Consider the following 72,089-nt stretch of genomic DNA (forward strand, 5'->3'; position numbering starts at 1 on the left):
TGCCAAGAGAGGTAGAGGAGTTCTCATCCATCTTCGGGCCAGACTTTGACACGCCTGGATGTTAAATTAAAAACATATAGCCCAAAAGAAAGTGGGTGCACCTAAAGTGTCCAAGACACAGCTTAGAAAATGAGCACCATCCATCAAAAGCTTCCTGCATCTCTGGCAAAGCTTGTAGAGGAGAGAGCATGGTCTGACATCGGCCATCTCCATAGCCAATTATAGGCGGGTGACAGTTGGGGGGGGGGGGGGGGGGGGGGGATGTTTTCTTCTCAGAACACAAATTTGCCAGCGTACACACACACACACACACACTCATGCATGAACACACAAACATGCACACACAGATAAAGACAGACAAATAGACAGACACAAACACACATACTCATGCATGCACACGCAAATAGGCACTTACACACAGACAAATAGACAGACAGACACGTACACACATACACACAGACAAAGACATCTCACTTGTTCGATGTATGGTATTCAGATTGTCTGAGTGACAGGTCACATCTCTGACTCTCCCTGGAGATACTCCATCTAAGAACTGATGACACTCCTAGAGTTCTAGAGTAACACTGCCTCTGTGTGTGTGTGTATGTGTGTGTGTCTGTGTGTGTGTGTGTGTGTGTGAGCAAGCAAGAGAGAAAGAAAGAGAGCAAGACAGTTTGCATTTCGCCCATGCACTCATTAGGCCATACATCAAGGCAGGTTTGATGGATGTACTTGGTGGCCATGCAGGCAGTTAATACAAGCCTCTAGCTCACAACCACTTTACTACCAGATCATTGAAGACGTATTTTCCACATGACCATTTTTTGGGCAATTTTTTCTATATCACAGCGGCATTTAAAATGTTGCAAGGTCTGCCCCTTGCCTATCCATGATCCATATCTACAGTAGCTGTTGACAGAGAGAACTTGGACAAGGACAATGATGAACATGGAATCAAAACCAAAAGTGCCATTGCTGGCAAAAATGATAAAGCTAACACTGCCATATCATCCAAATCGTTTAGTGGCATCAAGGAACTGTGTATGAATTATCTATGGGTTTTTTGTTTTTTTTAATCTTCATTTACCTAGGGAAAGACTGAGCACTCTTTTTCAGCAATGCCCTGCTTCACATTCACACAGTTCCACACATTCACACCTGGGAGCTTCCCAGTACAACCACAGTCTTCTGCTGTTTGCCACTGAGCAGTTCAGTGGTTCCCGTTCCCTTTCCTTGCCCAGGTTTTCACAGCTAGTCTGGGGATTCAAACTGGTGACCTTCTGGTTGCAAGCGTGCTTCACTTATCTATAGGCTTCCACCGTCCCACCCCTAAGCATTTTTTGTACTGGTGCCTATAAATACTCTGAGTCCTCTGAGTTGGTGATTGTGGTTCTTGTGCAGTGACAGGCCGACTTGGTCCTAGAGGGTCTTTGGTATCTGGGGAAAAAACTGTGTAACAGTCCACATGGCAGTTGACTCTTACATCCATGTACACCGGTCTCCATATCTATTCATTCTCAGTTGTTGAAAAGTAAAATTGAATAGGCATATTGTAACACAAAACTCCTAATTTACGAGATGCCAGATCAATACTTGTTGCTTCTCAGAGAGTAAAATGTAGGCCTACATGTTGGAAATTAGTCCACTCAGAGGCTGAGTTAGAGTGCAGCAGTAGTGCAAAGTGTGATGTTTCCTTTTTACGGCTACATCTTTATAGGCTCATGTGGCGCCAGGTTTGATTTTTTTTTTTCCATGACAGTAATTCTCCTATATGATTCCTACATATAGGCAAAATCCTCTCTGCTTTTTCACAGTTTAAATAGGAGTGAAATACACAGCGTGGGCAGACTACCCACTCTGTATTTGCAAAAATATTTCATAGCAATAGAAATAGCACCCGGTGACAACAGCAATGTTCCACAGTTTGTGATGAGTTGCCACTCTGACGTGCCCTTCGACCCCCCGGCTATAATCAAATCCTGTCTGCGTACGAAGAGTGACAGCAGCTGGAGGAGATGATTGACAGCTGGCAGATGGAGGGAAACCACAGTAACAACATGTGACGTGTCAAAGTACTCGTGTTTGTCCAACATGGTCAACAGATAACGGCTCCTGAAGATTACATGCTTGTATTACAGATCGATTGTTCTTTTGTGGTCCTCAGTTCAGGTGCTGGATTGCAACAGTTTAATCTTTAATCAAGAGGATCGATACACTGGATTGTGCTCTCATAATAATACTGTCATACTATATTGATCCTCAAAGGGAAATTCTAGGTCCTCTAGTCGAAGGACAGTCTTTCTAACTTTTAGGCCACCCTGCCGTCCAAAACGACTTCAATCTTTTTCTTTGAGTGTATCGTCTGTGCCGGACTCAAATATCCATCTCCAGAGACAGATCCATAAATTATTAGCTATTTTTCATTCAGTTTAACATAGTTCTGTCAGGCAGGAAGATTAAAAAGAGTGCGAGGTTAGTTGTCAAAGCTGCCTGCTAGTAATCCCAGTGATCTATTCATCCAGACTTGACATGACAGTCTCCCTCTCTGTGCCGCCGGTGTACTGCGTTAGCCGACTATACTGCCATCCCTCAGTATCGATCTGAAAGTCCTGTGCCGCCAGATTGCTTTCAGCAGCCATCAGCTCCTGTCATAAAGGAAAAGCTGCACAGATTTCACCTCCTTCTGGTGTTCGGAGGAGAGAGAGATGGCTGATGGAAACAAGGCTGGGGTGTTTTCCTTCTCAGATGATTGAGAGTAAATGATCTGGATTGATAGAGAACGTCATGTTGATTTCCATAGCTGACAGGATGAAAAAGAATTCTCTATCTCTCTCTCGTTCTTACTGTGCGTCTCTGTCACTCTGTCTCTCTCTCTCCCTCTCTCTCTCTCTCTCTCTCTCTCTCTCTCTCCTCTGCTCAAGTATAGGGCTGAGACTAAGGCCTCAGTGTTAACAGTTAACTGTTATTGGGAGTTAGGTGCCCTCTCTTTGTCTCTCTCCTATTACCTGTCTCTTTCTCTTGCTCTCTGCGTCTTCCTCTATCTCTTCCTCAGTCTCTCTCTCCATCACACACATACACACACACACATACACTTACCTGAAAGGGCACCAGCAGGACTAATTATGGGCCAACAATAACTCCCCCCCTGCTCCACTCTGCTCCCGGCTGCGTAACAAATTCATTGGCACATCGCTGCCACTATTGTAAATCAATTTGACAGACTCAGAGGTGAGCTGTTGAATACATTCATGCGGCATGTGTTCCGGGGGCTTCTGCTGCGACTTGTACTCACACCGGAGTAAACAGGCTATCCAGTTGTTAGATGTCCACATCCATCTCTATAGTGGACTGTTTGATGTTCAGAAAGGGACCACAGGTAGGGGACGGTAAAAGCAGAAGGGCTGGATGTATTGGAGGGTAGGGGATGCGGATAGGTGGTTTGGGCTGGGGACCAGTGAGGAGGAGATGGTGTAGGGAGAATGGCTGGAGATATTAAACAGAAGGAAATGGGTACTGCGGGTATTGGCTGGATATAAGAGGTGGAGCAGCTGGGTGGAAGCTGGAGGTTGGGATCTGAGGTAGTTTGCTGAGGGTAAATGTCTGGACTGGGGTTACATGCTGGATGCGGTTGGGGCTAGAAGCCGCAGATGTAGTTTGTTGCTAGGTTAAGATGTTAAGATGCAGTCTCAGGCCTAGGGCTAGGCTGGCAACGATAATAATAACTTTATTTTTACAGCACCATTCATACACAGAATGCAACTCAAAGTGCTTTATATAAAATAAATGGATTGAAAAAAGCAAGACAGAATTTGTCTAGTAAAATGACATTAAATAAAGTCCATAGTGTTAGTATTGGTCATATTAGCAGTAGTAGGAGCAGTGGTAATTATCGTACCAGTATCTGCAGTGTCCGTTGCAGTTACAGTTGTAGTTGTAGTTGTAATAGTTGCTGTTGTAGTCTTTTTAAAAGTTGTGGTCACAGTAGTGGTAATAGTACTTTATCAGTCTTGCAGTAGGAAAAGTATTTATCACTGCAACAGCACAAGTGATATAGACCAAACCAGTATCAGGACACTATTCAGCATACGGTAGACAACAACTGGTGGCTGTGCTACTAGGAGCCGCACTAAGAAGATGGGTGAGGTACAAATCCATTGTGTTCGTTCCAAAGCCTCTTCACACTGGGAACAAACCATCACTTGACCCTCTTTGTATAGACATTCTGGACAGTGTTAAACCTATTGCTGAAAAAACTCCAGTGTTGCATCAGTGTTTTTTTGCAGCCTGGGTAAAATGGTGGTGCATGGTGCTGGAGTAAAGTGGTAGGCTGAGAATGGTGCATACTGTTTGGCTATCTTTACATGCACATCCATTGGCACAGGGCAGACCTCATGAGAAGCATCAATTCAATATATGAAACTAATTTCTGCCCGAAATGCCACTTGGGTGCGCGTGACTTGTGGCCGCAGACTTGGGAGTTAAAGTGGAGCTGATGTAGGAGTGGAGGTAGTGTGTGGGGCCGGGGTTCTGGACAGCCAGGGAGCAGTGTGGAGGCGGTGTACCGTACAATACTGTACTGGAATGTGTTTGTGGAGATTATTAAAGAGCCATATATTTCTGCTGCAGCCCCACAGGGCCTGCTCTTACCGGCATATCTCCACGCTGGCAGATGGGTAATGAAACAGGCCTCACTGGAGATTCATCACTGTGGAGAGGCAGGGCGATTTTTTCCCTCTCTCTCCCTCCCACTCTCTTCTCTCTTCTTTCTCTTTCTCAGACGCTTTCTTGTTTCCATCTCTCTCCCTCTCAGTTTTTGTCTGTTGCATGTGCTTCCTCTTGGTCAAACACAGCGCACAACTCACTGACTCACTCACTCTCTGTCCTTCTATCCAACTTTCTGCCTCTCTCACGCTCTCTTTGACTCTCTGCTGTCAGCCTCTGGAGTATCTGAAAACAGGAGCAGTCCACTTACCTTTTAGCATTTTCTTATTTATTCAGACAGTTTGAAAGCAGAGAGGGAGCGAGAGTAGGGGAATCGCAGGAGAGAAAGTTCCGGTGGGATTCAATCCTATAGGTCAGGAGTGGTGCATACGGCTCTAGAGGTGTTGAAGTTAACCACTTGACTATTAGGGGACACGAGTTAATAGCTTGTTGATATTACAGGAGGGACCAGAGGGGTTTGGAATGGGAATAAGGTTGGGATGGGATGGGATGCAGGGACTTCATAAAGCAGAGAGGGAAGAAAACATTTTTCGCCAACACACAGGATTCGCCTCGGGCCGTGTCTCCACTCCTCCATCAGTTCCAGCAGTCAAATGCCCAGGTTTGAGGATAAGCAAGTTTGACCAAAAGTGACATTTTCGGTGAAAAAGAAAAAAAAAACATGTCATGTGTGAAATTAAAGCACTGATGAGGTACCAAAAGCGTGTTATGAATGCAGGTGTAGAACTTTTGTAGAAGCCCCGCTAGAATATGATCAGGAAATGAGGTGAAGGGATTTCGCTGGCGGAGGGAGAAGTGTAACATTGCAGTGGGATGGGATGTTAGGAGACTGGAAGAGGAGAGCGGATAATGGGAGACACAGAAATAATTGTCTTTGGCAGATTTGTATTGAACTCTTTGCCAATGAAGCGCAATGAATTCAATAGAATTAGAGAAAAAAGTTGGTAGGGAAAGAAAGAGGTGATGGAGGAGGAAGAAGTGTAGATAGAAGGGTAGAAAGAAGAAGAAGAGAGAGAGAGGGAGAAAGAGAGACTGTTGCACTACAGGGATCAATTACTAGGAACTGTGAGTTATGGTATTTGCTGCACCAAGTGCCATGTGGCTTTATTGCACTGGGACACTGTTTGGAGGAAGAGGGAGATTATTAACCACACAGAAAGCGAGAGTGAGAGAGAAATGGAGAGAAAGTAAGTGAAAGAAGGAGAATCAGAAAAGCGGCGAGAGAGAGAGAGAGAGAGAGAGAGAGAAAGAGGTGGAGAAAGAGAGGGAAGAAAGGGAGAGGCAGAGAAAGATGAGTAAACCTTGGGGCTCTCTCTCTTCTCCCCTCGCAGCCCTCCACTCTCTCCTTTTCTGCTTGTCTTGCACTTTCAGGCGTGGAGCCCATTAAAGCGGACGGCAGTGTAACTCACCACTGATAATCAAGAGAGGGAGAGAGAGAGAGAGCAGATACACAGAGAAGAGACCCCAGGCCTCGTTTATTATGTTAGATTTTTCTATTGAATCTGACCGTGCAGTAATTTCTCAAAGTGGGAAGGAGGCGCAAGGAAAGTAATTTACACATGAATAATAAAGATGTGTGTAGACAAGGACAGGACAAATTTAGTTTACAATTTATAAAAGTTGTAAAGGGAAATAAAATATGAACACTGCATTTTTAAATCAAGGTCTGTGACAATCAGTAGACCTAAAACCATGCATACAATCAATATAGTAAGGTCTGAGACAGTAAACTGACTCATCTGCACTATGGATTTAACATCAAAACATGAATATGAGGTAAATGTGAGTTGAATATGAGTTGGCCATCATTTTGAACCATATTTAAAGAATAAAAGCTATGAAAAAAAGACCAACTTGAGCTCAGTGACCTAATATTGACCCTATTATATAAGTTAAATGGCTCAGTTTCATTCCAAAATGAGATATCATCCATTTGACAAAAATGGCATGTACTGTTCCAAAAGTATTACTGGTATGAAAGTAAAGCACATTTTGGGTTGTTATTATTACAGTTATGAGTAATACAATTGCTTACAGAATTGTTTTGTTTTTGAAGATGCAGTAGAAACATCTGTGTTCTCTCTTTTTGAAATATTGACTGATACATTTCAGGCAGTTATGTTTTTTTTTTTTTTTTTTTTTTTTTTGTTCCCCAACTGGTTATTTATATATAATATTTTGGAATGAAACCCCTCAAATTATAACCAAGTAACTGTTGTTTGAATGGTGCACACTGTAAATCCTCCCCCATGAAGAACAGGTCCATAACTACCTCTTTGCACACTGTACACTCACTATATCTCCCTTATGGCTGCAACTGTACTTAGTACCATGCTGCTTGAAAGCACGTAGTAATTGAACGCTGAATGTATATTTTTAGTCACATGCACAGTCTGTTTTCAAGCACCCTGCCCTTGCACTGTATCTGAGTTCTTGTTGTCCCTGTGCCATGTGTGTCAGTATGTTAGCTGTTAATATGTCCCTGCAGCCATGCCACCGAGACAAATTCCTGCACATAGTACTTTGCAAACAAAGGGATTCTGGTTATGAATCATAGTCAGTCACCCACTGACATAGCAGGCAGCTACTGACCCTTTCCACTGCTATAGTGGTATGACTAGTGGAAACAAACTGGCTTGTCAAGTGCTCCCAGTTCCCCCTCATTGAACTTCAATTGACTGGATGGAGTAATGCGTGTTGTGGCAGTGGTTAAAGAGGACAATGAAAAACACTGCATGGACAATAGCATGATGGCATTATAGTAAGAATGTCTATAACAAGGACAGTTGCTTATTGTAATAATGTGCAATGCTCATGTCAAGGATGATAGCATGGGAGAATGATCTATATCAGCGACATCAATGGTCATAGAGCCTGATCCAGACTGCGTAAAATTCTGCAGGTCTCACATGGACTGAGATCCGCTGATTGGTGCTGCTCCTATTCAGAGTTGGAAGAGTTAATGGATACACTGGAGGACTGCCAAATCATTTCAGATTTTGTATTTATATTTTATTATGTTCTTACCTAATTAATGTCCCCAGGGTATGTTGCCAATTCAAGCTTTGTGTTCCATTATCCTAACCAAAACTGAATTAAAGGTGCATGGTTTTTAAAGGCAAGGGCCAAGGCATCGGCAAAAAGTCATTAAAGAGAGAAAAGTCCATGGCCTGAGTTTGCTGAAGTTTTTAATAAACCCATGCACAAGCAATGGCACGACCAACTGCTCAGTGCACACACATCGAATAGTCCATGTCTGAATAGGAGCAGCTCAAATGTGCAGATCTAAATCCACTTCGGACTTACACAGTCTGAAGCAGTCCCCTAGTGTTTGAATGCTAAATTTAAAGTATATTAGCATAGTGATATGTAGAGCCTATGATGTATTTACCCCACATAGGTGTGCAGGAGATCATCCTCTCTTGGTTTTGAATATGTAATCATTCCTCCACTCTACCCCCTTCACCACAATAATTGGAGACATGGACAGACAGACTGAGCCAAAGGGATGAATCAGTCAGCATGACAGACTATAGAAATGGCGTCAATAGTCTGGGCCATTTCAGTCTCATTAGATCATAGGGCCGGTGTGGAGTTTGGAAGAGTCTGACAGTTTAAGAGTAATATTTCAATTTGTTAGAGCATTTAAACTGTTCAGCATTACTCCTCCATAGAGGTTGAAAATGAGTCAACCTCCAACATTAGCTGCCCTGTGGATATGCTGTCGCCTGCCACATTCAGGCTTTTTCCCAGCTCTCAATATCGATAATGGCAAGAAAGTGAAATTACTTCCTGAAAAAGTAGGACCCTGGACACAGAATGAATAATACAGCCAGCATCTCCTTTGCCATGTTTGTACATTTGTCACGAGTATAGCTTTTAGACACGGTTTTCGAAAAATAAAAAAAGAAACTAAGTTACAGGCAGCAACTACAGGTTCCCAGAGCAGCCAATTTTGATAATTAAGCATTCACAAAGATCTATAACAATGTGAAATGTTGTACCAAAGACTATGGGAGGTTGGGACAGAGGCATTGAAAGACTACTGAAGGCCATTTAAATGACTCAACTTTGTTCTGAAGAGCAGGACAGATGGCAGAGGGAATAGAGACAGAGAGAGAGGAAGAGAACAAGAAAGATGGGAGTCACTAAACTCCTTTAGTGAGTTTTAGAGATGGATGATGATGATGATGGAGAGAGAGGAAGGGAGGTAATGATTGGAATACATCCAGCACCGCATGGATAGAAAGATGAGAGAGGAGGGAGAATGGGAAGTCGAGGGGAGACAGAGGAGGAAAGGGAGAGAGTGGAGAAACAAGACAAGGAAGAAGAAAGAGTGAGCATGACGAGAGAAGACGGGAGAAGAGTTGAGGAGAGAGTTGAGGGGATACACAAAGTGGGGTGAGGGGAGGAGGTAGAGGAGGCTAAGGTCAAGATTCGACCCTGTGGCGTCCCATGGTAATTGGAATTAGGTGGGGGTGGTGGGGCTGGAGGAAACAGGCGACATGATAATCAATTTGAGGCTGAATCGGAAACATGAGCATGGGGGGGCCTCGTTCCCCCTACCAGGCCTCCAGATGGCCCCGGCCCCAACCCTGTGTGGGCCCTGTCAGAGCGCGCAGCGTGTGTGTGTGTGAGTGTGTGTGTGTGTGTTTGAGAGACAGTGCCATCTGCCAGGAGTGCACTGGGAGTTCAGCAGATGCGTTTGCTGACACAGGGGGCGCTGTAGGGTATATATGTGTGTGTGTGTGTGTGTGTGTGTGTGTGTGTGTGTTGGGGGGGTGCGGGGACAACACCACACTGTTGTCTATCACTGTCGGAGGAGAGAAATGGTTAAGGGGTTGGACAGCATTGCACATGACACCGAAATACGCAAACAGACATTTGCACATAAACATCTTCACACACAATCTTTCAAAACCTTCAAAACTTCATATGCCTTTTATCATCCCCTCAGTGAATGGCATGATACGCACACACACATACATACACACACACACCACATACACACACACAAATTCAACATGCATGCACACACACCCCACAACCCCCAATTTGTGATAATAGTCATGTGCCCTCAGGGTTGAGGCTAGAGGATTGGCTCACTGGTTGTTTGTCTGTCTACATGGGGACAAAACTACACAAACAGACTGGATGGAGGTCAACCCAGAATTGAAAAGCATCAAATGTGATCTTAGAAATGTGCATAGGAAAATCCTCATCACTGTTGTTATGTACAAACTTTTGATATGAAGGCTTCATTTCCAAAACGCTACATATTGAAAAAAAAAAAAAGAAAAGAAGAAAACATTCCCTGAAATTCATCATTCATCATGTCTACAGTTCAGTCTGGAAAGGTGTTATCATTTTGCCTACTCAGGACTTAAGTTCCCTACTATCCTCTGGAAAGTACCATAATTTGTTTTTTTATTTTGTGCTATCAATCATTTAGTAAGACTAGGTGTCACATTAGTTCAAATGGTGGATATGTCAAACTCTTCATATGCACAGATCTTGAGTACAGATTACTCCAGAGTACAGCAGAATGAAACGTCTTGATGAAGGATCACAGGCTTACCCAGGGAAACTTGTTTGTAAATCAATTTTGCGCGCTCTTTGAAAAATGATCATAGTAAAAAAGATCAAGTTGACGATGAATGAATGTGTGACTACCTGGATCGATGGATGGATGAATGGCAAGACACACACACGTGAGAGGTTGGCAAGGACAGCAGTTTGTTGTTTGGGATGAGCCTCCCACACTCTCTAACCCAGGAGTCCTACGCCTGCCAACATGATAGATGACTGTGCTATTGATCAGGTCCTTTTTAAATGAAGCAAAGGATAGGAAAGGATACCCCACCCCATCCCCAACACACACACACACACATATACATGCATGCACACACAAAAAACACAAACCACACTCAGCTGCCCAGGGGATGACTGTAGGGTTAGCAGATGAGAGTCAGTCAGTTGATCCAAGGCAGATGGAAAAACTTAAGAAGTTCATGTGTCTGATCCACAGAGAAGAGAGAAAGAGAGTGAGAAGGAGGAAGGAAGGGAAGGCAGACGGAAGGGTTGAAAGGCGGGAGAGATGCAGTTGCAGCGGGGGAGAAGAGATTGAAAGGGTTTTGAAACGATGGAGAAATGCGAAGAGGAGTGGAGGGGAGAGCAGGGTGGGCTGCTCAGCTGCCAGGATAGGGGAAAAAGTGTGTGGCAAAGATGTCTTTAAACAGCATTTTAAAAAAATAAAATAATCTTTTAGGACTAAAACATTTTTTCTGCTGTCATTTTAAAACGAAATCCTATCTTCAATTTTGTTGGTTTTCATTTTCTCATTTTCATTTGAAAGCTGGCAAGTTTCATGACGAAAAGCCCTAAGAAAACCATTTAAAACTTGTATGTGTACGTGTATAATTTGATATTGTACATGCATTCATAAGTGTGATTTTTTTGGGGGGAGATACAAGGTTTTCATCCAACTGCAACATAACAGCATTGTTATGTAAGATTAAAGTCTGAGCCTGCATGCTGAGAGAGGGAGAGACCGGGGGCAGAAGGGGCTTGAGGAGGAAGGGAAAGAGGAGCAAATGAAGGAAAAGAGGGCAGAGGGAAGGAGGAGAGGTGACAGTGAGTTGAAACAGAGTGAGGAACAAAAAGGAGGTAATTGAGTGAATTGGCTTTGAGTAAGCAGGCAGTGGCATTCCTGAGAGGCCTTCCTGGAGGTCAGTTGTTTTTTTTTTTTATTCCAGCGTAAATCATAAGCATCTCCTCCTCTCTAGTAGAACAAACACTATCCTCTCTGTCTCCAATTAATACTTCCCCGGACCATCAACTCATAACCTCCTCCAGTCTCTCTCTACCTCTTTATCTCCCTCCCACTCTCTCTCTCTCTCTCTCTCTCTCATTGTCTTGTCTTCTCTCTCTCCCTCACCTCAAAGTGTTGAATCTTATTAACATCATTCGGCAGCGCAAAACAGCACTCCATCAGTCGGTTTGGTTCGCTCGCTCGCTCGCTCCGTTCGTGCCGCACGCCTCTGCTCCCTCCCCTCCCCTTCTGTCCGTTTGTCACGCCGGCCTCTCCCCAGTTTAATTGGTGCTCGTTAAAGAAAAAAAATGCTGTTTTTGCTCCATTTTCACAAAAAAGCAGGGGAAAAAGTCTCTCAAAATGTTAATTAATGGGGGATCTAGGAGAACACTGGCAATTAGTGCAGGCTGACAGATGAGCAAGGCACTGCACTGGAGACTTTGATGACTACAAGGGCTGTACACACAGCACACACACATGTGCGCGCGCACACACATACACACAAACAGACACAGACGTGCATGTATACACACATAGGCACACGCCTGGTTGGCCAGCAGGGCCATGTATACAAGGGCCACTGTTTGATTTAGGCCAAGCAGGAAGCAAATGGGGTCTTCTGTTCTTACTTAGCATAAACACACACACACACACTCACACACACATGCACAGACACATGCACAGACACAGAATAGACGTAAAAACAAATACACCTTCATATCCACAAATACACAAACATCAGGACTGCAGTTTACGTGTTGCTGTGGTTATCAGCTGTGAGACAGTACCAGTTGTGAGACAACATCATTATGCTGCTATCTCTCTCTGTGTTTCCATACACTGTTATGGAAATGCTGCAGCCTAGGGAGTCGAATTGCTTTTGTTTTGTGATGATGCATTCTGTAGGTTTACACACGGTGTAGCTACTACTGTACTGTGCATTACACACAATTTTCTTTCTCTTAACTTTCTCCCTGCCTCTTTCTGTTGTTTATTCTTGATGACACATTGAATATACAGACATTACCATCATCATCTTGACGACATCCGCTAAATTATTACCCTTTCTTCTCTCCTCTCTTCCACTCCCCTCCCCTCCCCTCCCTTCTTCTGCTGCTTCCACTGCACTCATTTCCTCTCCTATAGGTGAGCCAGCAGTGACCAGGGAGAATAACTGTCTGAATGCTGCCAAGGCCTGCAACCTGAACGACACGTGCAAGAAGTACCGCTCGGCCTACATCAGCCCCTGCACCAGCCGCGTCTCCACCGCTGAAGTCTGCAACAAGAGGAAGTGCCACAAGGCCCTGCGGCAGTTCTTCGACAAGGCAAGGCACCTGTGACACAGCGTTATCAAAAAAAGGCTAACAAAGGGGGTGGGGGTTGTCAAAATTGCAATAAATAATGATGTACACTCCCTTTCAAGGTTTGTTTTTCCAGCACAGAGCTTGAAACACAAAAGGTGTTTTTCACTACTGTCATTGCCATATTGTAAAAATGTTGTGAAATGTTGTAATTACCACACAGCGCACCCAACCCTTCGGAATAACTTAATTGGGATCATTTCAAATAAGCAACAATGTCAATGATTAGCAAATTACAGAGAACGCATGAGATTGCTAGTGTTATTTTGATGTATGATATTTTTTTTTGTTTTTCACAGCTGAAAATTCAGCCGCTTGCAGTTATGGCCCCATTACAGTTTAAATCCCTATATAGTATACTGTGTCTTCTAACATAAACTTCAGAAAGTATTGATGTTATTCCTCTATTATTGCAATGTTGAATAGGCACAGTGACCTTTTCAAAATATTGATCTTTATCTTAAAGGTCCCATATCGTGTAAAACTGGATTTCCCTTGCCTCTTTGATTATAAAGGAGTTGGATGTGCTATCTAAACTAAATTGTGAAAGTATCAAAACGCATGGTAGCCATCTAAATCCACACAATCCATATTAGAAAACCAAGCCTCTAAACGAGCCGTTTGGACTTCCGTAACTTTGTGGCATCACAAAGGTTCACTCATTATCATTTTTGTAAGAAGTAATAGACAAACAAAGTGTTTTTTTCAAAGCGGTTGAGCAGTTGTCATTGTTTATTACTGGCGAGTTTTCCCTACCAGTCGCTGCCGGGCTGTGGTGTCTCACATTTCACTCTTGAAACAGTTAGCCAATCAGAACAGAGGGGTCGTTAATATTAATGAGCTTTAAAGGAACAGCAACAGAAACAGCCTGTTCTTGGTAAGGCTCAGAGAGATGCTGGAAAATGAACGTGTAAAAATGAATTGAGTGTTTTTGGTACATGACACCACACAAACAGCTTTTAATGGACCTCAAGACATAAAATATAACACTGGAAAGTGTAGAATATGGGACCTTTAAATGTTAAAGTAACACTCTGCAACTTTTTCAAATGAATAAATGTTTTGCTACTCTATCACTGTTTTATCTAGTACAACAGTGATTGAACCCATACCCAGTTGATGAAAACAGTTGATAAGAAATCTAAGGAAAACGATGCCATGTTGCCAAAATAAAATAAAATAATTAAAACAGGATCTCACAAATTACCACCTTAAGTCCAAAGTTAATGTGTTGATTGTTGTTCCACTCAGGTCCCTCCTAAGCACAGCTATGGCATGCTGTTCTGCTCATGCCCGCCCAGCGACCAATCAGCTTGCTCCGAACGCAGGCGTCAGACCATCGTCCCTGTCTGCTCCTACGAAGAAAAACAGAAACCCAACTGTCTGGAAGTGCAGGGTTCCTGCAAGACCAACTACATCTGCAGGTAAGAAACAATACATCTTCTACATTTCTGGGTAAGAAAGATTAGCCCACCTACATATTTCAAGAAAAAAAAAGCCTAGACAAATATCTACATTGTACACTGAAACAAAGAACTACAGTGTATATCTGAAAGCACATACTGCCCGCTCTGACACACACACACAAACACACACTCTGTCTCTTTCTTTCTGTCTTGAGAGTTACTAGTCACAAAAGTTACAGATGTACCAAGAAAAGCAGAAATAAACTGGCTGAGGTGAGCTGAGGTGAAGTACACCAACTATCTCTCTCTCTCTCTCTCTCTCTCTCTCTCTCTTTCTCTCTCTCTCTCTCTCTCTCTCTCCCCCTCTCTCTCTCACACTCACACACACACTGCACACTGAAGCTGCACGGCTAGAGTTGGAAAAGAGTAATTCAATGATGGACATATGACATCACCTCTATTGTACTGTGTGCATGAGTGTGTGTGGGCCTGTATGTGTGTGTGTGTGTGTGTGTGTGTGTGTGTGTGTGTGTGTGTGTGTGTGTGTGCAAGTGCGTGTGTATCTGATTGTATATACAATCTCTAGAGCCAGTAGTCGTGTGGCTCTGTGGGATTAAATGGAAGCATTTAAGGCATCATAAATGAGCTCCATTTGGACTGTGGCCTCAGGTCTCCCTCTGTATCTCTCTCTCTATCGCTCCCTCTGTGTCTCTCTCTGTCTCTCTCTCTCCCTCTCTGTCTCCCTCTCTCTTTGCCCCCTCATTCCTCTTTCAACATACTTAACAGCAAGAGGCGTTGCGACATCAAATTAATTGTACAAGTCTCTGTCTTCCCTTCTAGCTGCGTCTTGTTCTTTCATTGCTCTCTCTATCCGTCAAACATATGCCCAGGCCTGAACAACAGGTCTCACTGCAGCATAGCCTCCTCCCAGCCCATTTGTCAGTTAGCAGAGATAGATTAGAGCCATGCGTTTCTACAAGCTCCCTCACCATATGTCAGGTGTATTATACTGGCTGGCATTGACACAACTCTCACTACGCACTGCTCTCCTCTGCTCTGCTCCGCACACCAGATTGGTGCGATTAGATAGATCACACCATGGGTGTGTGTGTATGTGTGTGAGTGTATGTATGTGTGTGTGTGTGTGTGTGTGTGTGTGTGTGTGTGTGTGTGCATGGACATGTGCGTTCATGCCTACATAAGTTTTAGTACATGCTTGGGACCAATTCCTGGTACCAGGTTGTGGCTACCTTGTTCAGATTAACACAGAAATGAGCTCTCCATCATTCCCCTCTTTTTCAAACATCAACGTAAGACCAAACTCATTCATTAGTGTGCGCACATGTCTATGTGTGTGTGTGTGTGTGTATGTGTGTGTGTGTGTGTGTGTGTGTGTGTTTGTGTGTTAAGAGACAGTACGAGGTACGAGGTCATTGAGGTATAAGAGTTTAGAGTTCAGAAGTCACACGAAGTGGTTCTGGTTTGTGTCAAGGAGCCAGTATATTGCATTCAATCTCACTTGAAAAGGTGAATTCCTTGGGAATCCAGACTCCATTTCAATTTCACATGCCAATGCACCCGGGGTAAAAGTGTAAACAAATGTATATGAAACCAGTAAGTAAAATAAAATAGAGTTGGTCGAGAATGGTCTTTGGCCTTGCCCAGGATGCAAAACAGCAGCAGCATACATAAGAGGGTCATCTTACCGTTCTGAAGGCAGCAATTTAGAAGGCTAATTGCATTTGGGATAAATGACTTCCAGCAGCATCTGAAGGATAAATATTGTTGACTCATTTGCGCTGCCCATTTCGCTACACCTCCCAGTCACGTTGGCCATCTGAATTTCTCATGCAAAATCTATTGGAGCTATAATCATGTTTGCCTCTAGATATTTTTATATCCTTGTGTGTGTGTGTGTGTGTGTGTGTGTGTTACAGGTCACGTCTGGCTGACTTCTTTGCCAACTGCCAGCCGGAGCCTCGCTCGCTGTCAGGCTGTCTGAAGGAGAACTATGCAGACTGCCTCCTCGCATACTCGGGTCTTATTGGTGAGTACGCCCACACACACAGACACAACCACACACACCTGTTTCCCATTGGTCAATCTCATCTTCTTTGTTCTCCAAGTGTCTTTACTTTTTAGTTTTACTTTATTGCCACAACAGCTAGACAGTTGCTTGGAATTTGCTGCAATGCGCTCATAAAAACATAACTTTTTGCTCCAAGTGTCTTTTGGTTGTTGTTAATTGGCTTTAATGACATTGGTGGGCAGTTCATGATTTGTGTTTGTTAATTAAGTTTCTGGATGTCTTACTTATTTTACTACTTACTTTCTGTCTGTATTGGGATGTTAAAAGGACATCCTAAATTTAGCTGGTTCTGTTACTTCGCCATACACTCATTTGATTGTATGCTAAACGTTTCCTCTTCAGCTTCCCTAAAAATTGCTTGTTAGCAATGTTAGCATTCTAGCTTGTCACTAGCAGTGCTCCTTGTTTTCAATGAGAAATGCAGCTAATGCCAAAAAGACTTTAGATAAATGGTTGTTTGAAGTTCTTGTGAAGATATCAATCAACTAAAATACAAAAATGGCAAAATACCACTGGTCCATTTGCATTACTGTAGCAAAGGTGCTACTGGTCATACTTATGCATTATATTTACCATTTCACCTTTAAAGAAAGCTGACATATTTTATTTTATCTAAAAAATATCTCCAAAACTCAAAATTGGATTTGGTTTGAGAGTTTCTGTTTTTTTTTTCCTTTGACTGACTGATGTCATTGGAGGAGGCTCTTTGCAGTGTTTCACTTAAAGCTCAGTGAAAAATGTAGATATATAAATTGTATGGCCCAAAGTCTCAGTGAGGGATACTGCAGGGAAAACATGTTTTTCCCCACTTAATAACTTGATTAATAGGCCTACACTTAATAGAAATGCAAGAGCTTTGTAGGAATTCATATCAAAACAAAGCACTACGTGTACTAAGAACTAAGTTCTCACTGCTCCCAGGACATGCCAGAAGGGCAGTTAAATCAAACTCAGTCAAGTGACCAACCAAGTGAGAGAGAGAGAGAGAGAGAGAGAGAGAGCACTGTCAGCAGGAAGGGACAAGACAGCTGAAGACATACAGAAAAAGAGAGAAACTGTGTAGAAGGCAGTCTTCTCCTTCATCATCTTTTTCTGCTCCTCTCTCTGTTCTGAATTTTGTTGCGCTGGGGGACCCTTCCTCATTCTATCTATCACTTTCCTCCTGCAAGCAGAGCTGTGGAAGGCGATCCATGCAGCAGCACACACACACGCGCTCATATGTTTACACACATGCACTCATGTCTGTGCGCGCACGCACACACGCCCACACACTCCCACACTCGTACCAGCGAATAGAGAAACGCCAATTCATTCTGCCTGCTGCAAAACAAAAAGGCCTGTTTTGGAGCGTGGCCAGCACAAGGGAACAATCCATTGGGGGAGCAAGAAATCACTGACTGAAGCTATTTACTTTCCCTCGCAGTGAGAAAGCCTATTCTTCACTCCAGCCTCTCTGCATTCTGCTTTCTGCAGAAACTCTGCCATACTGTTTTACTCCAGTACACAGGGAGGAGAAAGGCAGAAATTAGTGTGTGGAACAATGATTTAATTTTATTATTATACCGTTTACCATTTAGCACAATGGGAGGATGAGACTAGTGATCATCGGATCTACTTTTCCAAATATCCTCTTGTCTTGACGGTTAAAAGCATAATGTTAAATGAGGATCTGAGATCTTTGACATTAAAAAAGTTCAAGAGGCCCTGCTATATAGATATGGATGGATGGATGGAAAAATCTCTAACTTTCTCCCTACCCTCCCGTCCTCCTTTTCCAGGCACGGTGATGACTCCCAACTACCTGCGCTCACCTAAGATCAGCGTCTCTCCCTACTGCGACTGCAGCAGCAGCGGCAACAACAAGGATGAGTGTGACAAGTTCACAGAGTTTTTCACTGACAACACCTGCCTCCGTGAGTCACACTGCCTTCCCCCTGCCCATCTGTTGTCTTTTCTTTTACTCATGTTCTCATATTTTCTGCTCTGCCCTATTCTATTCTATTCTCTACTGTTCCATTCTGTACTGTACTGTATTGTAATGTTCTGCACTGTTCTGTTCTGTTCCGTTCTATTCTATTCTGTTCTGCTCTGTTCCCCTCTGTTCTGTTCTATTCTCCTCTGTTATGTTCTGTTCTATTATTTTCCACTCTGGATGGCTGGTCTTAGTCCTGTTTTGCTCTACTCTCCTCTGTTCTTTTATCTTCTCTCATCCTTGCCTTTACACACTCTCCTCTCTCTCTCTCTCTCTCTCTCTCTCTCTCTGTCTTTCTATCTCTCCCTCCCTCCCTCCCTCCCTCGCTCTCTTCTCATCAAATATATCCCATAGCCATGCTGGCATTGTTATCCCTTGCATTATAAAGAAACCACTTATAATGCAACTGTGTGTGTGTGTGTGTGTGTGTGTGTGTGTGACGTGTGTGTGTTTGTGCCTAATATCCGTAGCAGAATTCCTCCAGATCACTGAAAGAAAGGGGCTTTGTCATCAAGCCCTCTCACACGACAACTTTAATTAACCATCCCTACACACACACACACACACACACACACATACGCACACACAAACACACCTATCTCCAGCCAACCCTAATAAGTTGTGCAGCAGTCTTACCAAGCCATGGAGATAAGACGCAGATTCATTGCTGTCTGTGTCTGTGTAATCCCAGCTAATGCTCCTCCTTCTGTTTTGATGCAGTGCTGTCAGTGTCAGTCAACCCATCACCGCCCCCCCCAAACACTGCCTTTTATCAGTGGAGAGCACTGGACTGTGATACTGTGTTGATCCCTTTAGGGAAATTCTCTCCAGGTCAGAACACAGGGTCAGTTACACACTACTTCAGATACACAATGTAGTTTTTTTGTTACATACTTGCTCAAGGGAACTTCAGCAGGGCGGATGCTTGCAGTCGTGTGTGCTTGAATCCGGGTTCTCCAGCCGAAGGATGGTCTCTCAAAGGGCCTAGAGGTTAGAGGGAGAGTCTCATCAATGGATGGTCACAGGTTCAGTCCCAGTGAGATCCAGTGTCCTTCCCTAAAGTCAAAATGTAGAAAGAAAAAGAACCTCCTCATGGTGCCGCAAATAGGGAATAATTTTCCAATTCTAAAATGTTTGTCTCAAAGGAATAGTAGGAGAAACCAAACACTCCTAAAATGAATTGTCCTATGAGGGATTATTAAAGTGTTAATCAGTCAACGCTGCACTAGGCAAGATAACACAGTGGTGCTGCAACAGAAAATACCTAATTTGACTAATTGAGACCCTGAAGATTTGCTCTATTTGCCCAAATGAAATTCGGATGTCATTGCATGTACACCTCCCATAGGAAGTGACAACTTAAGAGTGAAATGCAAACTGTCTCTTCAAAAGCAGTGAGTGAGCGCTCCATCCAGAGAAAGCTAGACTCACCAACGTTAGATCTTTTTTACTCTCTCATGCCTTTGGTTTCCTTTGGTGTAAAGCATCACAGACTGGCTGGGTTGGTAAACATGAGCGCGATGTGTGCAGTTTACTGACAGTTACCTCTTGCTGCCATTTGGAGCCACCCACGTGCAAAGAATCGTAGTGCAGAATCGAAAAATTAATTAAGCAATCAACTGATCAAGAAGTTAGTCAGTCAGTCAGTTACTAAGTAAGCTCATGCTGTGTTACTTGGTGTATATTCAGAATAATAAGCCATAGTCACTATGAGGGGCTGGGTCAGCTCTATACTAGCAAATTGGATGGTATGATTTTCCTCAGTCAATATGACATTTACCAGATGAGAAAACACCAACAAGATGCGGCCCCATCCCCGCTAACACTCCTCTCTGCTCCTCTCTCTCTCCTCTCCTCTTTTGTCCTCTCATCTCCTTTTCTTTTTCCAGTCCTCCCTTCTCTTCTTCTCTCCTCTCCTCTCCTCACCTCTCCTCTTCTCCCCTCTTGCTTTCTCTGCACTGTGTTTTTTTTCCCAGCGAGGGTTAATGAGGTCGGGCTGCCGTAGATAATAAGGCTGCCACGGTCAGTGTGTGTGTGTGTGTGTTCGTGCATACAGAGTGTGTGTCTATGTCTACATGTTTGCATATGTGCTTTTTTGTGTGTGGGTCTGTGAAAGTGTGTGAGCGTGTGTCCGTTTGAGTGTGTGAGTGTGTATGTGTGTGTGTGTGTGAGAGAGAGAAAGTTGGGATCAACGGGGGTTAATGTGGGTTAAACCAACCTGTCTGTCTTCCTGTCTCTCTCTCTCCTTCCCTCTCTATCCATCACTTCCATACATTCACACTGGGGAGCCCAGTGAAGGGCACAGTGGGGGAATAAGCTGCTCTGCCTTTTCTCTTTTATCCTCAATTCTCTCTCTCTCTTTCTGTCTCTTTCACTCTCTCTTTCCATCTCTCCCTCCCTCTTTTACTGTTACAGCCCCCCCCCCCCCTTTTACCTCTTCTCTCCCTGCTCCCACTTTACTTTACTTCTTCCAGTTCCTTCCTTCTCTCTGTCTCCAGCTCCCTCCTTTCATCCCCTCCCCCTCTCCACTCTCATTAAGCTTGCTCAGCAGTAACTGTAACTGACAACTCTGAAGATCTCTCTGCTCCTGACACACGCCGGCTATAGGGTCATGACTAGAGAGAAACCACGAGAGAGGAAGAGAAGAGAGAGATGGAGAGGGAGAGAAAGATGGAGAGGGGGGGAGAGAGAGAGGGAGAGAGCGAGACAAACGGAGAGAAGATAGAGAGAGTGAGAGAGGACTTTCTGTCGTTTCACTGGTGTTTACTAAAGAGAAATTTGCTTAGAGATGATGGAGTTTTGAGAACTGATTGGGATGGCTGGCTGGCTATTTTTGCTTTATAGCTGCATATATAAACATAACTCTAATATACTCAAGAAAGCAAACTTTATAATATTCAAAACTTTCTTCCAATGCGATGCCTACCAGTTTGCTCAATATTATGCAAAGGCGACACACTAAAAACAATCGTGAAATCAATGCCAATACCAAACAGGATTATAATTTGAGTATTACAGCATGCCTAGGCTTAAAATGAGTTGTAGACATTGGTGAGAGACAAACTCATAACAGAAACATGAACATCTGCCTGTTGTAAATGCCAAGCACTGATAAGATGATATCATGTTTGTTCAAATGCACCATGCTGTTTGAGCTTGGTGAAGGTCGAGAGAATGACTGTGTGTGTGTGTGTGTGTGTGTGTGTGTGTGTCTGTGTGTGATTTTAGAAAGTATAGCTCCAATACACAACATATCCTTGATATCACAGGCAGATAGCAGAGATCCTCTGCTCCAGTAGCGTGTTTGTTCAGTCTCCATTGGCTGTACATTTTCATGTAGCCTGAGTATACAGCAGCCAAGGTGCCTTTTACCTTGCACTGAATGTACTGAGAGCGGCCATAAGCTCTGTGCCATGGGGCTTACTGTTCAGACTAAGCCCCACAACTAGATTGCTCTATGTTTAAAGGAATACTTTCACCTATTTTCAGTCTGTTATTTTTCTAAACCAAATCCAATGTGGAGAAAGTTTGTGTATTGACATTTCCATTAACTTGATCAACATGTTATCGTTCCTCATTGAAACTAATGAGGACAACTTGCTGCAAGCTAATGAGCAAAAGCAGTGCAGATGAGATGGTACTGTAAGGTGCATTGGATAAAAGTAAACATTAAAATGTATAGGCCATGTTATATACTTTTATGGATTTGCAAATATATGGATTTGAACAAACTTAGAAGTGGTATTTGAATGTATTTTAATTTTGTAATTGCTGGCTGACAAGGCGCTGCAACCATTCACCCTGCTCCAGTGATATCTTGAAGTTTGATTGATTGAGAATAATTGATTTATTATTACTTTTTTTTTCATTATTTATGAGATAATAATATATAAATATAGGTGGCACCAAATACAAACATATAGGATATTTCTTATATTGTCTAAGCAAAAATCAACTACACAGACAGACACACACACACACACACACACACACACACGCACACAAAGATCTCTCCCCTGACATCCTAAGACTTGATTTGTGGCTTAACATTACCTTAACCACAAACATGGCTTCACACGCACACACATGCTTACACACACACACACACACAGTGTCACAGTGCTATGAGTGTAATTAGGCCTTGTGTGGGGAGACAGAGGAGCTACGAAAAAGCCCATCAACACTTTCAATATGCTCATCAGCCTTCTGCTGCCTCGGCACAAAGCTACCAGGCTGGCTGCTGGGCACACAATTGCATGCACACACACACACATAAACAAGACTGTATGCACGCACACACTCATGAACGAATGCACACACATAAGGGCAGCAGGATATTGACAAAAAATCATATTGCACTTATTTTTTGCTGATTATTGCAATTGCAATATGAATTGCAATACATGTGGACACAGCTTTTTCTACATAATTTATTTTTCAGCACTTATAAAATGTAAAAAAAAAAATGTGTGGGGGAGATAAAATAAGACTTTGTCAGTTTGAAAAAAAATGAAAGATTTGTTACAAGCAAATGCAAGTTGATTTGTAAGCCAGAGCTTCTCCAGTTATTTGTGCTGCCCGAACACACACACATGCACACACACACACACACACACACACACACATACACACACAGATACACACAGGAAGATCAGACCTGAACCAATTGATTCCATTGTAATGAATGTACAAACACAGTATAATGGAGGTTTCCTGTTTTCTCAGCTTAGATAATGAAATCAGTTGTAATTTTCCTTTGGGCACAGCAGCCTGGGAAAGGTGTGCCACAGCGAAGACCTTTATAGCCCTATAGATCCTACTTAAATAAAAGCAATGATGAAAGGTGTGTGTGTGTGTGTGTGTGTGTGTGTGTGTGTGTGTGTGTGTGTGTGTGTGTGTGTGTGTGTGTGTGTGTGTGTGTGTGTGTGTGTGTGTGTGTGACAGAGAGAGAGAGAGAGAGAGAGAGAATCTGAAAAATATTGGGTGATGGATGAGGAAGAGGTATAGATTGAAGTATAGAAAGAAGGGAGAAGAAGGACAGAAAAGACAAAATAGAGAGAGTGAGCAAGTGAATGGTAGAGAGAGAGAGAGAAAGAGAGAGAGTCTTCATGTCATGGGATGCCTGACCTTACTAGAGGCAATTTCAGCAAAGCAGATGAAGTGAGAGCCCATACAGTTCAGCATCAATAAACAGTTACTTTTCTTAAATGTGCAGAGAAAGAGTAGCAGAACTCAGCTATCTCAGACTAAGGTTCTTCCAGGTCAGGGCATCCTTGTGGGGGGTTCAAGCAGATGCCAGTTCCATATGGGTAAGGAAAAGCAAGGGGAGAGGAGGGTGAGACTGTACTGGGTACAGTCTAACTCTGAGGAAATGTGTCTAGGTGCATGTACAATGCCAGGATCCAAAAAAGTCAGTCCTACGGTGATTATCAAATCCATGACAGCCAAGTTGAAGCTTCTGTGCTTGTGGAGAACGTTCGTCCCAAGTTGTCTTCATCGTCTCAACAACTCAAGAGCAGAGAATGAGATGGGCTGTGGCTTTGTATATATGTATATACATGTATATATGAATATACAGTATATACACATGTATGAATATGGTGACGGAGGAGGTGATGTCCATGAGTCTGTCATCTTGTTTTTTTCTTATTTTTGCATCCACTTAGGTTGCTAATTGGCTTGTGAATATTAACACTAGACGCATAGGCTATAGGATTATTGCTCACATGGTCTGACATACTGACATTGTCTGACATACTGACATTCCATTTACTGTAGAATTACAGAAACAATGTGGGCTCTGGCTGCCTGCTGCTCCCTTCATTACAGTAATGCTCCCCTCTACTTCTGTAGTGATGCGTTTTGACCTGGAGATGTCACGGTTAATTACTGTATCCAACTTTGAAACTCAGGCCACAGTTTGGTCCAAATGAATTTCATTACTACAATGAAATATTAATTTTGTGTGAATTTCTCAGCCAACAATTTTTTTGCTAAGGAGGCCCTCCTTGGCTATAAATTGCTGCGGGAAACGCTGCTCTCTACACTTCCCAGAAAAAAAACCCCATTCCACTTGCTAACCATCACGGCGACAATCAGGCATGAAGCCACTTAGCACACCATGGGGCTGAAGGTAGTTCTCCTGCTGGGAGTCCCGACACGCTTTGAGAATCCTCCGGTTCCTCCTGCTTTAAGAAATAACTCGATGTAGGTCAGTGGAAATTAGGGAATGCCGCCACGGGTGCATTGAGAGGAGAGCGGGGCGGGTCACTGGAGTAATACCCACCATCAATTATCCTGCACACACTCTACGCCTGGAGGATGGGTGCTGTCCGCGCTGCTGCAGGTGCTCCCTCGGCCCCGTGGTGCAACACTGGGACAGAAGGGTGCATGTATGCTGTATAGGCATATAGGCATATCCATCTGTCTTTGCACATGCACACGTATGAATATTTCAGTGGGGTTAAAGAGCCGATGCAAATACGCCTCCCTTCCTTTCACATAGTATTAGGGTCGTAACTCACTGACCCTGGGACAGAAGAATATCATTATACTTTCAAACAGCAGCTCTGCAAAGCTCAACTCTCCTCTGATGTTTATGCGTGTGTGTGTGTGTGTGTGCGTGTGTGTGTGTGTGTGTGTGTGTGTGTGTGTGTGTGTGTGTCTTTTACATCAAAGCCATAGCAGACTATTAATAGGGCCACTAATGGACTCTAATGGTAAATAGCCACATCAGCACTTAGGCTTTGTTATCACTTGCCTACATAATAAATTCACCACACAGTCAAAAACGCAAGTACCTTCTAACTGACCTGTAATTGTGGGGTGGATAGGAGCAATATATACATTTTTTTTACACAGACTAAGAAGTACTCTGAATTGCTGACAGTGTCTACTTTTGCTTTAGTTGTGTCTTTTGATGTTAGACACAAATCGGATGATTTAGCAGCAAAGGACAAAAAAACAACATTAGCTCATTGTCACAGTGGCTTTGCTATTGTCTGCATATCAAGCATCAAATGTAGAGTAATACATGCATATACACATATACACAAGCATCTGTATGCTCACTGAGTCTGAGCAAGTTGAAAGCTTTGTTCAAAGCCTGAATACATTTATTTTATTGTTTTATTGTATTGTATTTTATTATTTTATTGTTTATTGAGTTATTCAGTATTTTAGTTGGTTGATTCAAACTTAACGTAATTTTACAAATCTTTAAAAGCTCTCTCTCTCTCTCTCTCTCCCCCTCTCTCTCTCTCTCTCTTCCTCTGTAGGTAACGCCATCCAGGCCTTTGGGAATGGGACAGATGTGGGGGTGTGGCAGCCGATGCCCCCCGTCCAGACCACCACCTCCACCACCACCCCCTTCCAGAGGAACCGCGAACGCAACCCCAACACCATCGACAACCACATCAACACAGACCCTGGCATCTATCACTTCTGCGGCAGTCTACAGGTGAGAGACAACACAAGCTACTTTTGGATTCAGAGGACTGGTATTTGCATAGGAGGAGTCTACAGTAGGTCGGTGGTACTCAACGTAGGGTTCAGGGACCCCCAGTGGTCCTTGAACTGGGGTTTCAGGGGGTCCCCAGCAAAACAAGGAATAGTTTCAACTATAATTTGATTCACTAGAAATGATCCCAATTAGAGACTGTATACTGACTATTGTAATCACAGGTTTCACTATCAACACTATTATCTCACTATGGACAGTTCTACAATTCAATACTAAATCAACAGCAACAACATATGAATCTAGTCAAATGGGGGTCTGTGACCTATTTGTGTCCATGGCATGAAAATGTATGAAAAGCCCTTTTCTAGGTAGAGAGAAAGTAGGCTACAGTTGTCATGGATGTTTCATGTCACAGATTTATCTGTCTTTCTGTCTATCCAACTACTGGGCAGATTATGTTGTTTCCTCCTGTGTGTCCGACTACCTGCTAATCTGTCTGTCCATCTGTTTGTCCCTCATCTGTCCATCTACTGTAGCTATATTACTGCCAGTCTGTCTATCCTTCTGTCCGCCCACCCATCTCTCTGCCACTCCAGCCACTTTCTGAGTGCCTTTTGCCGATCTGACAGTCTGTTTGTGTCTCATTCTATCTACTAGTGTTCTCACGATGCCAGAATTTTGCCTCTGATACCTATGATAAGTGTAATATCTAAAAATTTGAAACTATGATGATACCACAGCAAAAGAGAAAGGAAATATCAAACAATATCATACTACACTTGACTTGGATATTTGTAGCAACTGCTCCACAGGAGTTTTGATATCGTTTTCAACTTTGTTGGCATAGTAAGCAAAATAGTTTCATATTTTGCCCCTGGCACCTGTTTTCTGAAGCAGTTTAGAGAGGACTGGGATTCAGTTCAAGACCTGGTGGACTGTCTGACGCTGTGGCTGTTTTCAGCTGTTTGACTATTTTGTGCTGACTTCTGCTGTCCACTGTCAAGAGGACGGCAGCTCTGTCTATTCCAATCCTTCTTCTTCTTTTTTTAACTATTCCAATCCACATACCATCCACACCTATACACCCTCTGGAAGTGACGTTGAAAGTATTGAACATTTATAAAATTCAATATTGAATTCAATCATTTGCAACGGTACTAAAGTTGTATAAAAATTTTGGTTATTTTGACAACACTGTTGACTCATCTGTCTGATTTCCTACCCACCTTTCTATCTTCCCACATGTCTTTTTGCGAGTCTGCTCCACTGTCTACACACTCATCTGTCTGTACATCTGTGTTACTTGTGTGTGCCAACCACACTGTGCCAGATGAGCATCTGACACCGAATGCATTTCTCTGCTGGAGCAGCCATTCCTGCTCTACAGGAGCAGCAGTTATCTGGCTGATGAAACAGAGGGATTGCTAGCAGCAATCCTAAACAGCGGTGACAGGCTCCTGGGTCAGGGGGAAGTGAGGATAATACTGTCATTATCAGCAGCGAGATGACAGAGACTTGGAAAGCCATTTCACCTATAATACTGCAACTCAGTGATGCATTTATGTGAGCATTTGGATCCAAAGTTTACAGGAAAAACCTCCAGCAGTGATCCTCAAGCCAAACTCGAATTCAGCCGCGATAATTTTTTTGCTCTACTGACTACCAACTTTAAAATAAACATCACTTTATATGTTTATGTTGTTGTTGTCATGTTTATGAAGCACCATGCTGCTGCAGTCATCATGAGCGCAGGTACAACGATGTAAAGTCTGTGCTGTAGCTTTTACTCAAGCTCCACGACTGTTTTCAGAAAGACAAGAGCAGATTTCAAAAGCACACACACACACACACACACACACACACATACTGTGCTGATAATGAGCTTTGGTGGTGTACTGGTGCGTGTGTGCTGTTGGCACTACTCTGATAGCATGTCAAATACAAGTTAATGAGAGTATTCTTGTGTTAAACTGCTTTGTCTGTGGTGTGTGTGTGTGTGTGCGTGCATGATAGCGATCACATGTGTGTGTCTGAGTATCTATGGATTTGAGTGCGTTGGTATACAAGTATATGTATGATTTTATGTGTGTGTGTGTGTGTGTGTGTGCAGGCATCAAGGCATACTATGTTGTTGCAACCACCACTAGGGACAGGCCTGTCAGAAGACTCACTCCTCATTGATCTCTCTCTCTCTCTCTCTCTCTCTCTCTCTCTCTCTCTCTCTCTCTCTCTCTCTCTCTCTCTCTCCCTCTCTCTCTCCCCCTCTCTCCCCTCTCTCTCACACACACACACATGCAGAGTAATAACCAATAACCAATGACTCAGAACCCCTCCACTTCCAGCCAATGACAGCTCGGCAACACTTACAACAATGCATTTACCTTGAACACTGAGGCTTGAAAGAAAGAATCAAAGATTAGAGAAAAGAAAAGAAGCGGAAGGTGTATTGGCTGAATGACAGGGAAGAAAGCTCCTCGGCTCCCCAGGAGATATTCCTTTTTAGGAGCCGGAGGAAAACAGCTTGAGACCTGTGTGCCTTCCACCTTCCCTTTTGTCAATGTTCGCAAATCTAGTTTGGCTCCTGTGTGGATTGCTCAGACAACGCGAGGAAAAGTGCTTTTGACCGTAAGCTTCAAACTAAATTAGAGGGAAGCCAGCTTTCTTTTTTTGTCTTCTGTTCCTGAGAGTGTAGTTTTCTCTCTTCTTTTTCCTCTCCTTCTCTCTCTGTTTTTCCTCTGCATTGTCTTTGTGTGATGTGAACGTGTTGCGAGGCAGGCAAGAGGCCTCCTGTCTTCCTGAGTTTGGAGGGAAATTAAGTCGGGGGGCTTTTTCTCACCACACAAAACAAAAGGCAGAGGGAGGCAGCAGGGTCCACAGTAAGCCCAGCAACCTGCCCTACCACAGTTAAAAAAGCCATACACACACACACACACACCACACACAAGATTGTACATACACACAAACATACACAGGCCCACACAGAAAATTCACAGGGAAACACAAACACATAAGCAGTATTCAACAGGCCCTAGGGCTACGCCAGCCTGTTCTTATGAATATCGTTAACTCCAAAAGCAAGCAGCAAAGTGCCCTGGACAAATATGGAAATCTAACACATGCTAATGTGACTTTTTAGAAGCAAGCAGTCGACAGAACAGGTATCAGGCAACTAACGTAAACACATGGAAGCAAGGCAGGAATATATGTTGGATTTGGTGAAGTGAAAATATTTTTGAATTGGAAATAAGCCTTTGCAATTGTTTCGAATTATAAGGTATGTACAGATTAAAATATGGTATACAGCATATGTATATGTAATCACAGTTTATGTTGTTAAAGTGTAACTGTGATGTAATTGAATCTGTTTTGCCATATAAACATTTTTAGTTAAAGTTTCTAATCAAAATGGAGGTATTATAACAATGCAGTGGCAGATGGAGCCTCATAATTCTGAATGGAATTGACATTCTCTGATTCAGAATGAACTACAATTAAAATCTCCAAATGTCCCAGCATTGAGATGCACTGCTCTCAAAGTACCTTCAGGATGTTGGCCCTGATGAGCTATAAAAGTTAATTACCTTTCCTCTCTGTGCCGCTATCTGAGACGTGAAAACATTTAAAACTTTTAATATGTCTACACAACTGTCAAGATGACACAGAACGCAGATGGGACCTCATCATCAAACTCACAATCTGATGAAAGTTGCTTTTAGTCATCATATTCCTGAGACTGAAAGACCTATACCAGTTTTATTTCCTAATGCTGAGGACATCTGGCACCATGTTTGAAATTCTTAGCTGGTTCTTATGTTTGGGTTTCTTATTTGGTCCTATCACCAGTCTTTATGCCGAGGCCTGCAAATACACCATGATTTATGGACATCATTCCACAGGAGCTTTTTCTTTTTGCAGTTTAGCACCGAAGCAAAGGTGTAATAACGGAATACAGTTTCTCACTCTCCGCATTACCATGCCTGCTACATCCTGTACATCCCTATTTTTGGTCTGAATTCACTATACTGTATACTGAAGCCATTTATTATTCTGTCACACCTACAACCTATGCAGGCACACACACACACACACACACACACACACACACAATCTCCCTGAAGCCAAAACTAAAGTTGCATTCATTCCCAGCATAACTTGTCGTTTCAATGTCCAAGTCATTTAATGCGAAGCGGCCAACTAATTTTCTTATCTTAAGCCACAACATGTTGTGCTTACATGCAAGTGCCAAACTCTTAATCAGACGCTTGATTCACAGAATACAGCCACATCATATTACTAGAATGTTCCAGTGCTGATTACTAGACCTGCAGATCACCAAATCAACACATCATGTGCTTGCACAAATGGTAATGGACTTCTAATCTCTGTCGGAACAACCTTCCAGACACAGAAGAGAGAATGAAAATCGATGAGATGAAGTGCAATCACTGAATACGTTTCATATTTGTGTTCTGGACACATACGGTCTTGATTTTTGTCTTGCTTTTTGTGTCTCGATTGTATTCATGTTTCCTTTTTTAATATACAGTACAGGGGTTTGATCCAAATGTGTGACTCTAAGTATTATATATATTTGGTTAGATTAATTAAGTTAAAGATTAAATTTCAACAGTGTGCATCTAATGTTCTGAAACTTTTTCCTAGCCAAAAAATTCAAATGTTTTGAATATTAAAACTTTGTTGTGAAAACTGACCCAAAGCAAGTGTAAAGTACTAGACAGCACATACTGTTATATATGTAATTTTATTATTTCAGTACTAATATCTTATGCAATACATAGGAATGAAAAACACAGTGATGCAATAACATACCGGCTGCTTGGGGCCATTTAGCTAGAAGCAGCCTCATGAATTACTCTCACCCCTCATTTACACACATGCACTCTGTGTGTGTGTGTGCGTGTGTGTGTGTGTGTGTGTGTGTGTGTGTGTAAGAGAGAGAGAATGTGTGTTTATGTGTGTGTCAGAGAGAAAACGTATGTGTGTATGTGTACATGTGTGCAAGTGCGTGTGGTTGTGTACTGTAAGACTGCATATGTGTGTGTGTGTGTGTGTGTGTGTGTGGTTGAGTGAGAGAGAGGGCCTTTGAATGATAAATTTGAGATGAAATCACAGTCTGTGCATGACTGTCCCTCTGTGCTCAGCCTCGCTCTTGTTCTCCTCACATTGTAAATATCAAAGGCTTTAAAAGTTTAAAAGGCTCTGAGGGTAAACTCTACAAGGTTGTTATAGTTTTACAATTTACATTAGTTTGTCGCTTTATTTTATTTTAAAATTTGATTTCATTTTCAGTCAAGCATAGATTTTTTGTTTATATATAAATGTGCAGTTTCAATTTATTGATTATTTAGAGTTTACTTAAAGCTTGAGCATTTCAAGTGCCATGCCTGTGTGAAGTGTTGTTTGCACCTACTGTGTTGTACATATCGACAGAATATTATCAGTATAATTACTTTGTATTGTAGTATTGATTGTTGATCTGAAGCATTTAATTAGGATTCTGTCTCTCCACGTCCACTTCACTGTCAGTGTGCCAACTGCCAAATGACTAAAACTTTTCACCCACACACACAGCATGTGTTGTGGCCCGGTCTACAAGCTGAATACATTTATTACCTTTGCAAATTTCTTCACTCATTCACTCATGACTGTTTTCACCGCTGGACTGGTTAATACTTGACATGTAACCAGAGTTGCTTGTTACTGTAGATTCCAAGGGAAACTCTACAGTTTCAATATCAGTGTCCCGTTTTCTCCTCACTGTGCTCACAGCCACCTATTTTTAAATGTATTATATTTTACAAGATGCTTGAGACGGAGTGCCTCAGTAAGAGCTGACATGGGCTGTGTGTGTTTGTCAGTGCTGGCAGAGTCTGTGGATGCGTTGGTGCGTCTGTGAGGATGTATGCACAGGAGTAGCACAAATGATGTTAGATGGTGTTGAGATTGTACACGTGAGCATGTGTATATTTACTGTTTCTCTACTCTACTCCAATAATGCATACCACCTGAGCACCTAAAAAGCGCTAGCGCACTATCCCTAACCCTAACCCTTTACTAAAATGTCGACATTTTAAGATAACCTAAGACATCTCCTATCTTCTAAGATAACCTTGAAACTTTCTTTTCCAACATACACACTAACCGTATAGCTAAGAGGGGAAGGCCCTTGATTTTGGTCTAAAGCTGATTTTGATGTTGTTGTCAGGCCCTTTTAGATAATGCTAGAAAGAAAATCCAAGCTAAAAAATAATTTTCTCATGTTATTGCTACAATGTTAGACAGTTCAGTCTAGAACAAGTCTTTCCCAAGCAAGCAGACACCCTGTAAACTGAGATTAAAATCTGTTTTTCATTAAAGAGTAACAAAACACCAAATCTGTGTGAAGCCTGACATCTAATAGTAAAAAGCATGCTACTGAAATTGCCATCTGTCATCGGCTGATCATCTTTCCACCTAGGGTGACATTAAATTACTCTTTAATCATAAATGAACTAATTACAGTATCCAGTGTGATTTAATGCCATTTAGAACGCCATGTACAATGGCTACGAGGTGTATGGGTTTCTGTTTCAGAACTACAAAATCTTACTGAAACGTCCATGGTCTATACTACAGTTAGTCTCCTGTATGTGTCCACAAATTGAATAATTGTCCAACATCATAGTAGTAACAAAATGTGATGATATTCTTTTTATCATATTTTAGGGTGGATCTACCTGTTCCTCACCTTGTAATATTGATCTTGATTCTCCATTTCTTGCATTTACAGGCTCAGAAATTGAAGTCAAACTCCACTGTTGATGGTGTCTTCTGCGTGGTAAGAATATACCAATTTGTTGTCATAATCTTTCTCATGAAAATACATTTCCTGGATTTCATATCTATGTACAAAATGTTAGGTTTAACTACAGTAACAACAAAAATTCTAGTCAGTGTAGGGCAAGAAAATACATGACTCAGAGTAAGGCAAGAAAAAATATTTTCACAGAAATGCAATAACAACCACTAACTGGAGGTTAGGCAAGAAAAAAATCAGTTTAAGGGGAAGGTTTTAAGCCATGACTTTACATTTGGTTTTGACAAATTTCCTGTTGGTATGAACTTGGTTGTCAAAGAGCATAATGAATTTAAAACAACTTTTAGAGTGAGGCAAGAACTAGCTGAAGAAAACATGTTTTGGTCAGGGTTTAAGGGAAAGATTTGGTTTTGATACCATGGTTATACAACAAAATAATTTCCTTGTTCGTACAAAGTTTAATTAAGAAGAAAAGAAATTACTCAAACTTGGGGCACCCCAGGGCACTTTGTGTTATGTGGACAAAACCAGGGTGCAGTTCTTTTCATATAATTTCTTAAAAATGAACATGAAACAGTATATCAGATATTGATATACAGTACTGTATATTGGTTTGCTTGAAAATGCTGTCAATATAGTGATGGGTTTAATTTCGGAAAAACAATTTAGCCTGGAAAATCTGTACACAACGCTTGTGTTGGGAGATAAAATCTCAAACCATTTTGCCATTGTATCTTCTTGAGACAACAAGAATAATCCAATTATCTAATCATCACAAACTCTGCCCCGACCCCGGTGTTAAAAGCCTCTGACCCCTCTCAGACAGTGATTGCCATGGCAATCCTTCCTGCCTCCTTTGTAAACTCCTGGTCTTTGTAGTCCCTTTGAGGCTGAAATGGGATCGTTGCTTATCTGGTGGCTTTTAAAGTTCACTGTAAATGTCATTGTACAATAATAAGGCACTATTATGCACTGGACTGACATTTAATAGAGGCAGGGACAGGTCTAGGGGAGATGACCCAGCCGCTAGCTTGCAGCTTTATTAGCGAGCCAAAGACCAGTGCTTTCTTTGAAGCTCAAAATACGCCTACTAACACACACTTGCACACATGTGCACACACATACTCATACACAAACACATACAAACACACTTTTTGGCTTTTCCACCGTGGCCTTTTAGTTATGAAAACAACCTTTGATTTTTTACTGTGTCACACAATATTAATTTATTCAGAGTTTTTATAGGTGATATTATTGAATTAAACATTTGAATGCCATGTGAATTGTGCCACATTATATATACATGAGTTAAACTTCAGTGAACTCCAGTTTATGTCCTAGGGCATACTGCCATTGGCAAGCGAATCACTATGGTTTCAGAAAATGAGGCAGCTTCTCCGATGGTACAAACGCATACATAAATAGGGCCTAACTACTTAAAAAACAAGTGTAAACTAGCTTAGTGCTAGTTTCAAGCTCGCCATCTGTTTTGTCTGTGAAGCTGACCAATAACAGCTTAAAGTATCAAACCCAAGCATATTAATTGTACATTCAAAATTCTTCAGCATCTGGGCAAACAAATGACAAAAATAAAGAAGACCCAAGGCAACCTGCTTAGGCCTATAAATGATTTTAGTTTCAGAGGGGGTGAATCTTGAAGTGCGTGATAGCCACATTGCACACACACACACCCATATGTTGTTTACTATGATATCCTTATGTTGGTTCAATTGTCTTTGCCCTGACCTCAAACTCTATTGATCTATTTTGTCATCTCTCTCTCTGTCTCTCTCTCTCTCTCTCTCCTTCCCTCTGTCTTTCTCACTCAGGACCCTCAGATAGACGGTCCAAGCACGTCCAACGTCATCCCAAGAAACTCAGCCGTCCCCAGATGGCCTCCAGGCGGCCTGGTCTCTCTGCTGCCCCCGCTGCTCTGGCTGTGGTACTGCGACCTGCCGGCGCTCTCCTCGGCAGCCACTTTGTAGCCTAGCCGCCGCCTCACAGCAACAAACAACAATGGACTGACAAAACATATTTGTATAAAAGAAAAAGCAAAACAAGAAATTATATCCTCTCTTCCCAGTAATACCTGTTGTATTTTTATTTCCCTCTCGATTCTATCTCTCTCTTGATTCCTACTTTGTTTTTTTATTAATTTTTGGGAAGCTTTTTTGGTTTTGTTTTGTTTTTTTGCATTGCAGCTGTGCGCTAAACCAGTGATCTACTGTTAAGTGTTAACTCAGTTTGGCTATGTGTTCCCTTTGGGTTAGTTGTAAAAGGGATATAAAGCTTCTGTGTTGCTCACTGGGCGGCAATGAGAAAATACTATAGAACTACATTCCAATAAACCATGGCTGGTGGTTCTTGGAAGGGGACACATGATGTAAATTAACAACAATTTGACAGCCATCATTCAGTTTCCATCCATGTCTGTTTGTGTGTTGAGGCTAGGTGGGGTCTTTAGCTTAAAAGTCACAGTCAGTTCAGTAACAGCTACATAACTTGGGCAGCCTTTTCGGTGTTATTCAGCCTCATCTGTGGTGTGTGTTTGTTTTGATAATGGCGTGATCTGTTGTTCCACATTTTCTGAATTGAATGAAGGGTTTAATGGACACAGATTAAGATGATGCTTGGGTGGTGAGACAAAAATACCGCTTGACAACCTTTTTTCTTCTGGGTGTTTAAACTTTAGGGTCAAAGCAGCTGTAAGAGTATTTGGCTGAGAACTGACATTATAACACCAATAACCTATACATCAGAGAACGTTGAACAGCCGTGCCCAAACCATTCTGCTGTAGCTCAGACTGAAACACACAATGCCGCTGGCAAAAGCACACAGGCGAAGACCCACACCCACATACTGCACAGATTCACACACTCAGATAAACTCACAGAAACACACACACACACACTCACACACACACACAGCCAGGCTTTCTGCTCCCTTTCTACACCTTTCTATGCCAACAGAGAGATACTCATAGATCACAGTACAGTATGCGCTGCAGTGGATAGCTGAATCCACTCAACTCATTAGTGATTGTACATTCTTGTAATTGTTAGAAGTCTAAGAGATGTTCAATGTTTCTCTATGGAAGATGATAAAGCGTAGTGAAGAGAACAGTGATTTGCTGCTGGACACACCAAGCAGTTTCACCTGGGTGATTTTCGGAGCTGATGTACGATGTATGATGCTGATGATTGCTGCGCTGAGAATCGCACTGTGGCGTAAGGTCCGTGACAACAAGAGCTGAGGATAACGTAGGCTTATTATTGTACTGTATATTCAACTCTTTTCCTGTGTTCACAGCAACTCAAAACCCTTCGCTCCAAGCTCAAAGCATCCTTTCCATGAGTCCATTGTAATGACGTATTGCCTCGATAGTGAAACTGTCAAAAGTGTCGGGGCGATCGCTTCAAACTATCACTTGTTTGGAAACAGAGTCCAGCAAATGCGTGACATGTGACTTCTGTACTGTATGTAAATTGTTCAAGCATTTTGTATGTTTATTCTGAGGACTGCTGGGAAAAAAGCCACAGCATCGTATCATGATCACACTCGGTTCTCGGATGTGCCACGCTTAGAGACTTGCATCTGTTTTCATCCACTTAGAGATGGAAGCATATGATTTTCCCCTTTTGAATTTCCCCCTCCCCCCACGATAGAAATTTAAGCTTTAATTTTGACGGACTTCCCAACGACACGTGATCACCACATACATACATCAACATGTGGCATGTTGAGCGAATTACTTTAGCCATTTGGACATTAACAGAAGCATTTATGACATGCTGCTTGGGTTTGTGTAGCTTCTCAAAACATGATTAATGTATAGTAGAACTTAAATGTTATTTACCGAGCATAAACATGGTATATGCACTGTATGTACTTGGCTGAAAGTAAAATTGGACAAATAAATGTCTGATGATATTCTATTCCAGAGCATTGTGAGCTATTTTGACATTCAGATACAACATAGAATACATTGAATAAGCCAGAATATTGTTTTTTATAACAACCTATATGTATATTTCTCCCAATATGTACATGATTATGGAATACTATTGCATCTGAGAAAGGGGATATCATTGTAACTGTCCTATAGTACTAAAATACAACTGTATTTCCTAAGCATATTGATATTGTATCATAGCCCCATTTATGATGTTGCTTAAATATAATATTGTTTTTTGGGTAAGATACCAACTTATTTTTCTATCTTTTACTATTTTTTTGCTGTTTTGAACCATTCTGTGCAAGGAAAGATAAGTTGAGGTGAGGTGATTATTTTTGGCTTGCCACTGAAGGAGTATGGTGGAGGTAACAAAAAAAGTCATTGCATGGTGGGTGATAAGGAATGCAATAAAACAATGTGGAAAGACACAATAATTGTATAAATACCATTTAAAGGCTTTTTAATGGTATAATGCATTTGACCATTGGTGTCAGATGTGGGATAGCTATATATTCCCTACAAACAGAGAGTGTGTGGATGGATACTACAGAGAGATGTTATGGGATGCTACACGATAAAAAGTGGGAATGATTAAAGGGGTCCTTGACTGTTTGGAGGCCCGATTACATTTCTCAGACTTGTGTCTTATGTATGTTAATTTTTGTATTTGAAACCCAGTGTCATATCTTCACGGGCCCTGGAATTTGTACCCGTGCCACTGGGGAACGTAAGATAATGTAAAACTTTGCGGCGGTGGTTCAATACTGCACCTTTCTTTATAAAGGAGAGCTCCTCTGAGCTCGGTGGCGGTCGTATGTAGGCCTCAGCTGGGGGTCAGTCCCCCGTGTGCGATGTAAGGATCCCACTCTTGGACAAAAAGATAAAGACGATGAATATTTTTGCCGTCCATCTCCATCCCATCTGTTGTTTAGAATACGAGAAATGGCTTTTTGGAGATGCAGACTCCCTCAGCTATCCAGCATCATTAACTTCTTAGCTTGTGAAAATGTAAAATCTATTGTACAAAAGTTATAATTAAAAACTGTTAAATCATCTATACCTCTTGTGTGCAGTGTTTTTTTTGTTTTATTTACTGGACAAAGGTTGAAAGAAACAGATAGGCAGACAGACAGATGAAAAGGTAGCATAGGTGGCATAACGGATTTTAGAATGTTTTGGGTCATCTAGTGGTTCTCAACCTGGGGGTCAGGACATTCCAGGGGGTCGTGAGATAATTTGGAGGTCACAAGATGATTTATGGGATAAGAAAATATGTATTTCTATCATACAAATTCATGCATTCATGCTATTTTTTCAGTTTTATCTCTAATTTTTGCTTTTTTCATGTGAAATACTGAGTAGTTTTCAGACTCTAGACCACCTCTGATATCGAATGAAACAACCTGAAAAGGGAAAATATCTGGTTGGACTGTTTTTGACGGGGGGTCAGAAGTAGGCATCGCTTTGTTTTAAGGGGTCACAACCCAAAAAGGTTGAGAACCAGTGATCTAACGTAATCAGACCCTGTGAGTTAATGTTGCTGACCTGGGGTTGCCCTGTTAAAGATAAAGATAAAGAGCAAGGGGATGAGACAGGAAAAAGAAAGAGTCATCTAAGGCACCTGTCTGACGTGTATAACATTCTAACTGTGGCCAACCTGCATTGCTTTGAATGGCTATAACCAATTCTCATCCATTTTTCACTTGCCAAGTGGAAATAAAATCACATCGGTAGTGAAACAAGGAAGCACAGGGAAGTGCAGAAATCTGATTGGCTGTTAACGCCCGATGACCGGGAAAAGTTCAGCTGCGGACAATTTTTAGACCGAGTTTCCCCGGTCGCTCTACAGGAAATTAATGGACTTCTGCTGAGTAGTTGATCGTGATGCTCGCAGTGTGAATGCACAGTAACTGTCCCATAGTGACAGACACACTGAGCTGGACATTACAGTTTTTTACAATCACTTTGGCACTAATTTCAGAACCTTGTGGTCATTTTTCAAAACTCTACACACAAAACTCAAAACGGTCATCAGTTGTAACACAGGCTGTCCAATGTTCAAAACATTGCATTGTGCATTCATATCTTTAAAGAAACCTGGCACTTGCAGAATCATTGGTTCAAATAACTCATTTATCATGAAATACCATAGGAACATTAATTTAGATCACCCACACACAAGATACCGATAGTTTCACTGTTTAGTTGTTCATACAATCATTAAATATTGTAGTACAAAATATGTGATACATGTTTCATTATGGTACTACACGTAAATACATCACTGTAAAGGGACTAGTAGGGAGAATACTACAGACACAGTGGAATCATCGAACAAAAAAGAAAAAAAAAACTACAGTACTGTAAAACGTCAGCTGCAGTGTTCCTCGCCTGGCTTACTGTAAAAAGCAAAACAAAGGATTGATTACTGTACTTCTATATTTCCATCAACCCTGTCTTGTGGATTTGGTCACAGGTTCTCATCCACATCACAATGGATGTTTTCATTAGCCAAACATCTTGGGAAGAATCTTCTGAAATCTGAAAACATGGTCTGGGAAAGTGGAACATGGGACCATAGAAACAGTGTCCGATAAAGAATGATGATGAAATATTACATCCATAGATAATGTAGTCCAATTGGTTCATGTTCCACGGTAATTGGTGTCAATGGATCTTGTTATCCTGAAACTTTCATGATCTAAACATGGAATATTGTTTGTCAGTTTCCATAAAACTATGCATTAAGAGTAATGCAACAGTTACTTATCATTTTGAGCAGTTGTATCAATTGATAGTTAGATCATTGTAATGAAATGAATAGACAGTCATCTCAGATGTAATGTGTGAATTTCATTTTGAAATGGTAATACTTTGATGTTAAGTTGTGTCATTTTGAACAGGTGATTTTAGTTCAATGAACAAATGATCTTAGGTTTATGTGTATTGTATCCAAGCAATTGAAAGAAGTGTTAGAGTTTTGAAAAATGTGCATTTTGATGACATCAAGGTTCTGAAATTAGTGCCAAAGTGATTGTAAAAAACTGTAATTGATTACCCTGTGACAGTAGCGTGGTCGAGGTTAAAAGCAGGTATACCATTATCTGGGCATAATAATAATAATAAAATGAAGAAGAAGAAGAAGAAGAAGAAGAAGAAGAAGAAGAAGAACTTTATTGCACTTTTCTAAAATTATAAAGTGCTTTACATGCAAGAAAACCAAAGAGAGAGTGATGTAAAAGTACCACAATTAAATAAAATAAAGTTGAATAAAAAATAAATAAAAATAGGAATAGAAGGTAATACAAGAGATAAACAGATACAACTAGACAACAAACAGAGATACAACTAAAAACAGATGTAACTTTACATAAAAGTGCGTGCCGAACCACATGAACAGCCAGACAATACAAGTTGTCCCCAAAGGAGACAGTAATAAATTACTAAATAAATAAATAAAAAAAACAAGTAAGAAGTAAGAGAAACACAATTACAAAGTGAATAGCCACCAATTCAGTTACTGGCACCTCTGGTCATGGTATAAAAACTTAATTACAGTATACCACACTGCCCTGTGTGGATTTTGTCTCTTCTGTTTTGTGACTTAAATCTTTGTTTCTGTTTCTTCATTTTCAGGCTTCTCTTCTCCCTCCCTTTTCCCTTATGTTGAGAAGGGGTTGTGTAAGATCTGCCCCGCTGTTTCGCATCATCTTAATGTTTCTCATTTCACAAGAACCATTTCATCACCTGGAGAACATTTGCCACTAAACCATAACTTAGCAGGTAATTCTCAGCAGTTGAAGGCCTGTTAATGCCTGGGGAAAGGAGCGCCTGGCCACATGTCTGACCTTTCAGAGTAACACAGAAAAGAAAATGACTCATGGTGTTTGGATGACAAATCATTGCTCTGGTCTGGAGTTCAAACAGAATGTCACTGATGTTATTACAACAACAGACTAAAGGTTGGCTCAGAGGTGGAAAGTTAGGAATTAAATCTACTCTACTCATTTTCTATGTTTCTGTGAAGACTTAATTAGTTGAATAAGAAATTAAGGCTAAACAGGCGAGTGCTGAGTATCGGACATTACAGCTACCGGTTATGGCTCCTTCTGTGAGATGAAACAGTGTGGAGTCCTGGAAATAGAGGACAGCATGTGGAGGCATTTTTAAATAAAAGGAAATCTGTAAAATAGAATAAAAAAAAAAAAAGGTGATGGTGACTGGAAAAGGTAAGTTCTGAAGTGTGCACATCATCACCATCAAAAGCCAGAAAATTGGTGTTCATCTAAATAAAATAATAATAATTATGATAACAATAACAAACTTTATTTATATAGCAGCTTTCATAACAAGGTTACAATAAAATCAAATAAATAACTAAATAAATAATAAAATAGATAAATAAATAAATAAAATAAGACACTGAATACATAGACGAGAAAATGTGCTCAGTAGAGCACAGACCTCTTCCATGTCTGACACCAAGGAAGTTTTGCACTTTTTGGTGATATGCCACTGTGACAACCCTGCTGCTCTGCTGGCTTGTGTGTGTGTGTGTGTGTGTCTGTCCTGCAGGAGCCTGGTGGGCGGGGTCGTCAGCACTGATTGGGTGCACCTGGGCCCGGTGTATGTTCTATTGGTTTGATGTAGTTTGTGTTTGTTTATACCTAGTTTTAGTTAATAAATTATTGTGTTAACTTTTACTTTGGCATGTGTCCCACGTTTGTTACGGCCTACACAAGCCAGGTTGTAACACCAGGCCCATTGCCACGCGCCCTTTTGGCCAATCGACATGAAAAGTTAATCACTTCTTCCTTCACCTATAGCCAACCTTCACACCAAGGGTGCATCCCAAGTGTTGTGCAAATCTGTGCCCAACTTTTTGTGATCCTGCTAACAGACGAACGGACAAACACACAGACTCGGGTGAAAACATTACTTCCTTGGCGGAGGTAATAATAAAGGAATAAAACAAAGGTAAGAGCAAGCAGCACAAGTGTAATCAAAGGAGAAAGCTGAAATATATACACTGAAACAGTGTATATATTTTGTTTAAAATAAGTTATAAAAAGATTTGAAAGAAGACACTAAGCAAAACAGAAAATCAATCAAACTCATCAGTCTGCCATTATTTTCCAACACTGCCAAAATAGTAATTTCACAACCTTAACAACAAATATAGTGCAGCATGACGGTGATTTCAGTATAACCAAAATGTTAGGAATTTATTCATTTTAGAAAAGTAGCCATAACTGCTACAATTCCTACATTTCTTGATAGTGGTTTTGAATGAGTCATCTAGATCAAGGCGCAGCACTGCATACAAGAGGACTGTTTTTTTAAATTTTATTTATGCATATTATGTGATACAAAGTGAGAGGCCCGGCATTGTCTCTCTTAATATTATCTCTTCACTTAAAAAAGACAAGAGAAAAAACAAAAAAGGGAAAAAAAATCACAAAAGGCCAGGACAAAATGAAAGCTCTCAGTTAATCTAATACTGCTGCTGTGTTACTGCAATGAATGAGAGAATGTCTGTCTTCCCATTTCAGTTTTTATTCTTGGTAGTAATTCTTGTACTTGTAACAACTTTCTACTCCAAACCCCTTTTTCTTCTCAACTACTGGTGTTGCTAAAGGATTAGAGGGCTTGTCTGTATCCATGACAGTCGTAGAAAAACACTTATACTTGTTACACTTGTTTGTGAAAGTGCTCATTGCTGGCAAGCATGTACATTAACTTGCACTAAGCTGATTTTCAGGTGTCAGGTGTAGAAACAGACCTCAAACATCAGAAAACGCAGGTTGACAGCTGGCAAGTTTAAACACACACACACATTATACAGCAGGTATTTCCAACCCTACATCATTATCCATGTTATTATCATCGTACATCTTAATAATGATAATAATGACTGATAAATTAGACCAGTAGTGTGAAAGGAAAAGACAAGAGCATTGTACAAACTGCATTTTTTGTAACATGCTCATACCCTTCAGTTTTGTCCCATTCACAAATCCCCACACGTAATGAGTAGAGAGTGGACAGCTGTACACACATTCACACATCAAGTTTGCTTTCATAAACTGCAAACATTGTGTGGAGAGATGTGTACCCATTTATAGATTGGGCAAGAGACGGGGCCTCCTTTGAGCTGATAATTCCTCAAACGCACTTTGCTCTCAAAAACAAATGAAACACACTAGATTCTAAGAAATGAGAGGACAGTGATCCATCATGTGATTCAAGAATTTCAGTGAAAATTCAATAACCGGCCATCTTGTCCAGATAAACCAAATGTCGGGAGCTGTACTTTACTGTTTAATGGGTTATAAATACAGTGTGCATCAACTGTTGTTAAATTGTGTATGATTTGAATGATAAAAACATTATCCCAGTGTTTTGTTATTGGCCCTCTCTCAATAAGAGCTTTTCCATTCACGTAAGAGAGGCAGAAACAGAAGGAAGCAGCGCGGGCTCCGAGGGCAATGCCTTACCCCACTTCTACAATATAGCTATTAACGTCAAACAAATGCAATGCACAACCCTGAAATTAAACCCCCTGCGGCTTCAAAACAGAACTGTAAAGACAGCTATCAAGTATTACTTCCCATAAATGTGGGGAATTGGATTTCTGATAGCAAGCAGTGTTTCTCTGCAGAGATTGAGCTTATTAAGAGGTATATATAAGTCCTATTCTCTCACTCTGCACTGGTGAAAAGGCTTCATTGAATATAAGCAGTGTGACCTGGACTGAAAGCTGTGAAGTGCAGTTGGGTATTACCTAGCCATTGTGTGGCATGAATAGGCCAACTTGTGAAAATGGGACTTGCAATTGGTGTCATTAGTGCCAAACACATAATACCATTCTTTGAAATGTTGGTTGGGTAATTGGTGGGTGTGTGTGCACCTGCCCTGTGAACCATTGCCCCGCCTCTTTCTCTAGTTAGGCTATTACGCATAATAGAGCCTCGCCCAGTCATGTAATTAGTGTCCATGGTGACACGATTAATAATAGAAAGATCGGTTGTGCCCAAAAGGAGTTACATTCATGTAACTCCCTCCAATACATGTAATGCATATAGTAGTTAACGTGAATCTCTGCAAATCGACTGAGAATTGAATGAGATCAGGTTTGGAAATGTGCTTCCAGGTTGTATTCTATCATCAAACTTTTACAGGCTTCCCATGTGTATGGCTGCTGTCTGTGAAGACTTATATAACTTCATCCTGTTGTGTAATATCAAAAATGGGTGTCAACAGAAAAAGTCGCATTGTTTTGTTAGTTCCTGAAAAACATACTTATTGGAGATTTGTTCTTATAATCTGGTGGCAGCGATACGTCCCCTGAGCCTAACAAGCATCTTGACTGCAGCATCTATCTGACTGGAAATTCACAGAGGTTTTCTAGGACAGTTGATGCACATGAATGATAATCAGAACGAACCGAAATTGAACCTGACCTATAGTCAGAATCGACCCTAAACCCTGCAGTCTCATCTGCTCGCTCTCCTAACAAGCCTGCAGCTGGTCAATACCAAAACTCTATTTAATAATGAACAGCTTATAAGAGGAGGTCATAAAGCTTCACATAAACATGTTGGGTCTTTTGACACTGGCATGAATTAACATCTATTAACGTGTCACCAGGGAATCATTGTTCAATGCAGTAAAATCCTGTGTGACCCATTCATGCCACCTTGACAAATGGCTTATGAATACTAATAAATGTTTGTCATAATTGACTTGGTATTTTACAATCATAGTTTAATTATGTAGGTGGTTTACAGCCGTAATGTATGGACTTATTTTATTAACCACTCTGGTGTAAAAGTTACAGTAACAAGGACAATAATGGAATTAGAAAATGTTACTAGCTAACTAGTAATTTGGTCAGTGATAAACAAATGACCCATACGCAATGTTAGTCAAAGACAGGTTTCATCTTTTGTGAAAAATTACGCTGTTAAATTCAGATTTAACAAGTTAAAAAAAAGGCTTTGGACCTTTGATCAGTGAGCCATACACACCCCATCAGTGAACAGCCTACAATAAAGCATAAATCAACACATTACAAAGGAATATGGATTGCGACACAAAGCTTTGGTCTGCCAGAAAGCAAAATAGCCTTGTGGCAAAGAAATAAAATGTTCACCTCAACCATAGGACCATCTGGGGTTTAAGGTGAACATTTTCTTTCCGCCCAGCAAAGCAAAGCTGTCCCTCCTACAGATGCTCATGGCTTATCTGTGGCTATCTGTCACACCTAATCAAGCCGACAGAAGTGCGTCACAAGCCTTACTATTTCCCTTTCATCCTTCATGCCTTTGCACTCGGTGGGCTCCGAGGAGAAGGGCCCTCTTTGTTAGCGCAGAAGGCCACTTATGACAGAGCGGTGCATGGTGGGAGTTGGCTAGAGGACAGGGGAGACATTCTCACAAGATCACGGAGGTTGGTTGGTCGGTCGGTCGGTTCAGTTGGATGTTTGTGTGTACGTTTGGAGTGTGTGTGCGTCAGTGTGTGTAAGGAGGCAGAGGACAGCCATGTGCTTTGTAATTCTCCGGCGGCCCTCGGCCGGCTCAGTCACTTGTCCTCAGACAGCGGTCCAAATTACCCACCGCAATTGGCCCGTAATGGCATAAAGATTGAGGTGTGGATGGGGCATCAATCACAAGGACGTGGCTCAGTTGACCCTGAGTCCTTAACAAGAGGGAGGTGAGAGAGAGAAAGAAAGAAAGAGAGAGAGAGATAGAGAGAGAGAGAGAGAGAGAGAGAGAGAGAGAGAGAGGGAGAGAGAGAGAGAGAGAGAGAGACTATGGAATGCTGTTGTAGCTATTCACCAATATCCAATGTAAAAAAAGAAAAGAGTCTGATCTGTTGTACAATTTATGCTATCATCTTGTGTTACTGTACATTTGTTGTAGCCTATTTGTTGCTTTGTTGTTGCATGCTTTGGCAATATATACACATGTATGTCATGCCAATAAAACTCATTGAATTGAAGAGAGAGAGAGAGAGAGAGAGAGAGAGAGAGAGAGAGAGAGAGAGAGAGAGAGAGAGAGAGAGAACAGAGGAAGAAAGAAAGCAGGAGAGAGAGAGAGAGAGAATCTGAAACAGAGGAAGAAAGAGAGCAGAAGTGAGAGAGAGTGAGAGAGAGAACAGAGGAAGAAAGAAAGCAGGAGAGAGAGAGAGAGAGAGAGAGAGAGAGAGAGAGAGAGAGAGAATATTGGTTATAGAGAAAGACAGAAATAGAAAAAAGGAGGTAGAGAGACAGAAAAAGGATGAGTCATTATATGATTATATGACTATATACAATAGGCCCATTACAAACAATCAGTTTTATTACTGAAGATGGCTTCAGAGGACAGGCGGATGTACTGACAGAAAGCTTCTGACACACCACCCACTTGTGTGTGAGTGTGTGTGTAAACATGTGGGACCCATGTCACAAATGTGTCAGACTCTTTGGCTCCGTTTCCACTAGAGTCTTATGACGATCGTAAAACAGATATTAGGGACAGGGACACTTGTGAAATGTCTATCATTTGATGTGGCAGGTTGTATCAACTCTCCTAGGGAAAAATCTGTTCTCCAACCCTACTGTAAACTAGCTCCACTTTCCCTCCCTGTGTGTTTATAATCTGTGTGCAGGTATTGAGCTTCCAACATTGACTTTACTCCAAAACCACCGACTCCCTTTTATCCTCAGAACTGGTTTAAAAACATCTTAGATCAGGATAAAAGGGAAAGTGCACCACTTTCTGCTGCCACTGACGTGCAGGTATTGAGCAGAGCAGTGATGCCAACAGCCCACTTAATGCTCATACTGCAGTCTTTCATCTTGAGAAATACAGTTCGCTGAGAGCGTAAAGGAAAGGGGAGCACTTATCTCTTCCTGGTCACTAATGGCGGTGACAGCTTTAGCATTAACCTCATATAATGTGCAGAGTCCTTTCATCTAAGATCCAACCTATAGATTCAAAGCAAGGAGTCGAAAGGAAATCAACTCACACTCCTTTTTGAACAGCTTGGTTTTTTTTTCATTTTAGTTCTGTGTTCACTTGAATGGCTGACAAACAAAATTCAAAATCCAAGTGGCGTAAGTCCACCTACACACAGATTGCCCACTTTCTTATTTAATAGATAGAGTTTAATAGAGCTTCAATAGAGTTTACACACTTTTTCATGTCAACTAATTTTTTTTATGGCTTCAATTCATAGCATACACCATAGTAAGGAGTATCAAACTGATGTAAGTTACAGGAGGAAAAAACAATGTCAGTGATCACTGTATGGAAGTCATAGTTTACCCACCTTTTTATTTACCATGACATCACTGGGTGTGACAAGAGTTTGAAAACCATAAAGCCAGCCAGTAGAGTGCTACAGCCACTACATTCTCCACTGCTGTTCCCTGGAAAGGATGTGTATTGTGTTTGTGTTTACAGTCCATGCCTAAAATTTGCATAAAAGTGTCTAACTCTCAAGTTTTCCAGTCAGATGTTGAGAATCCCTCCAATACAATCCGGTCCCACCAATCACTGCTTCATTCCTAGGGACCAAAGTCCATCGTCCACTTTGTTGTTTGTGAGCACAGCATAACATATAAAAAGAAAAAATCATTTTTTTTTATATGTATATAATATCTATGCAGCTGTAAACTGCTTTTTAATCTCAATCTTCAAATAAAAAAAATTGTACATGCCTGTCAGTCTCAACGTTTTGAGGAAACTGCTGTGCAAACATTTGATGGGCAGACGGAGCGGCAAGGTAGATGTGAATGCACAAATGCACAGTTGTAATTGAGGAGAATGTACACAATAAACTGCTGTAGCAAGCATCGCTGTGGACCGTCATAATTATAGATTAGCACGGTGACTATCTGGATTATGTAAAATGAACTGAAATAAACACAAAAAGAATTAGAATTTACATTTAGACATACTGTGCTCCAATGTTTTCTCTATCGTTATTGGTCAACTCTTTGATGGTCCACATAGTTTGCTGAGCCAGCCTTTATGTAACTCTATCAAGGGTGTTGGGTGGCAGAGTCTATACTGTTGGCTGAGCTTGTCATCTGACCCTATTGACATCCTGAGCACACCAATCAATACAGTCCCACAACACCAGAGGTAAGAATATACACAGAATACGTGATCCAATTACCATATGAAGAGGCATCAAAATGTTTTAATTGTAAATGTACATATTTTTATGCTCGTATGCACAAAAACAGTGTGGTGAGCTGCCCTTTGTTAATAGAAATCTCAACAACAAATCGGTGCAAAATTACATGGAGGCTACATGAAGACAGGCACCTGATTGAAAACCATCAGGTTACATGTACACATAATAGATGAGTGCATAAAGACATCACTGTGTATGTGCAGTTGATTTAAAAAAGGTGACTTTAGAATATTGAATGAGTAGGATGAACACGATAGAGACAGAAAATCTGTTGACATCACACAACTCACTATGATATGCATAAAATATATAATATTTGATATGTAAATAAATCGTTTAAGATTTGAAAATGAAAAGACACTGAAGCTAAAAGAAAAGAAAATGAGTGATACTGCACAGACTCTACATACAAAATAAAACATTTAGTGTTTCTGTTTAAAAAACCCTTAGTGCACTTGTAAAACTTGCAAAATTATTGTTTGTAGCTGTAACTTGCATAATCATATTAATAAATACAGACCATAACAAATGAGGAGATATGTTACCTAAAACCTTGTTAGATCACAAATAAACTTAACCGGCATGATATTTACTGGAGGACATGTTGAGGAAAGATACTGTAGTTTCACAGTAAGAAATGAATTAATAGGCAATTGAATACCATCAGTAGTACAGTATGTGTTTGATGACAACAACCTTTGAGGTTACATCATAGCCCAGAATAAACATTACATTTGGAACAATTGCATAATATTATCCCACACAGGGTCCTAACGTAGTGGTAAAGCATTTCTCTTAGTGCATACAGATGTGTATAAGGCCCATAGCTTCCACAGGCGTCAAACCCATAGCTATAGATGATGGAACCTTTCCATTGCAGAAGACCTGAGCAGATATCAAAATCTAGAACGTAAAACATTGGTGCGGGGAAAAAAAAAAAAAAATCACATGTATTTCATAAACGACACAAAGCGTAACATTTCGACAGCAACTGTTACATCCAATAATCTTCATAGCAAGATGCGGTTCTTCAGCCTCACAGCAAAAGTAGTCTTTCAAAGATTCCTGGAGGAGACTTTCTCCTCAAGCGGTCTTTGTCACAGAGCAACGCCCGCCACACACAACACTGTTTTTGCATTGATCTAAATCAGTCCATTTCATGTTGTCCTTTCCAGCATAGCTCCCACAGCTAAGTGGGTCTGTAACAAGGCCAGAGTAGTTCAGTTCAGCTCAGTTAATTTCAGCTCAATATCATTCAGTGGAGCTCAGAGCCATTTAGTTTGGTTTATTGGTGTAAAAAAAAAAAAGTATTTTTCTTTGTTGATATTGTCGCAGACGGACAGAAAGTAGAAGGGAAAGTAGAAGGGATGCGTCACATCAGACATTTATCATCTGAGGGCTGACAAAGGTGAGGAGGAGACGCACATTCAGACAATCAGCAATAAGGTTTCCATTTTGTTTCGGCTGGTTCTGCAGCGCTTCCAGAGTCCAAAACACACACACACACACACACACACACACACACAGGAGAGAGAAAAAGCATGTTCACGAAAAAGTTGGTCTCGATCTGAGCCATGAACGAAAGGGACTGTGAGCTCCATGTTCCCCAGCATGGGTGTATGTCGATGGGACAGAGGTTACAACTTGTCTCTCATCCTCTCCCCTTCTCCAACCCAGCCAGTTTCAGATCAAACACCAACCAAACCCCATTTTTGGGGCGTTGCTTTTGTTCACAATGTTTCCTTCTGTCTGATTAAAGTCAGTAAAACACCTCCAATAAAATCTCCCCGGGGCGCGATGGATACGTTGTTCAAACACAGGTTCCCTGGTGGTGCACGGTGTGCTGCTTGCGGTGCTTCAGACCCAGGCCTCTGTCTTTGAAGTCCATCACCCTCTGCTGTGACGTGTCGACCAGAGCGCTGGCTATAGCAATGCCTAGAGGTGGAGAGAGTGGAGAGAAGGGGGTTAACACTAAATACATAACATGACAGATGATGTTTTGGGTGCATTTTAACCAAAGTGGCGAACAGTGCGTTTATTTTTTGACTGGTTACAGCACAAAGTCTTAAAATGCAAATATGTGTTTTGTACATGAAAAGTGAGAGAATTACATGTTCCCAGCAAGAAATGGTTACGTAAAGGAGGCATGACTATAAACAGAAAGTAGTCTCATATTAAAGTAGTGCTGTGGAAAGTAAGGGTATTGTGGTCGGGTGGTGGATGGGCGGATGAGTCAATTTCCAGCTTGTACCAGGAAGATTTCTACTGTGAGTGAAATTAAAATTTTTAAGTTTTCCTTATTTAACCATGACCAAATCCTTTCGCCAAGTTGTTGTAAATCTAACCCTTACCCTCACTTAAACCCTACCCCATAGTTGCCTAAACATAACCTTAACCCAAACCTTAACCAAAGTTGTTTTACTTGCCTAAAGTTAACCGTTAGCCAACTTTTGGGTGAAAACGTTGTGTCCAATTTGTGTTATTGTCACAGAATCCAATTTGTGGTGGAGGAATGAAATCTTCACATAATTTGTGTCCATAAATCTGCGTTTCAGACTTCATGCTCACTTCACTGATGGAGTGTGAACCCAGCACACACACACTCACACACACACAAGGACACACACACAACACACACACACACACACACGGACACACGGACACACGGACACACACACGCACGCACGCACACACACACACACACACACTCTCTGTACCTGCATGCTTTGGCAACATTGTTTGTAAACTTTCATGCCAATAAAGCAAACTGAATTGAATTGAGTGATGAGAAGAGGGAGAGAGAGGGAGCGAGAGAGGGTGGATGGAGAATGCACAGAAAAAGAAAGCAAGTGGAGAAAAAAAAAAAAGAGGAAACATTGTGGTGAACATCAAAGCGAAAATCCTCAGCGGTGTGTGACAGGTGGAGACGCATCCTCCTGCCAGCCGGAACTTCATCACAACCTCCGGGCAACGCTTTATCAACGTCTCCCACCCCGACGCTGTCCGGCCTATCTGGCTTCAGCAGGAGACAAGGGGGCTAAAGCAGGGGTCACTGGAGCGTATCTCCCCACTTCTCTGTCTCTCACCCTCTCTCCCTCCCTCTCTCCCTCCCTCTCTCTCCCTCCTACAGGATGTCATCCCTCTCTCACAACAACTTCTGTATCTGATGATCGACTTGCTTTCCACGGCACGGCTTACACAGAACAGGCAGGATGCACCAAGGCATCAGATGCCTCGGAGCTTTGTGTTTCCTTGGCAGTTGGTGCTGTTGTTAATGTGGATTTAGAGTCATGGCAGCTATAGCTAGTGTAGCTAGACTTGCCTCTCGACAACCGTGGGCTTGACAATGCATGGTCATTACGACAGGAGCTCAATCTGCCGGTATGCAGCAGCCAAATAAACAAAACAGGCAAACAGTGGAGGGAATCTGCTGTGCTCTTGATATGATTTGGGTGCAGGATGTTTTCAGCATTTCACACTCAAGTGATTCTTGGGATTTTTTGTGGGTGGAAAAGGGAAAGCCGATTACACAGTCACTTGCTGTGCGCCTGTCTATGTGTGTGTGTGTGTGTGTGTGTGTCTGCGCATGTGTTTGTGTGTGACTGTGTGTATGTGTATGTGTGAATACGTGCGTGCATGCACCTGTGCGCATAGGTGTTTTGTTAAGTTCAGCCACAGAGAACAACACAGACAAACATGGCAGCCAACAGTTAAGCGCTCCCTGCGTCCAGAAGGATGGAGGGACAGGAGGGAAGATGATTGGCTAGCAGCGCCTGCCCTGTTGCAATGTGCTACATTGTGGCTGTTCATATTACTTTGTAAATTTTGTTTAATTTGTTTGTGTGTGTGTTTTGGGGTGGGGTTATGTGGTATTTTGTGGTACGGTGCAGTTTGTGGTAATTGGTGGTTGCTGGAAGTTAATTGTAGGAGCTTGTGGTTGTTTGTGGCAATTGCTGGTAGTTGGACTTTGTTTGTAGGTCCTCTGTATTTCAGTAATATTTTCAGTCAAATTAGTAATATTTCACTTTGTTAGAATATTTTCACGTTTTAGCAAACACACCTCCATCAGAGTTAGGAGTAGCAACAGTGATTATGCAGTTGCCACTTTGCTTCAAGCCTGCAAAGCATAACCATCAGGGGCATTGGCCCGGAACACACAGTGTTAGCGGTAGTGAATTTTGACAACAGAACATGTGTTCCGTTTTTTGTTTTTTTTGGTTCAATCTCTGAAAAAATAAATACAGCACACCAGCAGAAGATCTTCATAATATAATAGATTTTGGGCCTTGAATTTTTCTTAAGATATTAATCTCCTTTTGTAATGAATGACGAAAAAAAATGAAAAGAGTGGTGAAGAATCAAGAAAAAAAAAAAAAAAAAAAAATCAGTTTGTAGGTGCTGGGCTAAGAAAAGAAGGGAACAATTGAAGAAAAACATTTATTCTCCACTTTCAATATGCCAGCAGCCCTCCACCATACAGTAGGTTAACAACTCTTTTTTTTTTTATAAACCAAAATACTTACCACAACCCTCTCTTTCCCTTTTCCGTCCAGTTAGCTCTACTATTACAATAACCATTAGTCAAACTTTCATTTCTCTTCAAGCTCATTATCATTATGATTAGATTATGATTAGATTAGAGAAAGGATGTTTGGAATGGGTTGGCAGACCAAAAGCAAGTTAGTGGCCTATATTGGTCGATGACGGTTCATGAGCTCCCACAGGGGTGTATGCACTAAAAAATGAAAAAGTTCCCTCAAGCAGAGATACTTCTTTAAGCCCCCCTGAATGAGAAAGGAAACTGGAAGATGATGGACAGATGACAAAAGCAAAAGAGAAGAGAAAAAGAGAGGGATAGAATAGGGGAGGGAAACATTCCAGAGGTTTATCTAACTTAAATACTCCGGTGTGAGATGAGGTCTGTCTGATACCTGATTACCTGTCAAACCTGGGACTCCAGGCCAGGCCAAAAGTAGTTTAGGATGTCTGTCTGTCACCTGTCATCTCACACCACCAAAATCACCTCTACGAGACCTTCTGCTAATAATCATATATCTGTCTGAACTTAGTCTACAGCCACTAGATTTACACACATACACACCTGTGAACACACACACACACACACACACACAATCACTGGCACATGGCAAACACATGTAAGCAAGCACACACACATACACAAAAACACACACATATGTAGACGCATACCTTTCGAGTTTGAGCTATCAAATATCACTTCTAAAAAAAAAAGTAGGGAAAAGGAAAGAAAGGAAGACTGAAAACGTAAAAAAGAAAGACTCATTTCCAGTTTTTGTTTTTTTATTCCCATCAAAATAGCTCTCACCTTTGACAAATTGCCATAATAATTGTGTTGATTTTTCCAGGTGAACAGACACATATCCATTTGCAAAATTAAATTGGTCAAAAGTAATCAAATTATGCTGCAGGTGAGCGCGAGTGCTCATTTGCTACTGTGGCGACCAGGCTCGTTAATGTGATTGTTTTGTCAGGTGAGTTGATGCATCATTAACCCCCCGCCGTTCCCCAACACACACACACACACACACACACACACACACACACACACACACACACACACACACACACACACACACACACTCCACTCCCTCCCCCTTCCTCCCGATGGACTAATGGGGTCATTAGCAAAAGACAAAATTCCCTGGGAACATATATACATATTAGTAGAGCCATGGCATGGAAAATGGGACTATAGCTCATAAACATCTGTGGCGGGAGGTGCCGACTGACAAACCCGGTGACAAACCCACAGTGAGTCCCTACTTTCCTCTAACATCAAAGCCAGGCTTCTATGTTAGTGCTTACCCTAAATTAATGCACAAGGGATAGCCTGGTAAGGATCCAGTATAATGGTAAACAGAAAAGAGCTCAGCAGTGCATGTTCTACGAAAGCAATGGAAAAGCAAAGTTAGCTTTCAGTCAAACTAACACATTGATATTCAAATATTTATGTATCTGCGAGGCACAGATTTCAGGTTTTAACAGACCAGCAAACATGATGCACAACTGCAAGTGCTTTGATGAGAGGTTGCAGCACGCAGGTTTGATGCCAGCTAACTAGGATGGCTGCCATTGATCCTACATGGCAGTATTTCTTTACATTTGGTTATGCTTTGAAGAATGTAGGAAGAAATGCATTTCCAAATTACCTGAAATTCACGATTCAATATCTCTTAAATATACCAAATCCAATCAGTAAAAGAGGTATCATTTTGTAAACCAGTGAGAGCTTGAGTTACCTTACCTTATCCTTTAAAACGCACCATGAATCCTTTTAATTTTGTGCTTTCAATAATTTTGTAAGAGCAGCAGTTGCTTCTTTCATGCAGTGGGTATCTCATTTTGGAACAAAACTCTAGAACCAAATGCTAGAAGAACAATAACAGCAAAATAACAGGAATTGTGACTTGATAGGATCAAATCAAATCAAATCAAAGTGTATGAGTTTTTCGGCTGCCTGCCTATGTTCTTACACAGAGTATTTTGGTGGAAAGTCAACATTCGGACAGAAAAGGGGAGGAGGGGTGGACACTAGAGTCCAACCCAGTGGGGTAGATAGTTTCAAAGACAGAGAGAATCAAAGTATCGGAGATCCATTCCGGGTCAATGGAGCTGAGTTTCCTAACTCTGCTCTCCAATTCCTGTCAAGCAGCTATCCAGTCAGACACCCGGAGGGAGACTGCGGGACACAGGATGGAGGGTGTGAGAAGGTCGACACAGAGAGAGGAAGAAAAGGACACCACTGCTCCAGTAATACTTACAGGTCACTAACCACACTCTACCTTACTCTAATGTAGAGAGATAAACAGAGAGAGAAAGAGAGAGAGGGGCAGAGAGAGTGAGAGGGAAGGAGAGAGAGAGAGAGAGAGAGAATGTTTTACTTAGAATTAAAGGTTTTAAAGTTGATTGTCGTATTCTGGAGTCATATTATACATCTGTGTTGCAGAGTTTTATGTCATTTTGATTAATTTGTGTCCTCAGAAATATGTGCACAATAAACTGGGGGAAACTACACAGAAGTATTAAGACGGCAAGCAGAGTTATTGTGGTTGAGCAAGTAGCACTTGAACAACTGTACACAGACGCCATTCTCATAAAAACTGACCAAATCTTAGACGACCTCTCCCACATCCTGCACTCTAAAGTTCAGCTGAACAATTTGTTAAGCCACAGAATTTTGCGATGCAGAATTAGGACGGCAAAATATAAAAGCTTGTTTGTTCCCCCAGCAATAAGAATTTTTGACTTGGGCCACAGCTGATAAATAGAACAAAATAGGCCAAGAGGGGTTTGGTGCAATTGGCCCAGAAAGTACCTAATTAGCCCATGTGTTTTATGAATTTTTTATGTTATATTACCGTGTAGATTGTGTTTTTCTTTTTCATTACGATGTCCATTGTCTTTTTTATGCATATATGACCAAATAAATTTCCCCTTTGGGAATAATAAAGTAAAAAACTAAGGTAAAAAGTAAAAGTAAAGTAAACCTGTACCTTATTCCCTTTGGAAAGACCTCCAGAGTGAGAAAGAGACAGCAAGAACTTTGTGAATTGTCATTGTATATAGATGCTTAGTCAGTATTGTTCATGTAACAGTTATGCCAATAAAGCATATTAAATCACTAATGAAAGAGAGAGAAAGAAAGCAAGAGAGAGAGAGGAGAAAACAAGTTGAGAAGAGAAATTGAAAAAGGGTATGGGACCAGAGAAGGGAACAGAGAAGATAGAAACTGAGATTAAGCTCAGCAAGAATGAAAGAGAGACAAAGAAGAATGGAAGAATAGAGATATAACAATGGAGGAAAAAATAGATAGAGATGTAGTGGGACAAAGGATGAGAGGGAGAGAGAGAGAGAGCAGAGAGCAGCAGAGGGGTAGAAGCAAAGGAGAAAGAGATGGAGGGAGAAGAAAGATAAGTGGAGAGAGAGAGGGGGGGGGGGGGGGATTGTGTTTTCTTTCCGTTTCTCCTCAGCTGGTTCAGAGGAAACCAGGAAAGGATTTATCAAAGCGTAACCACGACGACTTATCTTCTCAGCTTCGCCGCAGCGATATGCAAATCTGGTTTTCTGGGTGAAGGGGCGTCGCCACGGACTCTTACCGCCCACTGCACTCATTTAACAACTCCTTCACTCACTTATCTCTTGCTCTGTCTCCCTCTCTCTGTTTCTCTCCTGTGATGCAATTCTGTCTTTCTACCCGTTTTTTGCTCACAGGTATTTTTAAGAACTTGCTACACCTGTCTCTCTCACCCTTCCTCTTCTTCTCGCCTCCTCTCTCTCTCTCTCTCACTCCTCTCGCTCTTTGTCTCTCTATCTGCGTCTCTCACATTGCTCTTTCTATTTTTACCCACAAAGACTTTCCACATCTTGCTACTGTATACCTGTCTTTCGTTTCTATTTCCCCTCTTTTCCTCCTGTCTCTGATATTCCCGGGTCTGTCTCTGTTGCTGAATAGGCAGATTAGCACAGTAAGGCTGTGAATGCTGCTGTGCCTCAGTCTCTATTGACCCGCTATCTAAGCTAAGAAGAGAGGCTGAGAAGTGAATCTATCCCACGGTCTCGCTCTCTTTTCTCCATCCTCAACAACACCGCTGCACCAAACAGAGGATGTGCTTATGTGCAGCCCGGTAATCCATTAATAGCACTGATTGAGTCCCATTTCAAATGAAACAATGAAACAACTGCAGTTGCAGAAGGCGCAGCACAAAGGAGGTAAAACTGACGGGGAGAAACAGAAAGAGAGAAAGAGAACCGGTGGCTGTAGGGGGGAAACAGAGAGGGAGATGGAGGAGTGGTGGATTGTTTCCGTCCCTCTCTCTCTCTCGCTCTCTCTCTGTCGTTCTTCCTGACTCTCGTCTTTTTTCTGTCAGGCCACTGTGACTTTGAATCAGTCAGTCAGTGGTCAAGCTGTTCCTGTGCTGTGTGAGTCATTCTTGGAGGCAGGCAGCATGTGTGAGCTGTCCGGCACAATGTGGCTGACACCAAATGTCAGCTGGGGTAAAAGCAGTATGTCAGCGGCATTCAGCTTACTTTCAATGTTCCTGGGTGAATTATTGAGCCAAAAAATTTTTTTTTTTATTATTTGATTTTTTGTTGCTTTTTTTATTTGAACTCTAAAGCTGCAACCAGCAGAATTTGAAACTTGATGATTTTGGTGACCCCTTGAGTCCCTTAGTGGTAGTTTTTCACATCACTGTCTCAAGGATGACTCGTTACTACCCGCCACCCGCCACCCCCCCACCCCCCCGCAGACTACAGACAAAAGACTATGACTAGAAGAATATGAATCTGTGTACAGAAAAAGTTATGTAAAACTCGCATAATGCAAACTGAATAATGAAACTGGAATAAACCTGTGTAAGGATTCAAGTTATTTTGTGTTCATCAGGGGCGAAATTCAAGTCAGTCAGTGGATCAGCCAGTCAAACGGCGCTCTCTCACCTCATACTGAGTGATGCTCGCTCTCCCGCTGTTACAGTCTTGCTAAGCTTTGCGACTGCAGTGACGATGCAGTGACCACTGTAGTATATGTGTGACAAAAAGAATATGTTTTGCTGCCCAATATTTTAGTCACAACTAGCTATCAAATCAGTTTTACATAACAGGTGTGGAATTTATTAAGTATGCCCAATGCTAGCGAAATGGCACTCTCTCACCACCTATTGAGTGATGCTCACTCGCCCACTGTTACAGTCTGGCAATGTCTGTGCTTGCAACGGCAATGGTTAATCTATGCGTGAAACATAATAGCAAACAGGCTCAAACATAGTAGCAAACAGGCTGAAACATAGTAGCAAACAGGCTGCTATGTTGTGATACTGAATGACAGCTAACCTACCGCAGCGTAGCAATACAGTATAATAAAGTGGATCTATTCTTCTTCATTGGTGAATGATGAGGTTATCCTTTTTATTCCAGCACTGCAGTAACTTCAACAGCAAGTTGATGCTGCACACTTAACTAGGTGACTGTGGACTTGTCTATGTATTTATTCCCTGCAAACAAGTAGACTGAGACACTCTTCCTGTTTAAGTCAATCCTGCATAATTAGTGGGAAATCATACTTGAGTACACATAGAATAAACACATAGAAAGCCACACAATGAATACAACAATCTTCACACCGATGGTCTCATTCTACAGCCGTTATACTCTGCTATTCAAATTAAATGATATATTAAGTAAATATTCTTCATGTAGGGGCTTTAAACAGAGCTGTCTGAGTGTGTTCTTGAGAACGTTTTTATGCGAGTGTGTTTCTGTCTCGCCAGATCAGAGTGAAGCCAAAGCCATACAAGGGCTTAGAGACCTCCCCTACTCCTACAGCTTGTAATCTCATCACACAGCCTAGCCTGTGGAGAGAGAGAGAAAAACAAAGTGTTTGAGAAAGACTCAGTGCTTAGACAAATGCCAGATATTAATGGAATACAGTAACCTACAACATACTTTGAATAACAAAGGAAATCTGTTGTAAATGGCACTAATCGTGAGCTTTAGTGCCATTTACACCGGCATAGTAGTTAGATGAAACTGATTAATATCTACTTGTGCTTACTATGTGCTCCCATCAGCTCACCCCAAAGGCCAGTCCTGCCATTGTCTCTCAGAAACCTCACATCTCCAAAAAGAGTCGAGGAAAACTGGTGGTGACCATGTAGTGGTTTAAGGTCCATGGTAATGGATATGTATCTATCTATCTATCTATCTATATATATATATATATATATATATATATATATATATATATATATATATATATACACACACAATAGAGAATAATACCTATTTTGTGTAAGACACTGTGAGAAAAGGAATTTGTCAATTTTAATAAAAAAGGCATTCATTTCAGTCTGCTTCAGGGCCCAAATTGACTTCAATATACTGTATATTCTAACATTTTATATATTTTTTGGGTACGCCAAAAAAGTAAATTATAACACTAAATAACAAAATAACTCCTGGAAAGCAATGATCATCACATATGATGATATATATAACAGTAAGTATCCAAGGATCAAATTTTCCTTTAACTTTTGTCCATTGAACAGTTGACAAGAGCATATTTGTCGTACCTGGAAACAGATACTAACTTACTAGCCCTCCATTTTCCAACCCAAATGGTGAGCGTTTGAGCACAAACCTGCTCTTTTTGTTTTGCTTTTTATTTTCCGAAAACATTTCTAAGGTGGTTTTACGTCATGTCGACAGTGGAGAGTGAAAGGAAAGATGCTAGAAAGTCAGGGCGATGACATATTGCAAAGGCTGAGAGGGTGTTTCAAACCTACCACATTGTAAACATATGGCATGTGCCACCTGACTCTCCGGCATGTGCCAGCAAAATGTGTTTTGGAGCGTTAGTAAAAAAATCAGTCATAATTTACTCCGTGGTCGCAGTGGCCCGGGCCGCTCCCGGCACCACGAGCTGATCTCAGCACGGCCACCATAAAGCATCTGGAGATGGGAGGCAGACAAGCTTACAGACACTCCAAACTGTGTTAAATCCTTCTCACAGAGCGCGAACACACACACAGACCCCCACACAGACCCCCACACCTCTTACACACACACACACACACACACACACACGCTTCTAGCTTTAATCCTAGAATCCCATACTTTCAGTCTGAGACCTGAGAGGAAAATTACTAGATAGAGAGAGACAGAGTGAGAGTGTGAGTGTGTGTGTGACAGAGAGAGAGAGAGAGAGAGAGAGAGAGAGAGAGAGAGAGAGAGAGAGAGAGAGAGAGAGAGAGAGATAAGGGGCAAGGAATTGGCAACTCAGAAACTGTAAATTCTTCCGTTTCAAGGCTGTTTTTTTTCTCCACTTCACAAGCCAACATTGGTGGATTCTCTCTCGCTCTCCCTCTCTCTCTCTCTCCCACATATAAAGGGGGTCAGTTAATGGTAACGCCTCAGGGGAGCGGAGCAAAGGAGGACACGGAGGAAAACAAAGAGCGAAAAGTGAGAGAGAGCGAGGCAAGGAGAGCTAAAATAGGCGCGCTCATCGAGGATTCCTCTTGAAGTGTCTCCCACTGAGGGTGGGCGGAGCTAGCCTGCAGTGACTTCACTTTCGCACGCGCTCACATCAATGGAGGAATGCTGTCTGACCCCACGAGGGGAGTCTCTCAGGGGAGTGGAGGGGTGGGAGGATGGAGGCAGGAATGAGAAAAGAGCGGGGATGGGGACGGGTGGGCGAGTTTAGTCCAAGACTTTTATCTATTCCTTGGTCGGTTTGCGTAATGTGAAGCTGTGTCATGTGTGTTTACGTGGTTGGATGTATGCGTTTGTGTGTGTGAGCACTGTGATCATGACTGAACTCTCTGATCTCTAAACACACACACATACAGGCATACACACACACACACACACACACACACACACACACAGTCTGCCATCTTTCCCAGGCTTCAAGCACTGGCAAAAGTGATATTGATGTCATATATTTGATGAGGAAAACAAGAAAAGCGGCAAGACCTCCCCAGAGACCAACCTGACAATGAGTGACTGGCTTCTCATTGGCTCTAAGTTCCTGCAAATGACTTTGGTACTGCAGTGATAAGCTACTGTAAAATGTTAAAATCCACTGTGAAAAAACAGCGTCCATGTAGCAGAGAAAAAGTACTGTCTTTCAGTGACTTAAGTGTGTTTATCAATTGGTTTGATCGGCAGGGAAGTCTAATAGTCTCTATAAGTCTCTATAATTGCAGTGCTGGACTTCTGTAAATGGTGAAAACAATCAGGTGCTGAATAGAAAATAAATGATTCCTCTGTTAAATCTTCCATCTTTTGCTACTCATTTGGTTTAGTGCACATGCACAGAATCTGTGTGTTTGGAGAGAGATCAATCCCAGAGGAAGCTTTACACCTCACTGGAATGGCAAACGCCTCTAAAATCCACACAAAGTAATATTTACGACAAGCTACCAGACAAGGTATTTGCTAAAATGCTCCAGAAAAAAACAACGTGACAGCAGCTGTAAAATCAGCACTTACAGACCCAACAAGGATCTACGCTGTTGTTTTTTTAATACCTTATGTAAGAGCAAAGTCAGACTTACAAAACGATGTATCTTGCAGCTACACCGGAGAATAAATGAAGAATTTACAGCCTGTTGAGCGGTGCTATGATGTGAAGCAAAGTTTTACAAGGTTTTTCACACCCCCTAAGTGTAGTTCAGCCATGCAGTTCAGCAGAAAGTGAGATGCATTTGAGATACTGGAACTGACGCACTTGGCACTAACCATCATATGCACACGCTAAAAGTTGCTTGACTTGCCCATTTTTAATATTCAATTGAACTGTAACTGAATCTCTCAATGTCTGTCTGCTGGCCTGATGTAGCAAACCACAGCCATAGTTCATTTTTTGTGAATATGGCTGCACCTAATAAACTGCCTACTGAGTCTAGACCTGGTCTTAAGTTCCCAGCACCAATCAAATCCCAACTTTCTATGGCCTTTTTCTAAGCATAAGCTGATGGAATCTATAGATGCAAAGCCACTGAGAACAACTACATCAGTGTTCACATTGAAAGGCGAACTCTGTGAACTTTATGACTAAGAAATATGGGCTTAAAAGGTAAAGATTACCTGAGTCGTATTTCCACACAGTTTCTTACACACTTCCAACAGTGGCTTACTGGTCTTCTATCTGCTCCTAATGCACTTGTTACTGCTCCCTTCTCTAGAGAGCGTTTTATCGCTACAATTATCTCTGAGGGTAGCAACGCTTTCCCTTTCTCTTTCTTACCCACTCTTTCTGTTGCTCACGCACACACACACACCTCATACTTCTCTCCCTCTCACTCTAAGGTAGCAGTTTTCAGGTTTAAAAGGCTTCCACTGAAGTGCCAACAAGTAGCTCTTTCTCGCGCAAGAAAGCTGCCGCCTTTGCAAAGTGCTTCATTTCCCCTCTGCTCTTATCCTCTCCTCCGTCATTTACTCTGGATCCTGAAGGCTTTGCTTCCTGCCGAGAGGAACGGGGGCTTTTCACACCTACTCCTGTTACATACAGTCCACTTTATTAAGACTAGACTAAAACTAGCAACAGACAGACTGACAGCACTCTCCCAGAAATCTGCAGGAGAGAGGGAAAGGGGGGAAAATAGAGAAAGAGAGGGAGAAGTCTTGAATGTGTGTATGTGTGTGTGTGTGAGAGAGGGAAAGGGGGTGGAAGATGAGCTGGAGAGAGAGAGGGACAGATTGGCCTTGTGCTGACAGTGCATAAAACCCGAGGTCTTGGTCTGGTCTGTGAGGAAGTGTTGTTAAAATGGCTGTCTTCTCAGAGATTTCTACAGCAGCCGCGCGGCGTTTCAAGCGACTGGGGGATATCACATATCGTCCGTCTATAGCAGCAACATGAGCTCCCCTCAGACTGTGGAAAGTCAGGATGACTCATTGAGGGGAACAATTGATCCAACAGCAAGTGCTGGAGCAAAAACCAGGCAGGTTTAACCACATGGGCCCTTCTTAAAAAGGTGCCACGTTTAGGTTTTTCTGATTAATACAAGACATTGGTGTGAAATTAGAGACGGTTGTGACAATATTTAGAACATTTTACTCTCTTTTATGTGACTGCAACTGTTATGTTTGTTATGATGCTGCTTTTCTGGCCAGGTTACTCTTTGACTAACCCGATTAAATAGGGATAAATAAAAAAAGAGAGCAATTGCCCTAATGACCTGCTTTGTGCTTCTATTGGATGCAGTATGGGAGTTCTCAGGAATTTCCTACAAAACCCCTACCAGCAGGCTGGTAAGTTACACATCAAAAGCAGTAGGTAGGTGATATTAAAACAACAAGATGTGGTTTGGGGTGCATGGTGCTTGCTAGGCCAGTGAGAATGACAAACAACTTCTCTCTGTTCTCAGAAAACTCTCCCAATAACCAATGCACTGTTCCAGCAGCAGAACCAACACAAAACATTATAGATAAGTCCCAATTACTTGTGCCATAAGAGGTGCAGAGTGCTGGAATGACCATTACACGATTAGAGACGAACACCACATGGCAGTGCCTCCACTCTGCCACTGCAGAAGTGCAGTAAGAGGCAGATCTACAGTACCTGCCTCAAGACAGCTGAGGTAAGGGCAAACTTCCACAGCTCCCTGGCTTAGAAGCTGAGACAGACTGAGCTTCGCCTGAGCTCAGAGGAAACCATGAGCCTGGGGTAGGCCTCTGCTGGCTCACAGCCCTACATTTACATTTCACATTTACATTTTAGGCATTTAGCTGATACTGTTATCCAGAGAAACGTACAATGAGCGAACAGGAAGGGGTTCAATATCTTTGCTTAACTATGACAGGAGACATGACTGTTGCAATGATTGAACCTGTGAAGTTTTGGTTACAGAACTGTCTGAGCCGCCCTGTCTTGCCAAAAAGAAAATGGAGAAAGTAGTGGTAGGAAAGTTGGTAGGTGTAACTCTGATCATAAAGCACATTAGCTGTGTTGTGGACTTTCTGGTAAGTGTCTGACAGTTGGACATGCATACTGTTTGCTGATAGTGGCAGCTACTGCAGCTGGTCATTATGCGCGACCCGCCTTTTCAAATTATCAGCACAAAATACAGTTGAGGCAGCGTTTTTTCTATAAAAAAAGCAGAATAGTGTGAGCGCACCATTACTGGACAATATATGCCAAATGCACAGAGAAACCCTCAACAACCCCCCCCCACACACACACACATATGTGAGTTTGTGTGTGTGTTTGTGTGTGTGTGTGTGTCCTACCAGACTGTCCTGGTGGAGGTATTCCAGACGAGACTCTGGGCAGACACAGCAGCACTGTCAGAACGCCCGCTCTGCTCCCCCAACATGGCTCCATGGCTATGGGCTTAGGCACCCCCTGTATACACACACACACACACACACACACACACACACACACACAAATACAAGGGAAGAGAATAAAATAAGTACATAATGAGTAAACCCGCATCCATCTTAGTCATTGGTTGTACACTGGAAAGAAAATAAGTAAATAAGATGCATTTAAAAGTGGTGCCAGAATAGAATAGAATAGAATAGAATATTCAGTCAAACCGCATAGAGTAAAACCACATTTAGAATAGAACAGAATAGAATGGAAAAGAAAAAAAGGAAAACAATATTCATTCATTATTATCATTTACCCTCTCAGACAATGCCATACCAGATAGGTGACTACACAGTGTGTGTGTGTGTGTGTGTATGTGTGCGTGCGTGTGTGTGTGTGTGTGTGTGTGTGTGTGTGTGTGTGTGTGTGCATGTGTATGTGTATGTGAGTGTGTACAAGTTCCCTATCACTGCCACTGCAGGCTAATGGAGCGAACGTTCTTTCACTTAGCCTGTCTGTCTGGAGAACGGAACAACACACCCCCAAACACCCGGAGAGCTCCAGCCCTCCCACCCAGGCTCCTGACACCAGCTCCCCCAGGATCAAGGCCTCCAGTGGGGGGGAAGCAGGCTAAGTGGCAGCCTGTGGAGCTCCACCTGATGTCTAGCTGACGGAGATGGATAGAAAGTACACCTAGAGAGAGAAAGCCAGGCTAAGCTGCCGTGTGTGTGTGTATATACGCGTGGACGTGCATGTGTGGGTGTGTGTGTGTGCATGTGTGTGCTTGTACAGTAGCTATCACATCCATTCTACTTCATGTTTTGAGACAGTCCCAGAGTACATAGTCACTGGCCTCCTCATTTATATCCATAAATTACCCTCAATCCGTCCCTCCCTCCTCTTTCTCTTTCTGCTGCTCTCTTCTCGTCTATTGTCTCAACTTCCCAAGAGGAAGGTCTGAAATCTAATATGGAGCAAACCAGAGATGGATTCAGCTTCTCATTAAGTGAAAAATGTGGGGATGTTTTTCCTCAGAAAATTTCAAATGCTGATGATGACAACTATCTCTTTACATTACATTACATTATGTCATTTAGCAGACGCTTTTGTTCAAAGCGACTTACAATCGTGTGTATATATGTGATAGTTTATGGATCTTTGCAGATAAATTCAATATTCACTTTCCTTCCTCCAGGGAGGTCAGAGGTCAGGTTCAGCTACAGAACAGCTCATGTGGAGCTAGTAGGGATTCAGTGTCTTGCTCAAAGATACTTCAGCAGAGCAGATGCTTTCCAACCCAGGTTCCCCTGGTGAGGGACGGTTTCTCTTAATTCTAGACCACCCTGTCACCCATACTTCATGCATAATCGTAAAAGATTTAACCCTTGTAAAAGTTCCACTTCTTGTTTTGGGCCCATACATTTAGTTCTTTGAATGTGAAATGACAGTGTTTTATGAAATGCAAAGTCTAGCTTTTGGTACCCAGACATGAGGTGACCATGAATATAAAGTGCTTCCTTAATCCAAAATATCCAGCGCTGTGTAGTGGTCTATATCCAGTACTGATGGAGCTCAGTGTATATCATGTGTCTCAATGTACTGTCTAATGCTTAAGATAGTATTTCCTTTCATCAGGTCTTAATCCACAACACGGAGAGACGGAGAGGTATTGAGTTATTGATCAGAATTGACCCTTCCGCCACACTGTACCACAGAGGTCAGAGGGATGGACCCTGTTTATTACTGTGGTCTGGAGGGATGTGACACACACACACACACACACACACACACACACACACACACACAAACTCTCCATCTTCATAGCTTTATTTTACAACCACACACATATTCACCATCTCCCCACTCCATGTTTTTTTTCTTCCTTTTCCTTCATTGTCTCCTTTATTCACTTTCGCTTATCGTAAGCCTCAAATGTCATTCATACGGTGGGAATCTTTACTTGTCATAAAAGATCAGGACAAAGCAGTTGGACATACAGCAGAAAGAGAATGTATTTCACCAGGGCTTACCTGGCTATCAATATAAAACGCATCAAAAAATACAAAAGATAACAGAACAAAACTGAATAAAACAAAAGAACAGAACAAAACAGAACATATCCTAGAATAGAACGGAACAGAATACTGTATGTGTGTGTATTTAATCTTTTTTATCTGTTTTTAATCTGCCTTCTACTGGTGTAAAGCACTTACCATACAAATAAAGCTTATTATTATTATTATTATTATTATTATTATTATTATTATTAAATAGAGACTAATGGCAACACTAGCCATGTAGCTGTATCTGTAGGCGCTGTGTGTATCTATTTCAGCGTATGGAGCAGTGGTAAGGGGGTCACTGGTTTGAATCCACAGACAGGATGGGGAAATCTCGGTGAGGAAAGTGAATATATAACGCTCTAAACCCTTTTCCTCAACATCTACTGTTTAGGAGTGCATGAGCAAGACTCTTAACCTCCGCTTGCAGTAACGGAGCTGATCAAGGCCGACAGTAGAAGCCTGTGGTTGTACTGGGAAGACAGGCGTGACTGTGTCTAACTGTGTAAATGTGAAGCAGGGTGTTACTGAAAAAGACCATCTGTGCTCAATAATTACTGTGAATAAATAAAGGTTTACAGCAACAACAACAAAAAAAGGTTGTCCAAACATTTAATTAGTCAGAGCGACCTTCATTTCCAAGGACTTAAAATCAACTGTAGAATTGAACTTGACTGTCCAAGCTTTTATAGCTGGATAAAATTATTTCATATTATTTACTGGCACAGCTAATCAGACAGTACAACAATACAGGACAGTTACCACCCACCCAGCACACACACACACACACACACACACACACACACACACACACACACACACACACAGTGTAATTAGAGGACACATCAACACAGTAGGGCTGCTATCAAAGTAGTTATCAACCAAACACACCACAGCAATACGAAGACCACCTTGGTACAAACACAGAGACAGAGAGAGAGAAAGACGGACACAAACACCCGCACACACACACACACACACACACACACACACACACACACACACACACACAAACATCCCCTCCGGTGCTAATAGGTTTAAGTGCTGGAGCGTACAGCATAATTAGAGGCTAGAGGCTCCTCTGTTTGTTTAGCATTTCAGAGTGTCAGGGAATGATGAATTCCCTACTAACTAGCCAGAGAGGAGAGCACACAAACACACACACACACACACACACACACACACACACACACACACACTCAATGACACTAACTAGAACTTCCTATTAACAAGCTAGCACTCTCGCTACTGATTGAGATTATATACAGAAAAACAAAACAATTAGTCATCAGAGTTGTTCTGTTTCTGATTTCTCTGGTGGAGAGAGGAAGGAGAGAATGAATGGGAGAGAGAGATAGATGAGGAAAGAAGAGTAACAGGTGCTTGTTAGAGCTGGCACTATGGGAATATGTAGCGTAAATTAACTTTGTTATTGTCAAACACACACACCTAGACACACAGAGACATACACAGACATCCTAGACATTTGCATACACACACACATACACACACAGACACACACGTCTATTTCCTGGAGGCTTATAGTTTAAGCTCTCTGAATAGGTTCCCACTTCACAGCGATTTTCCTCTAAACATCTGTCTAACAGGTTTGTATGCACTTCAGTGTGTGTGTGTGTGTGTGTGTGTGTGTGTGTGTTTGTGTGTATAGTTACAATCCACTAGCTCCTTTGATCAAGGAGTGTGTGTGAAAACACACACACACTCACTTTTATGTTGACTGGCCTAAGAATTTATTTCCTTCAGGAAATTACTAGTCAGTTACAGTAATGGACCATACACTTGTCATTTCCTTCAACATCACCACACACACACACACACACACACACACCACACACACGCGTATACCAGACACAGTTGATTATCCCACCTGTTGCCTCCACTGGGCAGCGCGCACACACACACACACACACACACACACACACACACACACACACAGGTTGAAGCACTAATCAGTGTGTGTGTAGATCCATTAGCAGTGATAATCTGTGTGACAGGGTTGTGTGAGCAGCCCTTCCCCAGGCTATCCCACCATGCATCACACACTGGCCCGTTCCATCTTAATACTCATTAATAGGCTGCTTAGTGAAATGACACCTCCAACACCACAGAACGTGTGTCTGTATGTGTGTGTGTGTGTGTGCACCAGCATCCAACTGTGTACACTGGTGTTTGTGGGTAAGAGAGAGAGAGAATGTGTGTGTGTGTGTGTGTGTGCGCAACTATTCATGTGAGTGAATGTACAGTATGTGTGTAAATGATGAAGCAGAGCCAAAGTGTTGCGACAACTGTAAGAGCTTTCTCTGGCTCCTTTCCCAACCTAATCACAGTAAGTGAGAGAGGGAGAGAGAGAGAGAGAGAGAGAGAGAGAGAGAGAGAGAGAGAGAGAGAGAGAGAGAGAGAGAGAGAGCGAGAGAGAGCAAAAGTGTGATAATAAAGAGAGAGGGATCAGAGAGAGGTAGAAAGAAACAGAATCAAAAGCGAGGGGTGAATAGATAGAGAGAGCGAGGTGGGAGGAGTCCAGGTGCCCATTTAGGACTATGGTAAAATCCTGCTGAGCTGTCTGCCCAGCATAAAAGCTTTCTCAGCCGATGGCCACTAAGTACAGCAGAACAGAACAGGGGTCTCGACCTAGGCAGAGCATTGGAGACAGATTAAGGTCTCTCTCGCTCTCTCTCTCTCTCGCCCTCTCTCTCTCTTTCTTTGGCTCGTTTTAGATTTCAAGTGCCACTTAAGCACAGACACCAGTTTTTTGCTGACCGAGTGCAATGTTTAAATTGGCTACTTGCCGATACCGAGTATGACTATTGGCAATTTAGGCACTTCATTCTATACAACGCTGTGGGAATAATACTGAGTGATCTGTTTTTTTTAAAGACTTTAAAGTGGTAACATGCATGTTTCTTTTGTTGTTGTGACGACATCTATGGTGACCAGTGCTATGACGTCTCTTTCTTTGGAGTTTCTGTTGATGAAGTTTGAGTTTTCTTCTTCTCTGTTCAGCCATGGTGGCTATCGCTGCTCATGCTAACAGTTCTTCTTCTATTTCTTCCAAACAACCTGAAACTCCTGTGTGCCAGAGGATTTTTCCCAGGAAAGATCTACAATACCCAACACTGGGTGAATAGAACAGCAAATGTAAAAGCTTTTATTTAAATGTAAAGCTTTTTTTTAACTGGATAAGGGTTGAAATCATTATTGGCGATAGGAATGTTGCAGAGTATTATTTAATGTTAGTCAAATCAAATGTAACTACTTTTTTCTTTATGTAGTTGTTTGATTAACATTGTGTGGCTTCTATCAATGGAGCCTCTACTGTGCCAACCTTATTATTATAGACTTTTTCAGTGATTAATTGTTATTGATTAATTCATAGATATTCTTTTTTTAAAATGAATAAAGTGATTAATTAAATTCACATTTAAACGGCACAATGAATAAAAAAGATTAAAATAAATAAATAAATGTATCATTTAATAATTCCATTCATTATTCTGTCTTTAAGATTAATACATTTCTGAATTTATAACTGGATTTTTAACAGGCATTTAAATTGTACTTTTTATTATTATTTTATGAAATGTATCATTTAAATGCAAATTTACTTAATCTCTTTCTAAGTTTAAGCGTTCATAATCATGACCTAAAAAATCCAACTGATCATTGCATGAAAAATCTCTGTGATAACAAGAACAATTAGTCTTTATATTTACTGTTTTGATAGTAGATTGATCGATTGATCAATTGACTGATTGATTGATTGATTGATTGACTCTGTGTTGCAGTCCCTCTATGCATGTAACCCTCTCTGCTTTCCCTCTGTCTATAAAAAGAGAAAAAAGAAGAAAAAAAAAGAACCTAATGCATTATCTTCTAACAAAAAACAAACAAACAAAAAAGACCAGGATGGGATTCTAGCACAACACAGTTTCGAGTGAGAACAGTATGTGTGGCTATAGGCTGAGCGGCTGTGCCTTATATAACTGTCCTCAAGTACAGTAGAGAATCTTTGAAGCAACAAGAAAGGATTCAGACGAAAGGAAAACAATTTTTCACTCTTCAAATTTTTTTTAAAGTAACCGAAAGCACAACAAAGTGACAGAGAGAAAACACTGACAAGGTCACTTTACACTGCAACCTTCTTTCGAGTCCATTTCTTTTCTTTCTGTGTGTTTCTCTTTTTATCTAGAGAGAGAATAAGAGGGAGAAGAGAGAGAAAGGAGAGAACGTTCCAGGATATTGGGGATGCTTGGTCATTCAACGTAGCATCAATCTCACCTCTCTCCCCCTTTCATCTCTCTTCACATCTTCTCTCTTCCCTTCTCCTCATCTCCCCCCTCCTCCCCACCCTTTTCCTCCCCTTCTCCTCTCATTTTGTTCTCCTGTACTCATCTCTTCTCCTCTCCTCTCTCTCTCAGACAAACAGTCTGTTGCAGCCCATTTTGTCCCTGGGATGAGCAAAGTGGTCAATTGAGCAGGACTTATAGGTGGGGGGTATTGCTAGAGCAGCATGATAGCTAAATTGTCTGAGGCCAGAGGAAATTGAGACAAAGGTTTATCTTCCTCTGAAATAGCTGCTCTTTTCTCTTGGCTCTGTTGCTGTTGCCCCCATTGGCTTTCATTGAATTTCTGTTCTGGATGCAGTAGAGGAGAATCATTTGTGGTAAATTGCAAAATACTTAGCCAATCAACCAAATAAGTACTGCAACTGCTTCCTGGCAAGTCAGGCATTAAAAAAAATGCCACCAAGTCTAAAAAAAAGAGTGGGGTTATTGTTTAAACCAACCAGGGTCACTGTTTGTAGCCAAGGTTAAAGAGAGTGAACAATTACATACAATGTGATTAAAGTAATCTTGTTTCAAAATGTGTTAACTACAATCTGTTACAGCTGCTTAAAAACTAAAAAAAAAATAGATTACTTGTTGGATTACTAAGGATTAAGTTTGTAGATGTAGATATGTAGATGGCGAAGTTACAGACACTAAGATATACATCTTAAAATAATGGTTGATACTGGCTGTAGATGACAATAACACCACAATTATAGTCTTTGGATTTCAACATAATGTCTAACTGCCTATTTTTGGGAGAGATTATGTAATCCAAAAATATCTCAAAGTAATCAGTTAAATTGAAATGAATTTCAGTTTTCAAAGGATTTGTGAACAGTATACCTGTTAAAATTTCAAGCAGGTAATCAGTAAATGATTTCATTTGAAAGTAACAAATCAAGCAGCTATAGTCTCTCCCCCATCCTCCATTCCATGCCTCCCTCTTTCCCTCTGCCCCCTTCCCCCCTTCCTCCCTTTCTTCCTCTTGCATTACAACCATTTACACCATTACCACCTTTCGATAGCACATCTGTTTTCCTTTCCGGGTGACTGGGCCCTTTGATGGATCCTTGGGTTTGGAGAAGGAGGTTAAGGTGACAAGCTCCTGCCTCCTGAAATCCAGCCTCAGGTAGTGACAGTGAGCCCTCATGTGGACACAGATACCAGGCCGCTCCACAAGAAGCACTTCACCACTCAACCAACCGTATTTGAGTACTTTGACATTTTGAATTCTAATCAGTGACTTTTCTCACCCAACACTTGTCACAATGTGGAGGGAAAGTTTCTCTGTTGGCACTTTAAATAACCAAAAACAAAACTCATTCAGCTAACAAGTCCTGACAACCTAAAGGGAAACTGCAAAACCTTAATAGTGTCACAAGTGAAAAAAAAATAACACAAAAATTAAAAATGTCGAGGCATCACTCCAAGAACACACATCAACATATGAAAAGACAGACGGAGAAGCTTCTAAGCAGCAGACCAAGGATAAAGAGACAAAGAAAAGAAGGCAAACCGAAGAGTAGAAATGAGCAAGAGAGGAGAAAAAGGAAGATGGAAAGAAAGAGAGAGCAGAGAGTAGAGCAGAGAGAGCGAAGAAGCAAGGTTAGACAGAAAGCTGGTAAGGCAGAAATTTGGGTAGACAGGTCAGACAGATATTTGTTTGTAGGATGGCTTAGCGGTCAGCGAAGTCGTACACCAACCAGAGGGCTTCGATCCCTTGTGAGGTTTTACTGTTCCAGTCAAAAGTTTCCTTGAGCAAGATACTTAACCTCTACCTGATCCAGGAGCAGCGCACTAGCCGGCTGACAAAAAAGAGGAATTCCCCCTCGCGAGATGAAAAAACAGTATATCAAACCCCCACCCCCCCAAAAAAAACAATATTAGGATCAGCCTGAGCAGTCTAAAGATTCGAGATGCACTGGACCACCACAATTTAATCTGTTTCTGTATTCCTATAAATGATGTAGAGTCAATATTTAATATCCATTTACTTGCCAACAAGGAGTCGGTAAAAGGAAATATTCAATATGTAGCTCAGCCA

At 41.6% G+C, this 72,089-nt stretch overlaps 1 protein-coding gene across 1 annotated transcript; it reads left to right on the top strand.

The window, feature by feature from the left end:
- The first annotated feature begins 3,255 nt into the window (after window positions 1-3,255).
- On the top strand, window positions 3,256-35,094 carry LOC139653868 (GDNF family receptor alpha-1-like). The gene is made up of 8 exons (XM_071530871.1): window positions 3,256-3,376; window positions 12,680-12,858; window positions 14,146-14,318; window positions 16,238-16,347; window positions 18,168-18,302; window positions 25,639-25,820; window positions 32,614-32,661; window positions 34,470-35,094. Exons 1-8 carry the CDS (start codon window positions 3,256-3,258, stop codon window positions 34,623-34,625), a joined length of 1,104 nt encoding a protein of 367 aa, XP_071386972.1. The 3' UTR covers window positions 34,626-35,094.
- The last annotated feature ends 36,995 nt before the right edge of the window (window positions 35,095-72,089 follow it).

The sequence above is a fragment of the Centroberyx affinis genome, unplaced genomic scaffold (genome assembly GCF_046629955.1).
Source record: "Centroberyx affinis isolate AG114_WGS23_722 - 3 ecotype Tasmania unplaced genomic scaffold, CSIRO-AGI_Caff_v1 ptg001993l_1, whole genome shotgun sequence".
NCBI classification, from domain to species: Eukaryota; Metazoa; Chordata; class Actinopteri; order Beryciformes; family Berycidae; genus Centroberyx; species Centroberyx affinis.

Coding starts and splice junctions, on each gene's coding strand:
- LOC139653868 (XM_071530871.1), top strand. CDS start 3,256: ATGTGTTCCGGGGGCTTCTGCTGCGACTTGTACTCACACCGGAGTAAA. Junction 3,377..12,679: donor TGTTCAGAAAGGGACCACAG/GTAGGGGACGGT, acceptor CCTCTCCTATAG/GTGAGCCAGCAGTGACCAGG. Junction 14,319..16,237: donor AAGACCAACTACATCTGCAG/GTAAGAAACAAT, acceptor TGTGTGTTACAG/GTCACGTCTGGCTGACTTCT.